This window comes from Schistocerca gregaria, chromosome 2 (assembly GCF_023897955.1).
Source record: "Schistocerca gregaria isolate iqSchGreg1 chromosome 2, iqSchGreg1.2, whole genome shotgun sequence".
NCBI lineage: Eukaryota > Metazoa > Arthropoda > Insecta > Orthoptera > Acrididae > Schistocerca > Schistocerca gregaria.
In genome coordinates, this window is record NC_064921.1 from 247,388,210 (window position 1) to 247,460,298 (window position 72,089).

At 42.0% G+C, this 72,089-nt stretch overlaps 1 protein-coding gene across 1 annotated transcript; it reads right to left on the reverse strand.

The window, feature by feature from the left end:
- Positions 1-4,359: 4,359 nt before the first annotated feature.
- Positions 4,360-47,591, reverse strand: LOC126336109 (dehydrogenase/reductase SDR family member 11-like). Its single transcript, XM_049999588.1, has 6 exons — positions 47,393-47,591; positions 39,390-39,552; positions 24,055-24,184; positions 17,512-17,641; positions 14,847-14,990; positions 4,360-4,479 (listed from the first exon to the last, which is right to left on the reverse strand). The coding sequence occupies exons 1-6, from the start codon at positions 47,528-47,530 to the stop codon at positions 4,435-4,437; spliced, it is 750 nt and encodes a 249-aa protein (XP_049855545.1). The 5' UTR covers positions 47,531-47,591; the 3' UTR covers positions 4,360-4,434.
- Between the last annotated feature and the right edge of the window lie 24,498 nt (positions 47,592-72,089).

A 72,089-nucleotide genomic window follows, 5' to 3' on the forward strand; every position in this document is an offset into this window, starting at 1 on the left:
TTACGACAACCAGCTTCCTGTGCGGTGAGGGTGTTAGAAGGCGGGAAGAGGGGATGGACAGACAGAGAGAGAGGGAAGGAGGACATGAACATAGATACAGAAAGGGGAAGAGCGAAATGGACAGAGATGAGAGAAGAGAGTCGGAAAAGAAAGAGGAGATGGACAGGAAGAAGAGGGAGAAGGAGGAGATGGACAGAGTGTGGAGGAAGGAGGAGATGGAAAATATATATATATATATATATATATATATATATATATATATATATATATATATATATATATATATATATATATATATAGCTAACACCACAAAGATAGTCCAGGTATACGTGCCACCGTCGCCAGCTGAAGATGAAGAGATAGAAAAAGTAAATGAAGATATTGAAAGAGTAATACAGTACGTAAAGGGAGATCCAAATCTGATAGGCATGGGGGACTGGAATGCAGTTGTAGGGAAAGGAGCAGAAGAAATGATTACAGGAGAATCTGAGCTTGGACAAGGAATGAGAAAGGATAAACACTAATTGAATTCTGTAATAAATAAAGAGGAGGAAGTATGCCTGGAAAAGACCGGTTGATACGGGAAGATTTCAGTTAGATTACATCATGCTCACACTGAGATTCTTAAATCAGATACTGGATTGTACCCAGGGTCAGATATAGAGCAAATATAGACTCAGAACACGAGTAGTAGTGATGAACAGCAGGCGTTGACAGATTAATCAGGAAGAATCAATTAGCAGAGAAGTGGATACAGAATTACTAAGGACTGACAAGATACTCTTGAGAATAGGTTCGTAGGGAGTACAGTTGAAGAGGAATGGACATCTCTAAAAAGGTAAATCACAGAAGTTGGAAATAAAAACGTAGGTTCAAGGAAGGTAACTGCGAAGGAACCATCGGTAACAGAATAAATACTTCAGTTGATCGATGAAAGGAGGAAGTACAAAACCGATCAGGGAAATTCAGGAATACAGAAACACAAGCCACTGAAGAATGAAATAAATAGGAAAAGCTGGGAAACTAAGATGAAAGGCTGTTTGAAAAATATGAAGATATTGAAAAAATGGTTGTTGGAAGGACTGACTCAGCATATAGGAAAGTAAAAACAATCTTCGGTGAAATTAAAATCAAGGGTGTTAACATTAAGAGCCCAACGGATATTCTACTGCAGAGGAGAGAGCGGACAGGTCGAAAGAGTACACTTAAGGTTTTCATGAGGGGGTAGATTTGTCTAATGTTATAGAAGAAGAAACATTAATCAATTTAGAAGATACAGGGGATCCAGAATTAGAATCAGAATTTAGTAAAGCTTTGGAGGTCTTAAGATCAAATAACGCAGAAGGAATAGATAACATTCCATCAGAATTTCTAAAATCACTGGGGGAAGTAGCAACAAAACGACTACTCACGTTGGTGCGTACAATGTATGAGTCTGGCGTCATACCATCTAAAAGTCGAAAAGTATCATTCACACAATTTCGAAGAATGCAGATGACAATTGTGAGAATTATTGTACTATCAGCTAAACGGCTCATTCATCAAATTGGTAATTGCTAACAAGAATAATATACAAAAGGCTGGAAAATAAAATTGAGGCTGTGTTTGACGTTGACCAGTTTGGTTTTAGGAAAGGTATGTTCACAAGAGAGGCAATTCTGACGTTGCGGTTGATAATGCAAGCAAGACTAAAGAAAAATCAAGAAATGTTTATAGGATCTGTCGAACTGGAAAAAGTGTTTGACAATGTAAAATGGTGCAAGATGTTCGAAATTCTGAGGAAAGTAAGGGTAAGCAATAGCGAGAGACGAATAATGTACAATATGTACAACAGACAAGAGAGAATAATAATAGTGGACGACCAAGAACGAAGTGCTCGGATTAAAAATGTTGTAAGACAGGGGTGTAGTCTTTTGCTCCTACTGTTCAATCTGTATATCGAAGAAGCAATGACAGAAATAAAAGAAAGGTTCGGGAGTGGGATTAAAATTGAAGGTGAATGGATATAAACGATACGATTCGCTGATGACACCGCTATCCTGAATGAAAACGAAGAAGAATAACAGGATCTTCTGATGGGAATGAAATGTCTAATGAGAACAGAATACGCACTGAGAGTAAATCAAAGAAAGACGAAAGTAATGAGAAGTAGCAGAAATGAGATCAAAGAGAACATTAACATAAGACTGATGGTAAAGAAATTCATGAAGTTAAGGAATTCTGCTACCTAAGCAGCAAAATAACCAATGACGGACATCAAAAGAAGACCAGCGCTGGCCAAAGGGGCATTCCTAGCCAAGATAAGTCTACTAACGTATGCCTTAATTTGAGGAATAATTTTCTGAGAATGTACTGTTGGAGCACAGATCTGTATAGTGGTGAAACATGGACTGTGGGAAAACTAGAACAGAAAAATATGGTAGAATCTGAGATATGGTTTTATAGACGAATGTTGAAAAGTGGGTAGATAGATGAGGTAAGGAATAAGGAGGTTCTGTGCGGAATCGGAGAGGAAAGGAATATGTTGAAAACCCTGACAAGCAGAGGGGACAGGATGATAGGGCATCGGTATCAGGAAAAACTTCCATGCTACTATAAGATGCTGTAGAGGGGAAAAACGTGAAAAGCATGAAACAGATTCATCCAGGCCCAGTCAACAGCAAATAACCACAACCTGCTGTGAAATACTAATAATTATTCAAGTAATCTGCGATCGGAATATTTTTACGCTGCTGGAAATACGGTCAGCAATCAGATCATTACGAAATGCAACAGCTCATTATCTGGTTTCACGAAACAGAATACCATTTTCAGGTAGCCCACGACATAGTCATTATAAGCGTGGCAACTAATTTCGTCAGCTAACTTTATTTTTCTTTGTTAAAACATTTCATTAGCATATGGTAGAAAACCCTTACATACAAAGTGACGTGTGTAGGGACACACGTCACAGTCAGTTTCGCTATCCCGTCAACGAGCTACCTTTCCCTTGCAGGCGTCTCCATCATGCTAACATAATGTTAGCATGACAAGAGAATCACAAATTGCGCTGGCAGTGTGTTCAGTTATCCTGGATGTCACCGTCGTAATATTGAAAAATGGTATCTCCTAACGCAAAATGAAGTCGTTTAACACTATCTTTCATCTGACAAACATTTCATCAGCGAAGTTAAAAGCTTCACTTCCTTGAGTCAAAGGCCAGAGATATTGTCGCTTAGTAATCAGTCAAAGACAGTCTCCACGTGTGAGTGCTGTAATGTAGTTGCTTATAGCGCATAATTATTTACATGTGCACTAAATTGTTAAGACATTCAGAACGCTGAATGGTGTATTGGCAGCATAAAACGCCAACACGCTGAATTTTGTCGGTTGTCAACACTTTGGTGGTAGATGGTCTGTTTTCTGTTGGCATCACAGATTTTATTGGAGTGTCAGGGAGGCAATGTAATACCAAGCTAGGTCATTACTTGTGAAACTTAGTGGTGAATGTGATGGTAACTGGATGCATTAAAATTTATAAACTTTACAACTACTTAAGTAGAAGCAGAATCAAGGGGTAAAAACGTAAACGTTTGAGGGAATGTATCACTTGTAATAAAACATGCAATAATACAAAATCATGAGAGATCAGCTGCAGAAGTTTTTGAAATGCCAAGTACTCAGAATTACTTCTCGCAGCCGTCTGCACCCATGAGCTGAAACTGAGGATTCTGTACATTTCACGTATTTGTTTAACATAATGTAGTCAAATATTCTTTTGAGTCCTGTTTCGTTAGTTATTTTGTCTACGTATTACCAATCTTATTTACATCAAAAAATATATACCGAACTTACTGTCTACGTGTTTCACTTCGCTAAGGTTGTTTGTTAAGGCACTGAGGTGGATGTTCGTGATTGAATATGTTTGCCTGATAATGTGTCGATGGTGGTTAGACGTTTCATTAGCTCAAATAATAGTTAAAATATTTATGAGGCTATCATTTCAGTAGGGGATGCCGTTTGAGAGGTTAAGCCCATTACACATTAGTTCCTTTATTTCCTTCGAGTGACATTCATCAGCTGTCAGGTATCTCATGCTCACATTTCGCAGACTGTAGCTTGTTGTGGTGTCAGAAACTGCGTAGGAAAGGCACTAGGACACACGTGGGTAGCTTTCGTGGAGAGACGACCTTCGTGCCCCTCCATAAATTATTAAAGCGCTACACATTGTCCATCAGGATGACTGTAGTATTCATTGCATGGGGAAGGTATTTTAACACATAGAACTAGGAAAGGACTTCGTATTGCGTAACAGGCTTGGCAGTGTGGAGGTCACATTTAGCTACTTTGACGGCGTACATGCACAAAGCAATTAACACACAATTTAAAAACAGATGTTTTATTAATCTTAAAATCAGAAATTAGAGAACACTGAAAGAAACATTCAGTGCAAGGTCAGTCGTAGTATTCGCCTGTTGGCCGGATAATCATTTCGTGAACCTGAAACAGATTAAACACATTAATTAGGAGGAGAAGTAGGAAAGAAAATACTGATAGGATATGCTAGTACATTCGGTTTCCATAGCTGCCCTTTTTTCATTGGGTTGCAGAAGGAGTAGTAAACCTTTTTTTAGTTATCTCTGGTAACAGCAAAACTTTTTAACTGTCCACCGGCCGCACAGTAATGGTGATTTATAAAGTAGGGAAGTAACGTTACTTGGTAAAAATTATATACCATACTTCAGAAAGTTTCAGAGTATATTTATTATAACTGACATATTATTTTATGTCAAATTTTTATGAAAATCTAATGAAAATGCTTGTAACACCCAAACCGCCTTCTGCCCACCCTGAACGCTGGAACGCCCAGTAGTGGCACCAGCAGCCAGGCTGGCTGCCACTGACTTATTCTACGACACAGCGTTGGAACGGTGACAGAGGGCGACACCAGGAGCTCGTTCTGCTGGTGGGTGGGTATGTGCTGCAGGACGCTTATGAAGTAAACCTTAAGTTTGCTTTATTGTGGGCACCAGGCAGGGCCGTGGTGGGCGTGTCGGCTGCTTCTGCACGGCGGATCCCTGCGCCACGTGGCTGACCACCGAAAGTGGGCGGCCGTGCCACGTGGACCTGTCAGACTCTAACCACGGGGCGCGACGTCATTTCCGCCGCTATCGTGCACAGGGGGTTCATTTCTATCGCTCAGGTTTGCTCACTTTATGTCGCAAACCACGACAGGGGCAGACAAGGACGGTACGTGACATTAAAGAAGACATCAAAGTGATTCTGCCAGCAGGCAGCCGAGATTTGTGATTAATCTATATGAGAAAATACAAGTCCGAGAAGATGTATATACCTGAACTTCAACACATCATCAATAACTTTTCTAATACTTGTTTACAAAGGAGATCAAGCACTATGATGGTTCTTAGTAATGAATCTCGATTGAACTACTCACATGTAACATATCATAATTGATTAAGTTGTGAGACACTTTTTAATTGAACTTTAGTTAAACTCTGGAATTCAATACACACGCCATTAACAACGCAGCATGCGTTGCCGAACATAATGGTAAACCGCGTTTAACATTTTGCCCACAAGATATTAAATTTTTAAATTTACTCTTTATTAATTTGCGAAGTTTCGCCTTTAGGTTAAATATTACTACACTTAGCCTAATTCTGAGTAGTGCAATGAAAAGAGGAGGAAAACTGTCATAAGAAGATGGCGCCATAGACATATTTACTGTAATAAGTTACACCACAGAGGTTATGAACTGATTTTCAGCACTGCTATCAAACTTTGCATTTATTTCATCTTATATTTTGGACGAACTAATGCACGTAAAATTAAGTGTGACGTTTCAGTTTTGCTTAGGATTTTAGCGCACAGCTAACTCCGAAATCATATTTTGGATATCATACATGTGTTAAAAGTTGTGAATCAGGCTGCTGAATGTACAACACATTAAGGGGCGTTAAAAGGGTGACGACCATCTCGCAGTCGATCACAATTTGGTATAAAACTGAAGAGGCAAAAGCTATCTCGGGCTGCGTGGTAGAGCAGCTGCAGACATTTTCGGTGACAGAGATCTTCTGTATCGTCAGTCGCGACACTTCGTAATATTTCGCACAATTCTGTTGGGGCTTAGCGATTGGCTAAAATAGCCAGGGTTCTGATTTATTTTTGCCTGTAGTTCAGCAAAAGTTTTATTTTTGCGCCTGAAATTGATCTGGGCTCTTAATTTATGCACTGAGTCTGGAACTCAGTTTGCCACTGTGAGACTTCGCATAATTTCTTCAACTGATCAACACTTATTTTCAGTGCATTGTATGACGGTTAGATTCTTATTATATGAGAGGTAGTGTGTTTAGTTTCTGTTAATTTCTAGATGTGGTTATTGGTTTTACTTTTTCAACTACTCTCTTTCTTATTTTTGTACAATGTGTTCACCAACCACTGTATTGGAGCTCGAGCCTTTTAGAAATCAAGTATTTAGACACTTTTGCCAGCCTATGAATTCATGTATGAATTTTATGAACAATAAAGTTTATTAGGCGAAATGTAATCATTGCAGTGGAGGTACATTATTTACTGTTCGTTGCACCTCCGTTCTACCTTGTCACGTATGAATACGGCCCCACAGGCGGCAGAAAGTTGGCAACAGAACTGCTTGTTTCCGTTAGATGCCGATACTGGTCGCGCAGCATCTGGCGGGCTGATGGAGCACGCCCATTGAACCACGTCTGCAGCAGCGCCGTACTACGGGCGCCCTCTGCCACCGAGATGAAGGACCGCCGGCGGCAGCCGCACACTTTTTTTGCACTTGGAGCCCCTTTTCATCATGACAATACACAGATACCTCCTAGTCACTGCTCCAACACCATCTTTTGTGCTTTAGTTCAGAGAACCTCATCCTTGTGGCTCTTCTATAAGCTGGACTCTGTTTCTTGCTGCAGTATTTGTAATGAGTCCTATGCTTGGAGAAATACAGTTTAAGTCAACCCGCTGTTTACTGTTAATTTGTTCACAACCATTTCTGTTCCCGTCCGTTTTCTCTACAACGGCAGTTGCCACACCACTCTATAACCCACCTCTCCTTACCGTTGTGTACCAAGACAGACACAACAAAACTATCAGTAATTTGTCTCAGTGATTTAAACCTTGGTGGTGAATTTATTAGTTTATTTTATTTAAAATGCATGCAATAATTAGCTCAATGCTTAATGTTATCGCCAGAATAGGGAATGGGGAGCCGCTACTGTCACAAAATGATATGTACAGGGTGAAAAATGTCTCTAAGCACTATGAGACTTAACATCTGAGGTCATCAGTCCCCTAGACTTAGAACTACTTAAACCTAACTAACCTAGGACATTACACACATCCATGTCCGAGGCAGGATTCGAACCTACGACCAGAGCAGCAACGCGGTTCCGGACTGATGCGCCTAGAACCGCTCGGTCATAGCAGTCGGCTACAGGGTGAGTCACTAGCTATTGCCACCAAGAATAACTCCGAAAGTATGATAGGAGCTGAAACGTTTGTGGGACAAATTTTGCATGGAACAACGGAGGCCAAAACATAACGTTGGTTTTTGGTTGCTAGGAGGGTCAACTTCGTTTCTTTAAATGGGATACTGTAGTTCGGTACTCATTTTCTGATAGCGGTTATCGAGACGAATCCAATGATGTGTAACAGTAAGGTCTTTGCAGGTCAACGAAGGTCACAAATGTGGCATGAACGTCCATTTACAGAAGGCGTTCGAAGTGATGACCATTGGTATCAGTGCAGAGCTGCAATCTTCTTATCATGGATTTAGTGGTATTCATTACCACATCGGCACTTATAGAAGCACCTGCTCTGACAATTCTTTCTCGCATATCTTTAGGTGTAGTCGGAACGACTTTACAAACAACGTATTTTGCGAATCCCCACAAGAAAAAAATCCAGAGGCGTCAAGTCTGGCGAACGAACTGGCCACGACACATCTCCTCCGCGTCCAATCCAACGATTTAGGGATTGTCTCTGCCACTCATTTCTAGCCACCAGAGAAAAATGTGCCAGACACCCATCTTGTTGATACCACATTCTGTTCCTTGTTCCTAAAGGTAATTTTTCAATAACAGACATAATGTTTCTTGCAGGAATGTGGTGTATTTCCTACCACTAACATGTCATTCGATGCAATAGGAGCCTATAATTCTGTCCTCCAGAATCCCACACCATACATTCGCCGACAACGATTTTTGGTGTGCAACTCACAGCATCCATCATGGATTTTCAGTTGCCCAATAATGCATGATATGCAAACTAACATTTCCATCGTTCGTAAATGTAGCCTCATCAGTAAATAAAATCAAATTAATAAACGTGTCAGCCTTCTGAATCTGAAGTTGAGCCCATCGGCAAAATTCAATGCGACACATACAATCCGTACCAGTTAATTCTTGGTGGAGACTGCTATTTATCATATCATGATATTTATGGCGATGCAGAACACGAACAACACTACTCTGGCTCATGCCAGATTTCCTTGCGATTTGACGCGAACTAACACATGGATATCGAACCACAGTGGCAACAGTACCAATTTCCGTTTCCTCGTTAATAACTTTCCTTTGCCGGATATGTTTCCGATGCGTTAAAGGCCAGTTCTTCTCAATTTGTCATACATATATTTAAATGTACGCCGTGTAGGGTGAGTACGTTGAGGTTATCTTTCATTGTATATGTCTCTAGCTCTCACTGAATTTCGTTGGCATTCTCCGTAAATGAGAAGGGTATCGACTTGTTCTTCGAAAGAGTATATCACTCACATTTACTTGATTCGACGATACTAGTCTTACCGTTCCTATTAGTGTTGTATTGCGAAACAGTCGAATGATGTTTACATGTCAATGGCACGTTAGTTGGATACGCTGTATTCGGCGAATATTTACTATTTGCACGATATACGAGAGAGAATTGTCAGAGCATGTGCTTCGATAAGTGCCAATGTGATAAGGAATACCACTCAGTCCATCATAAGAAGATTGCAGCACTGCACTAATGCCAATGATTATTACTTCGAACACCTTCTGTAAATGGACGTTCATGCCACCTTTTTGACCTACGCTGACCTTCAAAGACCTTACTGTTACACATCGTTGGATTCGTCTCGATAGCCGCTATCAGAAAATAAGTACCAAACTACAGCATCCCACTTAAGAAAACAAACTTCATTTCTCTGATGAGACCCCAGCTAGTAACAAAAAACCAGCGTAATATTATGGCTCCCGTTGTCCCATGCAATATTTGTTCCACAAACTTTACAGCTACTATCATACTTTCTGAGCTATTCTAGGTGGCAATAGTTAGTATCTCACCTTGTATAACAATAAGATACAAATTTTTTTCATCGTAAGAATAAATTATTTCTTTGTGACTACAAGGAATTTTTTAGTATTTAGTTAAATATCGGCCCCAAGTAAGTACATGTGAAAGAATATAAAATATAATTGTGTTGTTTTTTTCTGTCCATAAACGGAGCAACACAACTTCTTTACATATAATCTGCGACACTGATAGCATTTTCACTGGCGAAGTACGTAGCAAAGTTTCTACTCTTGATTTGGAAAGATTTGTAAGAAAAACCGTCATACGTTTTTACATACTAAACATTTTTCACTTGAAAGTTTTAATTTTGGAACATTTGTTGTAGGACATAAACTCGTGACATTTGGTGTCTTGTTTATTTTAAAACTAAAATGTGTGACCAGCGTAAACTCTGACTTTAAAGCTATCATGTCCAAGTGCTGGGCTATGCTATACACTTGAAAATAGCTACACAGTACCGATATGCTAATCCAAATTACGACAGCTTGTGCAAAAGATTGTTATCACTTATAAATTTGTTTCTACTGTAATCCGTAAAGCAAGTAAAACATCACAATATTTGTCAATTGCGAACCACGAAATACCAATGTGTCGTGGCTTCATGTGGGGTATGATGTGCGAATGTGCCCCAAAGGGGAGCCTGGGCGGCACTAGGGTAGCTCGGCGCTTGTTTGATCTGTACAGTGATCGAGTGCCAAAGCAGAAACATTGCACGAAGTGCCGTAAATTCTTCGTAGGTTGGTGCTACGCAAGACTTGCTAGACATCTGTGGAATGTAACCCTGCAGTTTTCTCTTTAGTAATTACACAGAAGTGTTTGTATGTATTTCTCTATGATGAATAGAATTACTGCAGTCTTATCTTTAGTAACTACCCAGAAATGTCTTTTGTGTATTTCTATATGATGAATAGAATCAAAAGATTTGGAATTTCTCTAGTAGCTAAAGAAAATAAGTTCTGTCCACGAAGATGAATTACAAAACAGTCCTAAGAGCGATTCATTGGTATTTTTCATCAGTCTAAGAGCCTTACCATGTTACATTAATGGAGCAGATAGAGAAAAAACAAGAAACAAGTGTTCGTTTTGTCAATGGATCGCTTAGAAAGTGTTACAAGTACTGAACGAACTCCAGAGGCAGCCGCTAAGATAGAGGATTTGTATTTCACTTTTCAGATTCCTAGAGCGTACGTTCCAAGGAGCGTCGGGCAGCAGATTACATCTCCATACTTCTCCCAACTCACCAGGACGAAAAAATCATAGAAAATAAAGCTGATGAGGAGATTTTATCGACGGTCATTATCCCAACGAAGCATTCGAGAATGGAACACTGAATGGAGTATGGAGATTGGTTCCAAAATTGCCCTCAATTACGCACCATAAGGTGATTTGAGGAGAATAGTATATACTATTGTATTGGAAACAACAAAGTACACAGTAAGTAGACTTGCAGTGACTGAGCACCGGAGACAACGCTCACATGTGGACTGAAACGGTCTTTAAAAACAGTGCAGGTCAAGCCCGACACCAAGCACGTTCGTCATGGCACGTCACTGAACAGGCGTAATAGGCGACAAGAACTTTCACGAAGTGCGAACGATTCAACAGAGAGCGGGTCGCGTTCCTGGAATGTCGGCGGTGGTTGTGCTGGTAGTGAGCGAAGCAGGCTCCTAACGTGAACTGTGCACTTGTAACGATGGCAATCTACGTGTACACTCCGCCATATGGAGTGTAGATCCAGACGTAGATATACGTGCATAAAGTAGAGCAAAATAATTAGACTACGAGTGAGGTATCAGCACTTTTTGCTTCTTAAGTAACAAACAAGCGCTACATTATTCACAAACTGCCCTAGAACGCATACCTTCACAAAGAAATTATCCAAATGGGACAATCAAATCATTAAAATTTCAGAAAAATTGATGACTTATTGAAGAGAAAAAACTAAGAAACTTCACTAATTAAGCAAGTCAATAACGCCTTGGTCCACCTCTGGAGATTATGAAAGCAGTTAATCAGCTTGGTACTGATTGATAGAGCTGTTGGGTTTCCTACTGTCCAAACGGCGCATTAGATCGTGAAAAAGCCGATATGGTTGGAGGGTCCTACCAATAACTCTCCAACGTTCCAACTGGCGAGTTATCCGCCGATCTTGGCCGCGGTAAGGTTTGACAAGCACGAAGACAAGCAGTGGAGACTCTCCCTGTTTGCGGCTGGGCATTATCTTGCTGAAATGTAAGCCCAGGATGGCTTGCCATTGATGGCAACAAAACGAACCATAGAAAATCGTCGACGTATCACTGTGCTGTGAGGGTACCGCGAATGACAACTAAAGGGGCCCTGCTATGAAAAAAAAAAGGCACCCCAAGCCGATCGCTCCTGGGGCGTCACTGGACAACATCTTCGGACTCATATCTCATTGACTGAAGTAAAATCACCTTCCGTGAAGAGTGCCGCTACGATGTGATCCCCGATTACCAGCAAAGACCTATATGGAGACGACTCGGACAACAGTGGGATACCAACCTGGCTGTCACCCACCACACAGCTTGACAACCAGGAGTGATGGTCTCGGGTCCCATTTCACATCATAGCATGACCCCTCTGATTGTCATCTGCGGTAACTTTACAGTAGGGCAGCACGTCTACTCGATTCTAAGCCTCATTTTGTTGCTCTTCCTGTCAAGCCATCCAGGACTTAAATTACAGCAAGATAAAGGCAGCCCGCACAGGGTGAGAGTTCCTACTCCTTGTATTCGTGCATGCCTAAGGGTACGTTGGCCAGTAAGGTCACCGGATCTCTCCCCAATTGAGAACGTTTAGAGCCGGCCGGGTGGCCGAACGGTTCTAGGCACTACAGTCTGGAACCGCGTGACCGCTACGGTCGCAGGTTCGAATCCTGCCTCGGATATGGATGTGTGTGATGTCCTTAGTTTAGTTAGGTTTAAGTATTTCTACGTTCTAGGGGACTGATGACCTCAGAAGTTAAATCCCATAGTGCTCAGAGCCATTTTGAACGTTTAGAACGCTACGGGTGGGCCTTACAACTACATCGGGATTTTCACGATCCAACGCGCCAGGTGGACATAATTTGGCACGATTTCCTTCAGAAGTACATCCAACAACTCTTTCAATCACTGCAAGCCGAATAACTGTTTTCATAAGGGCTAGGGATGGACCAATGCGTTATTGACTTGCTCAATTTGTGAACCTCGTTCTCTTGAATAAATCATCCGATTGTAATCTTCTATTTGCCCGTACATGTATAGCACAGCTACCGATTTCCGTCCCATTATGATAATTCTTTCGTGGTGCCTCGTCATGTCTGCTCTGCAATTCACAGTTAAGTGCCTGGCACACGGTTCTTCGAACCACCTTCAGATTATCTCTCTTCGAGTCTACTCTCTAAAACAGCTTGGGAAAAATTAACGCTAAAATCTTTCTGTGGGAGCTCTCATTTCTCTTGTCGCACTCCGATGAGAAAGCTGGTGACAGAGATCTGATGAGATGATCCTGACGCTAAGAAAATTCCTCTATTTTAATTATTGTCACCTCAATTCGGGTATCATACGCGAGACATTCTCTCTCCTCTTTTGCGACTATACAAAACGATCTGCCCGTCTTGGAATTTTTTCGACTTCCTCCATCAACCCGACCTAGTAAGGATCTGTAATCGCACAGGACTATTTTAGCAAAGGATGAACACGTGGCTGTTGGCTGTCTCTTTAGTAGACCTGTTGTATCTTCTAAGTGTTCTGCCATTAAAATGCCGTCTTTGGTTCGCCTTCTCCACAATATCATCTAAGGGATCGTTCCTCTTTACGGTGTTCGGAACAGTAATTCCCTGGCTACTTAGACGACCTGACACCCTTCATATATTGTGATTTTTTTCTGAATTTTTTTATTTTTTGTGATATATATGAGACTTAACATTTGAGGTCATCAGTCCCCTAGACTTAGAACTACTTAAACCTAACTAACCTAGGACATCGCACACATCCATGTCCGAAGCAGGATTCGAACCTGCGACTGGAGCAGCAACGTGGTTCCAGACTGATGCGCCTAGAACCGCTCGGCCACAGCGGATTTCTTTTTGTGCTCATGTGAATGTCATCACACGTTTCATTGTTCAGAGACACTTTTCATATCATACGCATAATGTCCCTAAGTCATTTTGCAATTGGTTTTGATCTTCTGATGATTTTTCTAGACGGTAAATCACAGCACCATCTGCAAATAATCTAAGCGGGCTACACAAGTTGTTTCCTAAATCGTTTAAATAGGTTAGAAACAGTAAAGGGCGTATAACACTATCTTGGAGAACGTCGGCTTATCACATCTGTTTACTCGTTGATTTTCCGCCATTATGTATTTTTACCTTTGTGATAGGAAATCACGAATCCAGTCGCGCAACTGAGTTTATACTCAGTAGGCATTCAATTTGAATTGCCACTACGCTACCTCACAAGTTACTACCTCTTTTAAGTGATCATTGAGTTCTGAAACCATATTCCCTCCTTGAATTTCGGAAAGAGGTTTATAACATGTTTGTCTGAACTTCACTTGTTTTCATTTTTTTGCTAGCACAAGGGATGTGTCGACGTGGTTGAGCAAGCGAACTGTACCTTTCATATCTCATTATGAACTTCCCGACTAGGACCATTGATGTAAGTAGCACCCATAGCAAACTTCGACGTTATTCCCACTCCCTCAACCTATCGACCTTATCCCGTTCTTTGTTTAAATCTCATCGCTGCTCCACCTGTAAATTTGTTTATTGAGATCAACAGAATTTTTCAGTGATGCAGAAGGTACACGTTTATCTTTTGCTCAGAAGTGTTCAAAGCATAGAACAAAACGCAGCCCGTCGCAATGTTTGCAACAATAGCTTGATTCATTTTTCTTTGCTTCATTATTGATCGAAGCAAATCTGTATACAGACGTCTGCATATCGTATAAAGTTAGGTCTTAAGCAACTATTGCCCAACACAATCCTATCTAAATTTCTCGATTATTCCCTTTCATACATTTTTGTTCCATCTCCATTTTAGTGCCTTCAAACCCATTCCTTTCCATTCTTCTCCTTCTTCTGAATCCGCGACTTTACCTTATTCCCCTCTTCAATGTCATCTTCCCTCGTCCCTCTCCCTTCTGCCCGTACTATTTTCTTTCACGTGCCTCTAAACTGCGCGCTCACAAATCGGCGACCAGGGTACGCACCCATATCCCTATTGCAATAGCGAATGACAACCATCAAAATGGGTCCCGCCTTCTCAAACTGTTGTCGGTGAATTGCTGATGATTTCCCTTGGCTGTCAGTGGAATTAGTTTCCTGCTTAGGTACATATTTATGCAGATGTGGACGATACCATCTCCGTAATTACCTGTTTTAGAAGTAATCACTAAGCTTACTTGATTATTAAAAAAATTTAAAGGGAAATTTCGAACATTTGTGGAATAAGGCTACTTGCAAAATCAGAAGAGAAACTCACCTGAACCCTTGGGGGTTGAGAAAGCATGTAGACAACAGCGTTTGCTAAATCTTCCACTTGCAAGCAGGGCATATTCGCGAAGGTCTTTGCAAACTTTTCAGACTGGGTAAGCACAGGGGTTTTTACGACCCCTGGAGAAATTTGCTGCAAAGAGAGACATTAATTGTTAGTGTTTAATACATGTACAGTGGTACAAGATGATGTCTGTAATTCTGTCTTGGAAATGAAGGAATTTTGTAATGTATTGTCACAAACATTGCAATTTTTCGATAAACCGTATTCTTGATTCTTTTTAAATTAAAGCCAACCTATTTCAGTCACAGAATAACAGTATGGTTTCGTATTATAGCTACCATTGGAAACATACCTTTCACCAAACCTATATTTGAGCTGAAATCTTTCCTTCTAAACCAGAGTAACATCGACGCTTAGTGATATTGACAAATTTATGTCTGAGACAGAGACTCGAAGCCACCTTTCCCAAGGGAAAATCAAATATGTGATTTAGAATCTTAATATAGCAGACAGTTTTGTTACATACATACTTCTCTACTACTTCTCTGCTACTGTAAAAATATTTTTTCCTATGTGACATCGTTTGTAAAAATTACAATAAAAAAAACTACGTTATTTGTTTATAGTGAAGGTGAAGCGTATTTTACACCCGATATATTACTTAATTATAAATTACAGTCTATGTAGTGATAAGACCGAGGTTTCGGAACTAGGCGCGTATGTGGATTGCAACCTTAACTTATTGTTTATGAAATCTAGAATAAAACTTAATAAATTATACAAAAGTAGGAATATAAGGATAAGGGATCTTCATAATGAAAAGAACCAGAGGTTGTTGAGAGTTTCAAAGGTAGCATTCGGCAACAATAGACTGAAACAAGCGAAAGGAAGATGGATTAGCATCAATGCGAAATGAAATAGCGACGGCACCAGAGAATTATTGAGCCAAAGGGTAAGTGTGAAGTTCTTGTATAACACAGGAGACACGGGATTTAACTTAGAGGAGAAAATTTCAAAATGAAGCAATTGTAGCAGACAAAGGGAATACAGAAGTCTTAAAAAATGAAAAAAATGTGAAAGAAAATGCAATAGGGCAAAGCAAGAATGGCTCGAGGAGAAATGCAATGCCGTAGTATCATGCATGACTATGACAATTATAGATGTCGCTTGTTGGAAAATCAGAGAGACCTTTGGAGCAAAGAGAAGCAGCTGTATGAGTATCAAGAATTAAGATGGCAAGCCCTTACTAAGCAAAGAAGGGAAGGCTGGAAGATGAAAGTAATATATAGCTGGGTTGTCTAAGGGAAAGGAACTTGAAGACAATGTTTTAGAAAAGGAAATGGAAGTAGGTGAAGATGACGCGGGGAATGCCACATTGTGAGAATAATTTAACAGAGCACTGAAAAACCGAAGTCAAAACAAGGCACCTCGAGAAGACAACACTCTCTCATAATAATTAATGAGATCTTCTGGAGAATATAACAAAACTGTTCCACCTAGTATGGTAGACATATGACGAAGGCGGAATACTCTCAGCCTTCCAAAAGAATGCAATGATTCCAATGCCAAAGAAGGCAGTAACTGACACTAGCAAATATTACCGAACCATCATTTCAATAAGACATCTTTTAAAAATGCAGGTCCAAATTATTTACGGCAGAATGGAAAACCTGGTAGACGCCAGTCTCGTGGAAGGTCAGTTTGAGTTTCGGGAAGGTTGAGTAACACGCTTCGCAGTAGTGACCTTACGACATATCCTACAACATGGCCTGAAGAGAGACAAGTGTACTCATATAGTATTCATAGAATTAGACAAATATTTTGACAACATTTACTAGAATCCACTACCTGAGACTCTGAGAGTAGTAGGGATAAAATAAAAGTAGCAAAAGATTATTTACAACTTATGCAGAAGCCAGATTGCAGTTATAAGAATCGAAGGACATGAAAGGGAAGTAGAAGTTAAAAAGGGCCTGTGAAAGAAATGAAGCCAAACTTCAAAGTGAAAGAATAAAAACATTGATGTTTGGCGATGACATCGTAATTCTGTCAGAAACAGTACGGTTGAGCAGTAGATGAGTTTTGTTATTTGAGCAATAAAATGACTTACGATCGCCGTAGTAGAGAGAATGCAAAATGAAAATTGCCAGAAGTAAGGGAGGCATTTCTGAAAAGCAGATAAGTATTTTCTGAGGGTGCTAATCTGGATTATGGCTCTTTATGAAAGCGATACATGTATATTAAACAGTAAAAACAGACGCTTTTTAAATGTGGTGATACAGTAGAATTTTGAAGATGGGTGGATCGGATAATTTATAAGGAAGTAACAAGACGGTCTGTTTGGGGAAATATGTAATGTATGACATAGGTTGACTAAAAGAACGGAATGATTGATCGGAAACATCCTGGGACAAATTATGGAGGAAAGTGTGTGTTGATAAAAATTGTAGAGGGAGAAAAAAGTTTGACTGCAACAATAGTCCTCAAAAGGATGTTGGTTGCAGTAGTTATTCAGAGAAGTGCTCATGTAGCTTAGCTTGGATAACTGCACAGAACCAGCCTTCGGACTCAAAACCGCAATAACAACACATTAATCAAAGGATTTCTTCATAAGTATATGTTACTGACAGGACGAGAAATGTTGTCTTACCCCAACACGAATCTTGCTCTTTTTGGCGACGAGGTCCTTCCTGAGTCCTTCAGCCATAATCCTCACAGCTGTTTTGTTGGCTGAGTGCATCCCGAGGCCATCATTGAAAATCGGTATATGGGCCGCAGTACTGCAAAGGAAAGTCACTCATAAAGCTTTACCGAAGCTCAGGTTGCTCCGTATCAAGTTTCCATTCTATAAACTGCTGTGAAATTAATGGCAGAGCAAAGGAGAGCGGCAAGATTGACTACCAATCTGCCCCTACGTGAGCTGTAATTAATCGAACCTTGTCTTCGCAGTACCTAAGAGAACGATACGTCAGAGGTGCCAGTGTATTCCTAGACTCTTCAACATTGGCTCTTGAAGATTTGTAGCTAGGCTTTCGTGGGGTAGTTTGTGTCTGTTTTCACGTGCCCGACGATACAGCTGTTTCAGCGACCCACCGAGAAACCGAGGTCTGCCACATGTTTTATCTGATGCTGAGCCTATGCGATCATTCCTTTTCATATAGCGATAAATTGCTATGTCAAAGCATTTTGAAGAATTGATTATTTCCAGTTGTGACTCATAGTAACCGTACTCTTAGGGCACTTTGTTTGTGCGCTTTGTGAAGTGCACAGTTTTATATTTTTGAATGTTTAAAGCAAGCAACCGATCTTGGCACGACTTTGAAACCTTATCAATATCTGTATGGACATTTCTGCAGCTTGTTTTCAGGCAATACTTCACTGCGGATAACTGCCTCATCTGCAGAAAATCTGAATTTATGATAATGTCTGCCATATCATAAATAAATAACACTAACGGCAAGGCTGCTAATACACTTCTCTGGACAGACCTGAAGATACTTCTGCATCTGTCGATGACTCTCTACGCAACATGTTGGGACCTCCATACAAAAAAATTCTTAACACATTTACAGGCATCATTTTATACACCATTTTAACGACGGTCATGAGCGTTGATGTGGTACAAAGTAAAATGTTTTCCAGCAGTAAAAATAGCATATGCCTCGTTACTTCCATCCATGGTTTTCACGATGTCATGTGACAAGTCGGGAATTGGTTTCTCCATTCCGTTCTAGACACCTCGCAACATTTTATCTGAGAACTATAATGTATCCTTTCCCTCCAGTGGGGATTTCTGTGATTTTATATTTAAGTAAGGAAGTAAAATGTTAACGAAGCAAAGACAAATCACATTGCCAGCAAGAAAAGAAAACATACACTTACGAAAATTTGGAAGAAGGCATTGAACCTTAATCATTTTTTTGGTATGACATGAATTTGTAAGAGATTATTTCTTTACTGATGTGAGTTTTGCTTCAGACCCACTAGTCATCGTTGGTGTTACAAGACCGTGTCATTGTTGTTAATGTAAAGAAACAGTCTGCACAGTAATGATAATAATAATAATAATAATAATAATAATATAATAGTAATTACAACCAGACATTGGTAAAACTGTATACTGCATGTTCGTCTTATAAATGTCGAAATGTGAAAACGATAGAGCGGTTATGACGATTGATCACTGCGTCACAAAACTAACTACCCTCAATCAGTTTAAAAGGCCAAAAAATATACGAAATATTTCATTTTACGGGAACGATAGGTTAATGCAATCAGTTACCAAAATAAAGTCGTAAATTACTTAAAAGATGTTATTTCACAACAGAATTAATTATACCGGAATGGTACAATTTAACTGTGAGTCTCGAAGAAGAAGAAGAAAAAGAAAACTGTCACGTCTCTTATTTTTATAAGAAAAAATGATCGAAAATTTCATATATAATAGAGATATCGGAATAAAGTTCATACTCCGAAATATAAATACTGTCGTTGAAACACAACGACGTGTTAAATATATTCTCAGATTCTACAACAGATGGATGTCACTAATATTGGTCCCTAGTTTTGTGTGTCACCTCTGCTTTGACCAGTCACGGGTCATAATTATTGGTTCAAGAGATTTACCGTATATCATGCTTTAAAAAAGGGCCTGACACAGCTGCAAAATATGTATATAAACTGACTAGGATCCTATTGGTCCCTGGGGCCTTGTACACTTTTGACGATTTTTGACTAGTCTGACGATTTTTGACTAGTCTGCGAATATTTCTTTCACACGCAACTTAAAACACTACATCTAGGGACAGTAATCGCTCCTGGATATCTAATGGCGGATAAAGCCCGAAAGGCATCATACGAGCAAGAAACGCATTCCTTGCCTGATGTCTGACTTTTAACATAGCGACACCGTCATCCTGAATGGATGGTCGCCTGCCTGCTGCGTGACTGTTGATCACATCTGTATTATTGAAATTAAAATATACTCGAAAATCTTGGAATCTCTGCAACGAATACCTAGCCGACATCAGTGTCGATAACAGGAACCCTCAGTATGCGAAACCTTATCGCACTTGGCCAGTTGTTTAACCGCGAGGTGACACATTTGGAAACACCTATTACTGTTTCCAGAATGAGATTTTCACTCTGCAGCGGAGTGTCCGCTGATATGAAACTTCCTGGCAGATTAAAACTGTGTGCCGGGCCGAGACTCGAACTCGGGACCTTGCCTTTCGCGGACAATTGCTCTACCAACTGAGCTACCCAAGCACGACTCACGCCCCATCCTCACAGCTTTACTTCTGCCAGTACCTCGTCTCCTACCTTCCAAACTTTACAAAAGCTCTCCTGCGAACAATGTAGAACTAGCACTCCTGAAAGAAAGGATATTGCGGAGACATGGCTTAGCCACAGCCTGGGGGATGTTTCCAGAATGAGATTTTCACTCTGCAGCGGAGTGTGCGCTGATATGAAACTTCCTGGCAGATTAAAACTGTGTGCCGGGCCGAGACTCGAACTCGGTACCTGCAAGGTTCGCAGGAGAGATTCTGTAGAGTTTGGAGAGTAGGAGACGAGGTACTGGCAGAAGTAAAGCTGTGAGGATGGGGCGTGAGTCGTGCTTGGGTAGCTCAGTTGGTAGATCACTTGCCCGCGATAGGCAAGGTCCCGAGTTCGAGTCTCGGCCCGGCACACAGTTTTAATCTGTCAGGAAGTTACCTATTACTGCGTCTACAGTAGCGAAACTTTGACCGGCCTGAAGCCCTCCAACTGTTCGTTCACGATCATAAGCACTCAGATGATGTCATTCAGATGTATTGCCGTACCACGGAATGTCGCACTAATCGGTTCCACAAAAACCTTCACCACACACCGTACTGCATGAACTTTGTAATGCATTCAGAGCGTTAGTACACAGTCTCCGCTGGAATTAACACTTCTACATTTCTTGCTATCATTGGTCGGTTGTTCCGTAGCAGCTGTCAGTTGTCCCTTAGCAACTGTCAAACAGCATATTTTTATTTCCTGGAAACTAAGAATAAATCCAGAAAAAGACAACAGATCTACTCGACTTGAAATGTTGTTCTAGCGATCAGCACACAAATTTCTGATAACTAGCTTTCCTAACGTAATCGTCGTCATTCTCGGAGATATCGTGGAATCCGCTATATCGCCGCCAGTCAGTGACATACTGAGACACTTAAGAAGCTTAGAGGCACCATCAGAATGAAAGGGCGCATGCACTGATGCAGATTCGTCTATATACTACACGAATGCATATGAGTGCGGCAGAACAATCTGGCGTAAAGGAAACGTACTACTTTGCAACCCCCCCCCCCCCCCCCACCCCCACCCCACTCACTGTACAGCCCACATCTTGCGCCTCCGACATCTACACATTTAACACAGGGCGATACGGCATTGGGCATTAATCGTTCCACAAGGAAGATTCGAGGGGAGCAACTCTGAACAATGGAAACGGCATTCCCACTACATGTGTCATTTGGACAGACTACACCTCTACAATACATAAAAGGCAATGTCCTGACTCATTGTCTTACTGACTCAGTGACTCATCATCACCCAGCCCAAACCACTAAGAATAGAAACTTGAATTTTGCAGACGGTGTTAAACTTGTACTGAAGGCTTCGTTTAAGAAGGGGGTGAAACAGACGATGAAAGGTTTCATTGAAAATTAAGGAAATTTTGAAGTTAGACTTACTAAAATTGCTATTTGGTTTCTCTGTCAGAAAAAAGAAATATGTGCTTAAGCATTTTTGGGTAGTTAGCCCCTATGGGAGTGACTAGTGGTTCGAAGTACTTTTTGAAAATAAATCATTATTAAAGAAGTACTAAAGTATTTTTAAAGCTACTTCTAAGAAAATTGGAGTTTTACCTCTCCGTTACAAACAAAAACATATGTGTTTCTTTAGAAATTCAGTCCCTAAGAGGGTGAAACAGGAAATGGAATGTCTTACGAAAATATTCCAATTTGAAAGCATTTTTTAGCTAAACCTATGAAGAATTGTATTTGGGTTCTGTGTTACAAATAAAAAAATATGTCACCACTTTTGCAAATACGACCTCTCAGTGTGTGACAGGAGACGAAAATTTTTAAGAAACTATTTCGTCACATTAAAAATTTTTTAAAGCTTATTCTATGAAAACACGTATTTCACTTCTTGGTTAGATATAAAGAAATATGTGTTAGAGGATGAATGTTTCTATTGAAATATGAACGCAATAACGTAAAAATCATGATCAACAAAACCTAGGGCTTCAGCTGCCAGATTCGTTTTTTGGTCGAAAGTACATTCGGGAAAGACCATGCTTCTATGACCTTAATTAGTGTGAAAAGCGTCGAACGTTTTGCAGACTGTCAGCAAAATGAAACCGCGATAAAAGAAAACAAAAACCATATGTGCAGACCATACAGTATACGCGAGCGAAACAGCGGGCGATAAGCTGGTTATTGACAAAATAGTTACGAACACTTCCTCTTTATTCTCTCTGCAGCTCTCGTACGTAGCGTTCCCATACGAACTCAGCATTGTCGAGAAACGTCGTAAAACACTGTTCAGGGGTAAATTTTTAGCAACCATGGTTTAATATTGCAAGTCACACTGTTTGTAAGTTTTGTTGAAGATGCTGACGCATTATGTTTAAACTGCGTTATTAATTTCATCAATTAATATTTTTAAAGCGTTAATCGTTGACTGTAACATTCTATACCCATGGAACAAAAGTTAATGTTCAGAATCATACTCTTGCTAGTAGATATTTTGAGACCTTTTTTATTAGTGTTAGCATTATTCGGCAGGCGTTTAAGAGAATTACGGAATAAAATTCCTGATGTCAGGTATCTTTCCTGGTTCCAAAAGAATGGAGAACACATGCTGTCACTAGAGTTTCCACTACAGAATGGAAAATTCCCACGACCACCGAGACAGCTCAGACACTAATCAACAGCAATATTCAAAAAGATTTAAAAGTTGGTATTAATTAGATTGACTAACACTATTTAAAACTAATTAGCGGGCTTCTGCATACGTTCTGCCACGTAATGTATTTATGTCTTCCAATGTACTGCGCATCCTTGGTGTGTGACGTGCAGCATTAGAACGACACATCTACTACCGTTAGCCTCGGAAAAAATATACAAAAATAATTACTCTTCAGTGAAAGATATTCCTCCGATTGCTTTGGAGATGACAAAGTGTAAAGCCATAAAACCCATACAATCAGGATGAGCTGTGCAGTCTCTTTGTGAGATAAAAATTTCCCCTACTGTAGTTTTTAGCTCTGTCAGAGAAGACCGAATAACAGCGTTTAATAACATTTTACAGAAAAAAATCAAGATAACGCATAGGTGTCAAAATATCTTTACTTCAAGGATAGAAAAGGAGAAACATCGCTTTTTGCAAATGGATACGTTTTAAAAACTAAGAAGCATGTTCCCATGTTTTGTTTCTGTTTTTGCAGTCAACTGTATATATATTTGTTAGACTTACATGTTGTGCATTTCAAGCACTTGACAAGGATGTAATTCTCGTTCTAAATCAACAACAGTTTGGGTGTCTCGATGAGTGTGGTTAAGGAGTGTTCGGACTCCCTGTTGACACGTTAATAAATTTTCTTCATGCTCATTATTAAGAGACGACATATTTTGAAGTTTTAGAACAGTTCTTGCATTTGAGTAAGAAGCCTGAAATTCTAACCACTTGGGAGTGAAATTGAAAGCAATTAAATTTGGCATCAATAAATAGAGCTAAGTCTAAAACAGAAAGTTTTTCTTGTATGAAATATCATACCATATAATTGACAACCATACACTATGTCCGAATGTATAATGCCACGTATTCGAAAGTCATCTGACTACAAAGAGTGTAGCAACGTTCATAATCGTTACCGAAACTGCGAACTCTTTACGTCAGTAAACATTTGATTTGTGACTACCAATAATTTTGGGAAACGTAAAGAAGAGAAATAGTATATTTCTAAATGTCAAGAATGACGTAAAGGACTGATGGAGTGACAGATGTGTCACTATTAGAGTTAATTCCACTGCAGTCACTACTGCAGTATCTACTTACGGAACTATTTGTACACGTGTGTGTGTGTGTGTGTGTGTGTGTGTGTGTGTGTGTGTGTGTGTGTGTGTGTTACGAGCCTCATCATATAAGCGCTGGCCCCTACCTGCTGATGTGGATGATGAAGCCGTCGTCGACGCCCCTCCTCATCATGTCCTGGACCGCCTCCCTGCTGCAGATGGCCAGCCCAAGCTCGTTCACCTCCATCATCTGTCTCCAATGTTCTGTTTTACCGGCTGTAACAAAGTTGAGCATCGGTTAATTTTCTAAATATAATCAGATAACTTAAAGCGTTGTATACATCGAAAAACCCTGTTGATACTGAAAGGTATCAGATAGATTATATAATGGTAAGACAGAGATTTAGGAACCAGGTTTTAAATTGTAAGACATTCCCAGGGGCAGATGTGGACTCTGACCATAATCTATTGGTTATGACCTGTAGATTAAAACTGAAGAAACTGCAAAAATTTGGGAATTTAAGGAGATGGGACCTGGATAAACTGGCTAAACCAGAGGTTGTACATAGTTTCAGGGAGAGCATAAGGGAACAATTGACAGGAATGGGGGAAAGAAATACAGTAGAAGAAGAATGGGTAGCTTTGAGGGATGAAGTAGTGAAGGCAGCAGAGGATCAAGTAGGTAAAAAGACGAGAGCTAGTAGAATTCCTTGGATAACAGAAGAAATATTGAATTTAATTGATGAAAGGAGAAAAAATAAAAATACAATAAATGAAGCATGCAAAAAGGAATACAAGCGTATCAAAAATGAGATCGACAGGAAATGCAAAATGGCTAAGCAGGGATGGCTAGAGGACAAGTATAAGGCTGTAGAGGCTTATCTCACTAGGGGTAAAATAGATACTGCCTACAGGAAAATTAAAGAGACCTTTGGAGATAAGATAACCACATGTATGCACATCAAGAGCTCAGATGGAAACCCAGTTCTGAGCAAAGAAGGGAAAGCAGAAAGGTCGAAGGAGTATATAGAGGGTCTATAAAGGGTGATGTACTTGAGGACAGTATTTTGGAAATGGAAGAGGATGTAGACGAAGATGAAATGGGAGATACGATACTGCGTGAAGAGTTTGACAGAGCACTGAAAGACCTGAGTCGAAACAAGGCCCCCGGAGTAGACAACATTCCATTAGAACTACTGACAGCCTTGGGAGAGCCAGTACTGACAAAACTCTACCATCTGGTGAGCAAGATGTATGAAACAGGCGAAATACCCTCAGACTTCAAGAAGAATATAATAATTCTAATCCCAAAGAAAGCAGGTGTTGACAGATGTGAAAATTACCGAACAATCGGTTTAATAAGCCACAGCTCCAAAATACTAACACGAAATCTTTACAGACGAATGGAAGAACTAGTAGAAGCCGACCTCGGGGAAGATCAGTTTGGATTCCGTAGAAATACTGGAACATGTGAGGCAATACTGACCTTACGACTTATCTTAGAAGAAAGATTACGGAAAGCCAAACCTACGTTTCTAGCATTTGTAGACTTAGAGAAAGTTTTTGACAATGTTGACTGGAATACTCTCTTTCAAATTCTAAGGGTGGCAGGGTTAAAATACAGGGAGCGAAAGGCTATTTACAATTTGTACAGAAACCAGATGGCAGTTATAAGAGTCGAGGGACACGAAAGGGAAGTAGTGGTTGAGAAGGGTTGCAGCCTCTCCCCGATGTTATTCAATCTGTATATTGAGCAAGCAGTGAAGGAAACAAAGGAAAAATTCGGAATAGGTATTAAAATCCATGGAGAAGAAATAAAAACTTTGACGTTTGCCGATGACATTGTAATCCTGTCAGAGACAGCAAAGGACTTGGAAGAGCAGTTGAACGGAATGGACAGTGTCTTGAAAGGAAGGTATAAGATGAACAACAACAAAACCAAAACGAGGATAATGGAATGTAGTCGAATTACGTGATGCTGAGGGAATTAGATAAGGAAATGAGACACTTACAGTAGTAAAGGAGTTTTGCTATTTGGGGAGCAAAATAACTGATGATGGTCGAAGTAGAGAGGATATAAAATGTAGACTGACAATGGCAAGTAAAGCGTTTTTGAAGAAGAGAAATTTGTTAACATCGAGTATAGATTTAAGTGTCAGGAAGTCGTTTCTGAAAGTATTTGTATGGAGTGCAGCCATGTATGGAAGTGAAACATGGACGATAAATAGTTTGGACAAGAAGAGAATAGAAGCTTTCGAAATGTGGTGCTACAGAAGATTGCTGAAGATTAAATGGGTAGATCACGTAACTAATGAGGAAGTATTGAATAGGATTGGGGAGAAGAGAAGTTTGTGGCACAACTTGACCAGAAGAAGGGATCAGCTGGTAGGACATGTTCTGAGGCATTAAGGGATCACCAATTTAGTATTGGAGGGCAGCGTGGAGGGTAAAAATCGTAGAGGGAGACCAAGAGATTCAGAAGGATGTAGGTTGCAGTGGGTACTGGGAGATGAAGAAGCTTGCACAGGATAGAGTAGCATGGAGAGCTGCATCAAACCAGTCTCAGGACTGAAGACCACAACAACAACAACAACTACTACTACTACTACTACTTAAAGCGCAATTTTGACGCAGCAGTTTCAGAGAAAGAGACAGGTAATAAAAATACATTTCAGGTTAGGTTAGGTTAGTGTTTTTTAACGTCCCGTCGACAACGAGGTCATTAGAGAGGAGCGCAAGCTCCGGTTAGGAAAGGATGGGGTAGGTAATCGGCCGTGCCCTTTCAAAGGAACCATACCGGAAAATACATTTCACCTTTCACAGATGATAATATGGGGATTTATGGTTAAAAAGAAACCTATCAGGAAAATAAGTTAAAAGGAGACCTGCTACGTGTTGTGCTCGCGTTGAAGTTACAGTGATCAATACTCGTTACCTGAAAGGCTGTTTAGAACAGAGATATGCAATTTCTACCTTACATTAACTGTAGTTTCCTTTTGTAGCTTTGAACAACAAAGACGTTTTCGTTAATACGAATGCTCCCACAGTTTTTACTCAATATCAGTACTGTTGATAGACTTTTAAACAATGTAAAGGTAATAAAATTAACCTTTAACTCACTACGTGGCTTTTCTTAACGTATGTCACAAGGTGGTGGCTCTGGGGTTCCTACGTTTAAATCGAAATCTAAGATGTAATTCATCTGAAATTGTTAATTTAAGTCAAATAATATCCATTTTTACAATTATTTAAGTGTTGTTTAAATGCTCATTCTAATTTAATAATACTAAAAAGCTCCTTCAGAATTTTAAATGTTGTCTCACAAAACCACTTAGCTTTTTGCATTTTTTTTAAACTAGTACTCATAAACGAACAGTTAGAGAAGTGAATTTTACATTCTAAAAAATTATGTCTCTGCATAAAGCAAATTTTCACATAAAACTAAATTCCAGAGTTTAAACTTTCACATGATAATTACGCTCTGTAGATACAAAAAGAAAGTCTACAAAATTGACATTCACTACTGGGATCTACGTTTTTCTTTATCGTCACTCAGGACATATTTTATTCTAACTTACATGTTATGTGTTTTATTGGAGAAATGGAAAGGTCAACATCACATTTCTCCTGAAGTTCTTCCTTTGAATGGTTCTCCGCTAGTAGAACTATGATCAGTGCCTTTTGAAAAATGGTCGTCTTTCTCGCCTATTTCTTCATCTACGTCCCTGACATCTTCCTCCATCCACCGAAAAATAAATTCATTACATTTAGGATCGTTAAAGTTTACACATTCCTGCGAACACATTTTGTACTATGTCGAAGAAAACAGGGGAGAAGTTCACGAGTCGCGGTCTAGGAGAAGTCGACACGTCTGAGCAATAGGTGTCAACAACAAATACAGGTAGCGATGATGCAACTAACGGAGAAACATTGTAGGGTTAACGATTTCAAGAGGGTAGGGAGGGTGTATAAGCATTCTGACAGAAATGACCTTAGAGAACGAGTTAAAAAATCTCACGCGATCTGAGTGACCTCGCCTTGTGAGTTAGGGGTTAAACCAAATAAACTTATAATCGCAATTGCTGATCCATGGCTTTTCGAATGTTTTCAAAGCAACAGGTTGAAAAACTCAGAAAGACACATTTTAAAATTGCATACGAGATTTTTATCTTTATTGTTACACAGTGTGAAACAGAAGCAACAATGACCATATTGTGAGTCATCGTTAACTCCCCTGTTATGGAGTAACTACCTTCTCTTCATTACACTAGACTTTTTCTTCTTTTTTTCCTTTTTTTTTTAAATGAAGCCGCAGCTTTCTTTACACCTTGTGTATCCGTCTGATGAAGTTGTTTCGCCGTACAGCTCCCCAAACTCACTTCTAGTTTGGCAAGTATTCTCAGTTCATCACTGCACCTACTACTAAATGTAGCTACAACATCATAGGTCCCTAATTTAGCTGTGCTCATCCCAACAAATGAAAATACATCTAGCTGTCAAAGAACTCCTTTCCATGCTGATACATCTTCAGTGTTCCTGCACAATCACAACTCGAGGCAAAATGCCGAACCCTCTAATGTGCTGTGATACATTCCACTTTCTGTACTCATTTCTCAAAAACTCTTTCACAAAGCACTAGACAGTGTTTTCACTGCACTTGTCTTTCCACAGTTATGATTCACAGTTTCTTGCGTTACATTCAAGAACGTGTTTCTCAATATCAAATATACATTTTTTTGTAAAACCTGTTGTTACCTTTATTTGCATCTTCTTAAATAATCCTCTGGCTAGCAGCATTCGTTCACCGGAAATCTTTTTACTGCACAATATAAAATGCAAATATTCCAACTGAAGCCGGCGCCTTTCTCTATTATTCTGCGCCTCCCCCCCCCCCCCCCCACCTTACCTTCCCCCAGTGACATGTGCTACCAACTTCGAGGAAGGCTCAGCTAGACGATAGGAAAACAGTTGGCTGGTTATATGCGTCCCGATTACAGATGGTAACAGCTAATGGTAAAGTACGACTGTGGCCCAAACCCCAAGACGCCATGGACCCAAGTTGTCAACAAGGCACTGTGCAAGTTGGTAATAGCTAGCGTCTGTTTCTCATTCCCATGAACCAAGTGAGGCTGCTCCTCCACCGTTAATATGCGGTCTTATCTCTCAAGTACTGACCAGTAGGTCCTGTCAGTAGGAAAGATGAGAACCCCTCAGGATTAGCTACTTACCAATCATTAAACTACAATTAATGACACTAAGGCTGTTGACAATGTGACCGCCACTTCCTTGGCATGCTGATTACAATAACAGATTGCTAACCACAACCGTTGTGGTTGTACACTCGATTTCAGCCAGGCTCCCGAAGTCAGTTGAAAGGTAGTGGGCCTAAGTGCGCTAGAAGATGAATTCGAGTGCATTTACAGTGGAAGTAGTTAACCGGATTTGAAATAAAGCAATAGTAGATTCGTCATTCCAATCGATGAGTGGCAGAATCGCAGTGGTAACAAGGGAGCCCACGGTAGTGTTTCATCGTGTGGTGTTCTCCTCCGAATATACGCATTTCTAATAAGCAAATGATTCGAGTTAAATCAAAGTAGATTTTTCTTGCGTGTCTTCCTCTGTTCTTATCAGCAACGTGAGTTCTAAACGCAACACCAGAGTGCGTAAACAGTAGTTATCTGGCATTTGGCTTTACCGGCATTCTTTTGAATAACGAGGGAGGCCACAATGAGTTCTTGATTTCAGCCAATGATGGCTTCATGAGTACAAAATAGGGAGACCACTGAGACAAAATATCCAGAACATGTAAGTAAATTCACTGAATTTTTTTAGCACCGAGAGCGAAAACTAAAAGGAAACGCCTGATTCCTCAAGTAGGCCCTACGAACATTCAAGATGTAGCATACTTACTTGAAAAAATCAAATCACCGCGCATTATGGCTGAGGAATTAATTCTTCCCGTAGCCGCCAAAATACACGGAGAAAGGTTTGGTGACAATCTGAAGTCGGTACCACTCTCAGATGATACCGTGGTCGCCTCCTACATGAAAAACTAATTGCTACCAAGTCTTCATGATAGCTCGAAATTCATCCTGCAATCAGATGACAGTACTATACCAAAAATCTTCCATAGCTTCCCAAAGGTGTGGACTGTATTTACATGGAACAGACTTGGTCCTCTGGTCCAACTGTAACGATTATTAATTGGAAATTGTTATGTTCGGCCGGCCGCTGTGGCCGTGCGGTTCTAGGCGCTTCAGTCTGAAACCGCGGGACCGCTACGGTCGCAGGTTCGAATCCTGCCTTGGGCATGGATGTGTGTAATGTCCTTAAATTAGTTAGGTCTAAGTAGTTCTAAGTTCTAGGGGACTGATGACCTCAGATGTTAAGTCCCATTTTTTTTATGTTCGTCTTCTTGCAGACCATTTGCAGCCATCCATGGACTTCATTTTCCAAACAGTATTGAGCTATCACGTCACCAGACCACAGCTGTTTGCGACTGGTTTCAAGAACATCCTGGACATTTCGAGCGAATAATCTGGCCACCCAGATCGCCCGACATGAATCCCATCTTGTATTTATGGGACATAATCGACAGGACAGTTCGTACACAAAATCCTGCATCGGAAACACTTCCGCGATTATGGATGGGTATAGAGGGAGCATGACTCAATATTTCTGCAGGGGACTTCCAACTTGTGAGTCCATGTCATGTCGAGTTGCCTCTGTACGATGAGCAAAATGTGGTCCGACATGATATTAGAAAGTACCCCAAGACTTTTATCACTTCATTGTTTGGCAAGAACTGGGAAGGGCTATGGTTCCTAGAAACCTAAAAAAACTTACAAAAGCATTTATACAAGTAAGAACAAGTACGATGAAAGTGAATGGAAAGATGTCAGAGACACTGAAGGTGAGAACTGGAATGCGACAGGGAGCTTACTTCTCCCTCCCTCCCTCCCCCCCCCCCTACCCACCCCTCCCTCCTGGGCAGAAGGGTCAACACCCTGGCCTATGAAGATGTAGTTTTAATTGCACAGAATGAACACGATCTGGTTCAGGTGACAAGAATGTTAATTGCAGAGGCAATGAGACTAGGTTTTAAGATGAATATGGATAAGACCATATACCTCGCAGTGAGCAGTGAGAACGATGACAGACCTTTAGATGTGTAAGTAATGTCTCTGTAGAGAACTGAAATATCTTGCGGCACTACTCAGGAAAATGAATAAGACAGACCAGGAAATAACGACGAGAATTCAAGCAGGAAACAGGTCAAGGTTTGCACTTGGGAGCCAAGGCTTCCGTCAAGTCCACGAAGATTCGGATCCACAGAACGGTAATACAACCTGTTTTCTTATACGGAACAGAGAAATGGACTCCGGCATAAAAGATAGAAATAAAACTCTTGATGTTTAAAAACACTATTCCGAGACAGATTTCTGTACCAGTGAAAGATGGAGACGACAGCAGGATAAGGAAAAATCGCGAATGCAGGGGCTGCACAAATCGTGGTTTCAGAGTGGAGACTGAAGTGTTACTGGCACGTAATGCATTAAGACAGCCAGATAACAAGGCAGGTGGTGGAAGAGGATAGCAGAGACAGCAGACCGTGGGAAAGACCGCGGCTGAGGTGGACTGACGGAATCAGAGGGGACATGAGTATGATGAGACTACCTGCAGAACAATACATGGAATGGGGAAGATGGAGGCGCCTGACCGACGAGGCCAAAGACCGACTGCGGCTTGTGTGGCCAACCTATTAAGTAAGGTGAAACAAACGAATTGCTCGTAAGTTTATTTTCTGCTCAGTCTCTCGCCTTAAAAGAGTCCATAAGGGCGCTTGGTGGTATTAATAACATAGAAAATGGATGCCAAACAGCAGCTCTTAATACACTAGAGAAGCAGAAAAGGGAAACACTCCAGTAAAGCAATACCACAGATGACTTCTGGCTCAAAAAAATGGTTCAAATGGCTCTGAGCACTATGGGACTTAACTGCTAAGGTCATCAGTCCCCAAGAACTTAGAATTGCTTAAACCTAACTAACCTAAGGACATCACACACATCCATGCCTGAGGCAGGATTCGAACCTGCGGTCGTAGCGGTCGTGTGGTTCCAGACTGTAGCGCCTAGAACCGCTCGGCCACCATCGCCGGCCTACTGGCTCACATGTTATACACAGATGAATCAAAATGTTATGACGATCGACTTAGTATCATGTCGGTCCACGTCTTGCACACAATATCGCAGCTGTTCCACATATGATGCATTCTGCAAGTCCTCGATAAGTCCCTGGAAGAACGTAGCATAGACCACTTAAATTACAGGCCATTGGTTTCTTGGCCGGCAGCTTGCACCGCAGAGTGTCCCAAAGTGGGCTTAGATCAGCATAATTTGGTGACCAAGACATCAACGTGAGTTGATTCCTATGCTCCTCGAACCACTGTAGCCTGAAACTTCCTGGCAGTTTAAAACTCTGTGCTGGACCGAGTCTCGAACTCGGGACTTTGCCTTTCGCGGACAAGCCCTCTGCCATCTGAGGTACCCAAGCACGACTCACGACCCGTCCCCTCAGCTTCAGTTCTACTAGTACCTCGTCTTCTACCTTCCACACTTCACAGAAGGTTCGCAGGAGAGCTTCTGTGAAGTTTGGAAAGTAGGAGACGAGGTACTGGCGGAATTAAAGCTGTGAGGACGGCTCGTAAGTCGTGCTTGGGTAGCTCAGATTGTAGAGCACTTGCCCGTGAAAGGCAAAGGTCTCGAATCCGAGTCTAAGTCCCGCACACAGTTTTAATCTGCCAGGAAGTTTCATATCAGCGCACATTCCGCTGCAGAGTGAAAATCTTATTGTGGGACTGTAGCATGATTCTGGTCTTACGATGTGGACTGTTATCCTGCTGGAAGATGGCATCGTCGTAAAAGATGACATCAAGCATGGACGGATGCATAGGATACACAATACTGTTCACCTTGTCCAGCTGCCATTGAGTCTTAGATTACCTTCACAGGTCCCATAAAAGGCCAATTGAATATCATACATTGCTCTCCCAAATGGCCTGTGCCCCTGGTGAGATGAGATACTTGTTTTGAGTAGATGTACACCCAGATGACGACGCATCTGGAGACGATCATCGATCTGATGTAACAAAAAATGTGAATCGTCTGGCCAAACGACACGTTTCCAAAGATCCACGGCCTAGTCTCGTGGCCCCATGCCCACTGTGATCCTAAATGACAGTGCCTTTAAGTAAATGGGAACATGTGTGAGGTGTCTGCTGTGAAGCCTCATGCACAGTAATGTGGCATGAACGGTGTACTACGAAACACTTGTTCCAGACCAGCACTGTACACTGTTCTCAGATCGTCCGCAGATCGCTGCCTGTTATGTTCGGAGCGAGCGTGCCAGTCGATTGTGCCTGTGGGGTTCTACAATTGCAGCCAGTCTCGTCGCTAGAACGATTCTGCAATCGCCGCTACTCCGCTTATACAGGGTGGTCCATTGATCGTGACCGGGCCAAATATCTCACGAAATAAGCATCTAATAAAAAAAAACTAAAAACAACGAAACTTGGCTACCTTGAAAGGGGAAACGAGATGGCGCTATGGTTGGCCCGCTAGATGGCGCTGCCATGAGCCAGACCGATATCAACTGCCTTTTTTTTTAATAGGAGCCCCTATTTTTATTACATTTCGTGTATTACGTAAAGAAATATGAATGTTTTAGTTGGACGACTTTTTTCGCTTTGTGATAGATCTAGCACCATCTAGCGGGGCAACCATAGTGCCATCTGGTTTGCCTCTTCAAGCTAAACGAGTTCCGTTCTTTGTAGTTTTTTCGTTTGATGCTTATTTAGTGAGATATTTGGCCCGGTCGCTATCAATGGACAACTCTTTATACTTTCTTTCATCCCCGCATCGTCACGGGGCTGCGTTCAATCTATCTGTGGCCAGAGGCCAATAATATTTTGACTTATCAGTGTGTTTCTTTATGGTATGATGAAAACGCACAAGTGATTGAAGGAAAAATGCATTTATATGGGGAATTAAAAAGGCTCAATTCTATTAATGAAAGAGAATTTAAGGTAGATATATCTTGTATAAAGGAGAAATAAATTGTTACAGATGGAGTTAATGCAGAGTTAATTATGGGGTAAGATTACTTCATATTTTTAAGCTATGCTGGACGCACAGAATATGCTCAAAACTGGAAGAAATCAAAAGTAATACAAGAAAACTACACGGGAAAATGCTAATTGATTCACCCTAAATATTGTACACTACGGCTGTAGACAAGAGACTCTATAGGTGAATAACCGTTATTGAAGAATAAATAGGCTTTAGAAAAGGATATTTAACAGCTTACGGCCGGCCGGAGTGGCCGTGCGGTTCTAGGCACTACAGTCTGGAACCGAGCGACCACTACGGTCGCAGGTTCGAATCCTGCCTCGGGCATGGATGTGTGTGATACCCTTAGGTTAGGTTTAATTAGTTCTACGTTCTAGTGACTGATGACCTCAGAAGTTAAGTCGCATAGTGCTCAGAGCCGTTTGAACCATTTGAACAACTTACGACATTTTTATTTTATGACGAATTCATAAAATAAATGACACTGTAAGCAAGGTAACCGCCCACAGACGACCTGTAGCACAAGTGGCAGTAGAGCCTATATAAAAGGTATATTGATAATTTTTACTTATGGACCGTCTGACGGCAACTGAATAAAACACAGTTTTAGTGTAATTGGCACTAAAATTATGTTTTATTCAGTTGCTGTCAGACGGTCCATAAGTGAAAATTATCAATATACCGTAATATTACAAGCAACTGAATAAGACAGGACTACAAAAGTTGAAGATGCCTATATAAAGCCTGTCAGGGGAAGCGGGGAACAGTACAGTCATAGTCGTAATTTGGAAATTGCGTGATTCATCTGATGTCCAAAAGGGACACGAACATTGGCTTCGCCGGCCGATGTGCCCGAGCGGTTCTAGGCGCTTCAGTCTGGAACCGCGCGACCGCTACGGTCGCAGGTTCGAATCCTGCCTCGGGCATGGATGTGTGTGACGTCAGTAGATTAGTTAGGTTTAAGTAGTTCTAAGTTCTAGGGAACTGATGACCTCAGATGTTAAGTCCCATAGTGCTCAGAGCCATTTGAACCATTTGAACATTGGCTTCTGGGCCAAGCGTATAAGAATTTCCCAAAGGATTAACTCTGTAAACTGCTTGTTAGCCGTCATGGTTAAACTATACCGTGTATGGCAAAATGGCGCTATCCAAAACCTGCACAGAGGCGACAGTTGTGCACCAAGGCCATAGATGACAATACGATAATGAAGCCCCTATTTTATTTCGAATTACGATGCGAAGTTCCTTTGGAAATACATGCATGATAGCGGGAAAATACGTTCGAGTCCCGGTCTGGCACAACGTTTCATTGTCGTCATTCCATTACACAGCTGATGGTTGTCCATACTCACAGTTGAGAATACGTTTCATGTATAGACGGCAGTGGTAAAGGACGGCTGCGGAGGCGTGTAGGAACGAACGGGCGTCCAGCTGTTGACCAACCGAGCGTCTAGATGAACCTCAACGACCGTTCAGCGAACGTTGCTGCGTGTGGGCCTCTGCTACAGGCGCCTGGTTTATGCACCGATTCTGACTGCTGCTTATGGGACGAAAGCTGGAACTGCCACGCCCGTACCGCAACTGTACCTCCACTGAACGGTGACAGGTGGCCTTTTGACATGAATCAGTTTGATGCTCCATCGGAGAAATGGCGTTTTGCGAGTACGGAGCGAAACGTCTGAAAGCAAACACCTGCAACAATCGCCGGAAGGATCCAGACCGGAGCACGGGGTGTTATTGTCTGGATAATGTTGTAGTGACATACCTACGTGATCTCGTCATACTGGGAAGCAAAGTGGCTCAACACAAGCATGTATCTACCCTTGGAGATGCCATGTCCACCGCTAAATAGAGTTTGTTTCGCCTCGGCACGATCTCCACAATGGGACAGTTCAACGTGTCACACAGCTCACAAGTGTATGTGCGTGCCTCGAATAGCTCCAGGTAGAGTTTACCATACTCCACTGGCCACCAAACTCCACACATTTAAGGCCAATAGAAAGTGTGTTTGACCACATTGGGTTGGCCGCGCCAAGGATCCTCTGCCGAGAAACCTAGAGCACGTGGTTACTACACTGGAGCCGGTATGACTCCACGTCCTGTCAGTGATTTCCATTTCCAGAACATCATTTAGTCTCTTCCTGCACGTCTGCACTATAGAAGGTGGTTATTCACTCTTTTGACAGTTGGTCACATTAATGTGTATTTTTGTATAGAAAAACTTTGATAGTGGTTTGTGAGAAGAAGTATAGAACTAAACGAAGCATAGAGGAGGCCGATATTAGGAGCTGAATACAGCTACCAAAACACTGATTTATGTTGGTTCTTGATGGAATGTGTAAAGACGAAAAAACAGTTTTAGATAAAGACATGAGAATAGGCCTACATAATGGTTTCCAAAGCTGGTCATGATTTGAACATGGGAAAAGTTTTTATAAAATCGTCAACGCTAGTATCTCTTTTCAAAAAACGTGATAAAATACTGTATGTGCTTCAATTATTAACTCTACTTCAATCAACACAATAACACACTTTTAAGTGCTATTTTCATTTTTTTTTTTTTTTTTTTTTTTTTTTTTTTTTTTTTTTTTTTTTTTTTTTGCTTCGGCAGGCATCATTAACGATATTATATATCTGAATGCTTTAATCACTACTGTTTTCACACACCATAATCAATCTGTGGATAGTGTAATTTGTATTAAACATTTATGGTGTTTCTGTGGAACAACAGCTCAGGAAGCCATTTGCCACACGAGTGCGGACGAGAGACCTTGAGGTTGCCAGAATGCCGGAACAGTAGGCGTTAATTCTGTTCGCAGTACTGACACAGGTTCGATTCGTCTCCTTGTCTTGACTTGTCTCGTTGTATTTTTTTGTTGTCATCAAAATGTACAGATATGAAGCAATATTAGTAAATTTTTACTCTAGGTGATAATGCGTTCAGAATGAATTTTCAGCGGTGTGTGCGCTGATATGAAACATCCTAGCGCATTAAAACTGTATGACAGACCAAGACTCGAAATCCAGACCTTTTCCTCGTGTGAGCAAGATCTCTTCCAACTGTGCTACCCAACGAGTGGCAGGTTGCTGGTCGCACTTCGGTGGCTTAGCTGGTAGCGTACTTGCCCACAAAAGGCAAAGGCCTCGAGTTTGAGTGTCGGTCCAGCACACGATTTCAATCTGCCAGGAAGTTTGATAATGCATTCCTTTACATTTCTGGTCAAATATACATTAATTCAACGCAAATGAATTAAAATTTGAAATCTCTGATACGTACATAGAACCCTAAGACAAGAGAAAAGGGAATACTATAACAATATGATCAGAAACGCAGAGCATGATTTCCAACATCACAGGACAAGGCAGATGTATCAAAAGATAAAAAAATCCTTTGGTACATTCAATAAAAGGGAACAGTTTATAAAGGATCAGTATGGGAAAATAATGACCAATAAAAGTTACACACAAAACAGATGGAAGACATACTTTTCACAACTTCTATACTGCAATGACCCACACTCTTACTTTAAATTGGAAGAACCTGATACAATTGATACAGCTGATACAATTACTATCCCATCAGTAAATGAAATACAGCAAGCAATAAAGAAATTAAAGAATAACAAGGCTTGTGGCGAGGACGAGATATACGCTGAGTTATTAAAGAATGGAGGCCCACAACTGGAATTAGAAATACAGGAGTTAATAGAAACAGTTTGGGAGACGGAAACCAGTCCTGCAGATTGGAAAAATGCAATTATGTGCCCCATATTTAAGAAGAATTATCCACTAGTTTGCGATAACTACAGAGGAATGGCCTTACTGTATGTCAACTACAAAATCTTTTCAAGCTGCCTGTTAAACAGGCTGATACCAGTAACAGAAGAACTGATTGGGGACTACCAAGGCGGTTTCCGCAGAAACAGATCCGCTTTAGGTCACTTATTCACCCTAAGACAAGTAACTGAGAAGGCGTGGGAGTTCAATGTAGATGTCCACATATTATTCGTAGATTTTTAAAAGGCCTATGATAGCATACACCGACAGACACTCCTAAATATAATGAAGGAATTTAAAATACCATCAAAATTAATCAGATTAGTTCAAATGTGTATCGATGAAACTTTACGTCTCATAAAGACACCGGTAGAAGAAACTGAAGATTTTAAGGTGTACACTTGACTGAGACAAGGGGATGCCATTTCATCTGTTTTGTTTAACCTTGTCGTAGAGAAGACTGACAGAGAATTTTCTAAAACCAGTCCACAAGGGATCCAGCTATAGGATGTGAACATTACAAGACTTGCCTATGCAGATGATGTAGCACTAATAAGTAGTTCCAAAACAGAATTAATCAGATTGATTCAAAATTACTACAAAATTGCTGAGAAAATTGGATTACATATTAATGAAGAAAAGACAGAATACCTGCCCATAAGCAAGAAAACCAGAAAAGATGCACCTCTGACTGTAGACTGATTCAATTTCAAGACTGTTGACCACTTCAGGTACCTAGGAAGTATTTTTAGTAATAACAGAACAGATATAGAAATAGATGCCCGTTTATCAACAGCAAAAAGGACACTTTTTAGTTTCATCAAAATTCTAAGAAAAATATCAGTTCAAAAATGGTTCAAATGGCTTTGAGCACTATGGGATTTAACATCTGTGGTCATCAGTCCCCTAGAACTTAGAACTACTTAAACCTAACTTACCTAAGGACGTCACACACATCCATTCCCGAGGCAGGATTCGAACCTGCGACGGGAGCGGTCACGCGGTTCCAGACTTAAGCGCTTAGAATCGCAAGGCCACACCGGCCGGCCAAAAAGATCAGTTAGCAGTAACTTCAGAATCCGCTTATTTCAATCGACCATTATACCTGTGATGTTATATGGATGTGAAACATCAATATTTAGAAAGAAAGATGAAGAAAAACTGTTAATATTCGAAAGAAAAGTACCAAGGAAAATTTTTGGACCCGTATACAATGAAAATAACATGGAATGGAGACTAAGAAGAAATGAATAATTAAGAGAGCTGTACAAACACCGTAACATCGTCGAAGTGCTCAAGAGGAGAAGGTTGAATTGGGCAGGCCATATAGCAAGAATGACAGAGAACAGACTACCTAGAATGGCATTCAGCAGAACAATAGAAGGAACGAGAAGAAGAGGAGACCCAGAATGAGATGGTAGGATAACATTCGGGAGGATACAATGAGGATGAACAGCAGCAGCAACTGGAAAAACAGCGCATTGGACAGGCAGAAGTGGAAGAGGCTCATAGAGCAGGCGTATGGTCGATAAGGCCCTTGCCACATGTAAAGTAAAGTAAAGTAAGTAAATACGTACATATGAAATCAGTTTCGTGATCAACACCGGCGCTGTTGATCAGGATGTCGACTCCTTTGAGGTTCTCCCTAATCCATTTGAAAGCTGAGAGGATGCTTTCTTCTTTCCCCACGTCACACTGAAGAGCGTACAGTTTGCCCGGCGACCCCTTCACTTCAAGAGCCTAAGGAAAAACAGAAAGAAATCTATTAAGTGCTTCATAAGATAATGATGTCAACAGCTATGTGCAACACGGTACTGGTATGTTCCTCTACCATGGAATGGTTAGACAGGTTGTTACACGTACACTGTTGTGTGGGAATCAGCATCACTGTAGGCAGTGTGCAACTTTGGCCCTTTGTGCGCACACTGCGGCAGGTGGCGTACCGGTTTCAACTGAGAATCAAGTAGACGAGATAGGAGCAGCCTCGGAAAGAAGATAGGGAAAATCGTTGGGTTGTTCAACTCGTCTTAATGCTTAGCAGTGACCTCTGCTACAAACACCGCTGTTCACGAATTCAAACAGAAACCTGACAGAGTGTCCATTTACCAACTCGTATACTTCTATATCGCGAATGGCGCGAAGGAAGAGTGGTTATAGGTAAGCCTCTGCATTGGCTCTAATTTCTCTAATTTCTCCAATTTTCCCGTCGTGGTCATCACGCGAGATATATTTGTCGTCCGACTCTTCCCGGAAGATGCTTTCTCGAAATTTCGATCGTAAACCTCTCCGTGATGCACAACGCCTCTCTCGTAACGTTTTCCAATGGAATCTCAAGCGTGGCTGCAGCAGCAACTGTGCCAACGTAATGTAAGGAACAAAAACAGACACCAGTTGCGGAAGGTAGCTACCTGTCGGCAGCTTCTAACAACCCTACCACAACAAAGGTCAAAATTTTAATAACGATTGTGGTGTTGCTCACGCTGCTAAATACTGCATTATCGGGCAACAACATTCATATTATGTGGCAGGTGTCATTAGAGCACAGTTAATAGTCATTTCATGTAATAATGAAAAAACTAGGCACTGATCTTTTTGTGTTTCCCACGCAGGTCTCGTCGTAAAATCATGGCTCAATCGTTGAAAATCTAGGTGGTTATGGTTCCAAGCTCGGATGCAAAGAGGCCTAGGTTTATTCTGCTATATTCAAAAGTTTTGTAGATGCGCTTCTCAAACCATTCTTGGAGATTAAACCTTTCAAAGTTAGCACAATGATGATGTAAAATAATAATCAGCACTCCGAATTTAAGTTACAATTCCTTTTAATTGCTTTTATTGCAATACCACGTAAACACAAATCATCACTTCACAATACAGAACATACTTGAAAACATCTTCCTCACAGTCACTGTTAAAGTTCGCATTTTATAAGCTGACGACAATATTCGTCTTTCCAACATGACGTCCACGACATGACTTTCTCAAGGTCCGACTCTCTAACAAGTTAACAACTAACTATCGCTTACGCGCCCAAAAATCAGAGTTACGAGTACGTCAAAGATCATAGTGACAAAAGGAAAGGCCGGCCGCGGTGGTCTAGCGGTTCTAGGCGCTCAGTCCGGAACCGCGTGACTGCTACGGTCGCAGGTTCGAATCCTGCCTCGGGCATGGATGTGTGTGATGTCCTTAGGTTAGTTAGGTTTAAGTAGTTCTAAGTTCTAGGGGACTAATGACCACAGCAGTTGAGTCCCATAGTGCTCAGAGCCATTTGAATCATTTTTGACAAAAGAAAGAATACACATAAGAATAATATCATTGTAATATAAAGTTATAGATGTATCAAAAGTGAAATCAAATCTGAATGTTGTCTCAGAAATATGTTAAGTAGTTAACAGAAATACAGTAGAATATTACTGGTATCGAGAGGTTCAGGTGAGGTAACGTAGTGGTTACGTAATTTAAGTACCATTACAAGCTGAGGGTTTCAATTAACTATCATTTATTCTAGAGAGGCTACACAGTCATCAATGATATCTGTTCTTTCGAGAACAGTTACTAATCTTCATTTATAGTTAAAGGCTACCTGGCCATTGACCTTCGTCTGTGCGAATGCGTACAGGTTGCCTGAACTCTTACGGGAATCATCACCTTAGTGGGCGCGAGTAATGAGTGGATGGGAAAATATTTATTAGGTACATTACGAATGTAGACTGTGGACAGTTGGGAATGTGGGTCTCACGGGAAGCGTGCAAGGGATAAGTCCCTGCAGTCGCGCTATTCATCTGTGTCCTCGGTGGCTCAGGGGGATAGAGCGTCAGCCACGTAAGCAGGAGGTCCCGGGGCACACATTTTCGGCTGTCCCCTTCAAGGTATATCAACAACACCTGTCGCCAGCTCAGGATTTCAATCAATTATCGCTTATTCTAGAGAAACTGCACGGTCAGCAATGGTATCTGTTCTTTCGAGAAACGTTACTATCTTCGTATGTGAATTTCTTAGGGTTACAAGTAACTATATGTTCTATAACGGAATTAGGGAGAGTGCATTCTACATTTCATTAGTGAGGCCTTCCTCCTACAGGGTGTTTCAAAAATGACCGGTATATTTGAAACGGCAATACAAACTAAACGAGCAGCGATAGAAATACACCGTTTGTTGCAATATGCTTGGGACAACACTACATTTTCAGGCAGACAAACTTTCGAAATTACAGTAGTTACAATTGTCAACAACAGATGGCGCTGCGCTTGGGAAACTCTATAGTACGATATTTTCCACATATCCACCATGCGTAGCAATAATATGGCGTAGTCTCTGAATGAAATTACCCGAAACCTTTGACAACTTGTCTGGCGGAATGGCTTCACATGCAGATGAGATGTACTGCTTCAGCTGTTCAATTGTTTCTGGATTCTGGCGGTACACCTGGTCTTTCAAGTGTCCCCACAGAAAGAAGTCACAGGGGTTCATGTCTGGCGAATAGGAAGCCCAATCCACGCCGCCTTCTGTATGTTTCGGATAGCCCAAAGCAATCACACGATCATCGAAATATTCATTCAGGAAATTAAAGACGTCGGCCGTGCGATGTGGCCGGGCACCATCTTGCATAAACCAAGAGGTGTTCGCAGTGTCGTCTAAGGCAGTTTGTACAGCCACAAATTCACGAAGAATGTCCAGATGTGATGCAGTAATCGTTTCTGATCTGAAAAATGGGCCAATGATTCCTTTGGAAGAAATGGCGGCCCAGACCAGTACTTTTTGAGGATGCAGGGACGATGGGACTGCAACATGGGGCTTTTCGGTTCCACATATGCGCCAGTTCTGTTTATTGACGAAGCCGTCCAGGTAAAAATAAGCTTCGTCAGTAAACCAAATGCTGCCCACATGCATATCACCGTCATCAATCCTGTGCACTATATCGTTAGCGAATGACTGCCGTGCAGCAATGGTAGCGGCGCTGAGGGGTTGCCGTGAATTTTGTATGGATAGAGGTGTAAACTCTGGCGCATGAGACGATACGTGGACGTTGGCGTCATTTGGACCGCAGCTGCAACACGGCGAACGGAAACCCGAGGCCGCTGTTGGATCACCTGGTGCACTAGCTGCGCGTTGCCCTCTGTGGTTGCCATACGCAGTCGCCCTACCTTTCCAGCACGTTCATCCGTCACGTTCCCAGTCCGTTGAAATTTTTCAAACAGATCTTTTATTGTATCACTTTTCGGTCCTTTGGTTACATTAAACCTCTGTTGAAAACTTCGTCTTGTTGCAACAACACTGTGTTCTAGGCGGTGGAATTCCAACACCAGAAAAATCCTCTGTTCTAAGGAATAAACCATGTTGTCCACAGCGCACTTGCACGTTGTGAACAGCACACGCTTACAGCAGAAAGACGACGTACAGAATGGCACACCCACAGACTACGTTGTCTTCTATATCTTTCACATCACTTGCAGCGCCATCTGTTGTTGAAAATTGTAACTACTGTAATTTCGAAAGTTTGTCCGCCTGAAAATGTACTGTTGTCCCAAGCATATTGCAACAAACGGTGTATTTCTATCGCTGCTCGTTTAGTTTTTATTGCCGTTTCAAATATACCGGTCATTTTTGAAACACCCTGTAGTAACTTGTGGTAGTCATCTTTTCTTTTTTTGAGTTATCAATCTTCTGACCTGTTTGATTCGGCCCGCCACGAATTTCTCTCCTACGCCAACCTCTTCATCTCACAGCAGTACTTGCAACCTACGTCCTCAATTATTTGTTGGACGTGTTCCAATCTCTGTCTTACTCTACAGTTTTTGTCCCCACAGCTCCCTCTAGTACCATGAAAGTCATTCCCTCATTTCTTAACAGATGTCCTATCATTCTGCTCTTCTCCTTGTCAGTGTTTTCCACACACTCTTTCCTCTGCGATTCTGTGAAGAACCTCCTCCTTATCTTATCAGTCCACCCAATTTTGAACATTCGTCTGTAGCACCTCATCTCAAATGCATCGGTTCTCTTCTATTCCACTTTTTCCACAGTCCATGTTTAACTACCATACAATTCAGTGCTCCAAGCGAACATTCTCGGAAACTTATTACTTAAATTAAGCCCTATGTTTGATACTTGCAGGTTTCTCTTGGCCAGGGACACTATTTTCGCCATTGCTAGTATGCTTTTGATGTCCTCCTCTCTCCGTCCGTCATTGGTTATTTTGCTGCCTTGGTAGTAGGACTCCTAAACTTCTTCTACTTCGTGACCACCAATCCTGATGTTAAATTTCTCTGTCTTCTCACTTCCACTACTTCTCACTATTTTCATCTTTCTTCGATTTACTTTCAGTTCACATTCTGTATTCAGAATACTGTTCGTACCGTTCAGCACATAATGTAATTCTTCTTCACTTTCACTCACGCTAGTGATCTCATCAACGAATCGTATTATTCATATCCTTTCACCTTGAATTTATAATTCCATTCCTGAACCTTTCTTTTATTTCCATCACTCTTCTTCGATCTAGAGATTGGACAGTAGAGGCGAAACACTACATCCCGGTTTTCTCCGCTTTTCAATGCGAGCGTTCTTTGTAATCCACTCTTATTATTCACTCTTGGCTCTTGTACATATTGTGCACTACTTGACTCTCCCTATTGCTTACCCCTACTTTCCTCAGAATTTCGAACATCTGGCACCACTTTACGTTGTCGAACGCTTTTTCCAGGTCGACAGGTCCTATAAACGTTTCTTGATTTTTCTTTACTCTTGCTTGCATTATCAACCGCAACGTCAGAATTGCCTCTCTGGAGCCTTTACCTTTCCTAAAGCCAAACAGATGGTCATCTAACACGAACTCAGTTTTCTTTTCCAGCCTTCTGTATATTGTCCTTGTTAGCAATTTGATGCATGGGCCGTTAAGCAGACAGTGCAATAATTCTCACAGTTCTCAGCTCTTGCATTGTTCCGACAGTCAGATGATATTTCACTAGGCTCATACATTCTATGCACCAACGTGAATAATCGTTTTGTTGCTACTTCCCCCAGTGATTTTAGAAATTCTGAAGGAATGCTATCGATCCCTTCTGCCTTACTTGATCTTAAGTCCTCCAAAGCTCTGTTAAATTCTAATTCTGGATCCTTCGTCTCTTTTAAATGAATTATTGTTTCTTCTGCTACACATCAGACAAATCCTCCCCCTCATAATTTCACCAAAGGTTGTTTTGACTTTTCTATACGCTGAGTCAGTCCTTCCAACAACCATTTCTTTTGTTATATCTTCACATTTTTCACGCAATTGTTTCGTCTTACATTTCCAGCATTTCCTATTTATTGCAATCATCAGTGCCTTGTGTTTCTGTATTCTTGAATTTCCCTGAACACTTTTGTACTTCCTCCTTTCATCGATCAACTGAAGTATTTCTTCTGTTACCCATGGTTTCTTCCCTGTTACCTTCTACGAACCTACGCTTTTCTTGCAAACTTCTGTGATTCCCTTTTCAGAGATGCCCATCCCTCTTCAACCTACTGCGACTGAGGTATTCCTTATTGCTGTATCTACTGCCTTAGCGAATTTCAAGCGTATCTCTTCATTCCTAAGTGTTCCGTATCCCAGTTCTTTGCGTATTGAATCTTCTTAACTTATCTCTTAAACTACAGCCCATTCTTCATCACTACTAAATTATGGTTTGAGTCTATATATGTTCCTGCGTACTCCTTACAATCCTGTATCTGATTTTGAGAATCTCTGTCCGACCATTCCCTAATCTAAATGAAATCTTCATGTATCATCCGACCTTTTCAAAGTATATCACCATGTCTTGTGGAGTTTGAAAAGAGTATTCACAATTACTAGCTGAAATTCGTGGCAGAACGCAGTCTTTCTCCTCTTTCATTTCTTGACCCAAGCCCACATCTTCCGGTAACCGTTTCTTCTACTTCTTCCCCTACAACTGCATTCCATTCCCCAATGACTATTACATTTTCATCTCCCTTTACGTGCTGTATTACCCTTTCAGCGTCCTCATATACTTTCTCTATCTCTTCGTCTTCAGTGTTTCAAGTCGGCATGTATACTTGAACTATCGTTATCGGCTTGGGTTTGCTGTCGATTGTGATAAGAACAATCCTACCACTGAACTATTCATGGTAACACACTCTCTGCCCTACCTTCCTATTCATAACGAATCCTCCTCCCGGCATACCATTTTCTGCTGCCGTTGATGTTATCCAATACTCATTTGACAATAAATCCTTGTCTTCTTTCCATTTCAGTTTACTGGCCCCTACTATATCTAGATTGAGCCATTGCATTTCCCTTTTCAGAATTTCTAGCTTCCCTAGCACATTCAAGCTTGTGACATTCCACGCCCAGACTCGTAGAACGTTATGCTTTCGTTGGTTATTCAATCTTTTTCTCACGGTAACCTCCCCCTTGGCAGTCCCCTCCCGGAGATCCGAATGGGGGACTATTCCGGAATCTTTTGCCAATGGAGAGATCGTCATGACATTTTTTCAGCTACAGGCCGCATGTCGTGTGGATACATATTATGTGTCTTTAATACAGTGGTTTACATTGCCCTCTGCATCCTCATGCCGTTGATCACTGCTGATTCTTCCGCCTTTAGGGGCAGTTTGCCACTCCAAGGACAAGAGAGTGCCCTGAACCTCAGTCCGCTCCTCCGTCCTCTTTGACAAGGCCATTGGCAGAATGATGATGACTTTTTATGTCAGAAGTGTACGGCCGCCAATGCTAGTTACTAATGAATATTTAAAAGGTGTCGGGACTGGAACCCTGGACCGACAAAAGTTTTTATTAGTAATCAAAGACAATACGCTACACTTTTTTTGCTGATCTCATTTTGTTCGTTAATATTTGTTGCATATGGGCGGACGTCCCATGACACCTATTCAGGTTCATCGTTGATCCGTTCACTCAGTTTTTTTTTTTTTTTTTTTTTTTTTTTTTTTTTTTTTTTTTTTTTTACAGATGGCAGCTAACTCTCTGACCGAACACGCTGAACTACCGTGCCAGCGTCCCCTAGCCCACGGGTAAACACTAAATGGGCCTCTCTGGAGGAACTAGAAAACTACGATATGCAGCATTTCAAAACCTTTAACAAAGCTTGCGGCGGGTGATCGTCCATTACCACCGACTCTGTGTGAAGAGTTTGGTACACACTTTTCGGGAATGATGAACTGTTGCGTCTCTTGCTGAATACCTAATTTGTTATGTATGGAATTGTCGTGACAATATTCGGAAATATATTCAAAAAATGGTTCAAATGGCTCTGAGCACTATGGGACTTAACATCTGAGGTCATCAGTCCCCTAGAACTTAGAACTACTTACACTTAACTAACCTAAGGACATCACACACATCCATGCCCGAGGCAGGAGTCGAACCTGCGACCGTAGCGACCGCGCAGTTCCATACTGAAGCGCCTAGAACCGCTCGGCCAGACCGGCCGGCTACGTAAATATATGTATATAGTTATAGCCCCTCCTGTTTAGAAATATGTAAGAGTGTCTTCCGCAAGGAACTGCTGAAATATCACTCGTATTCTTCAGGAACCACCTAAATGTAGTGACGAATGTTCAGTAGACTGACCTTGACTTGTTCCACCCTCCTGGCGAGGCCGACCACGTTAATGCCGTGTTTGAGCAGTTCCTGGGCGATACCTGCGCCTATGCCGGAACTGGCGCCAGTGATCGCGGCCACGCGTCCCGCGTACTTCTCGATTCCCATGACTGTTGCTGTTGCTGCTGCTGCTGCTGCTACTGCCTACTGCTGAGACTCTCCGCCAGATATTTGTAGTGCCGACGGCGGAGCGCAGACGTTACGCAATACGACGGCTACACTACAGCAGACTACGCCGTCAACGCCACGTGAGAACGTCGTTAGATAAGACAAGGGCGAAGTCCATTCATACCGCTCGCTGCCTGACAGAAGAGGTGATCTTTGTGATTTCTATTATACGTCACTCTGTTTATCGACAAAGCAATTGATATCTAGAAGTGAACGTGTTACGGTGTTTAGTTAGTTGCACAAGTCAGCATGCTACTTGCGTGGGATGAATAGTTACTTCATAAATTAAATTTGTGCTGAGCCTACGTATCACACAAACTGACAAACCCGGCATTGCTCTAGTATTCATGTTGCCAGTTTTATATTAGAAACGAAAACAAGAAATGAACAGTGTTTGTAGTGTAGTATCGAAAAAATTCCGTTTCCATGTATTCGTGAAAATATCTTTGAAATTGTGCAGTAGACTCGGTGTGAGATGATCCCGGACACTTTCTGTCCCCTGAGCACAGCTGCTTCTCGTGTCTTCAGTGCGGTTTCGTAAACGTCTCTATAGCGACACCTCTTCATAGCTCTATAGACGGCTATTGTTTTAGCCTAGAACCGTTGCGCTCCGTAGCTGAAAGCTGTCAAAACCTCTGTCATGTGTCTAGCATTTAGTTAAGTCAGATAGACGGTAGCAGTCTCTTAAAAGTAGAAAATAAACGTATTAAAACTTCATGCATGCTGCTCCAATTCTATCGCACAACTCAGTGTTTAAGACGCCACGTCTCTTGAAGTACGTGTCGTGCGATGATATATTTCTGTGCTGTGAATGTTCAGTGGCATATGTGGATACTGTCTGGAAGATATGTTGTGAACAGAGAAAGCGGCAAACAAGTAATAATGTTAAACGTCATGCACAACGCGGCAGTTTCTCGCGAATCTCATTTTTATGACATGATATCTTCTGAACTATGTTAGGTATGCGGTTCTCATACCCACAGAAACTGTTACCTGACAGTAGGTGATAAGTGTACCAAGTTTGATTCAAAACGATCCAGTGGTTAAGGAGGCAATGTGGAACATAACACACGTATAGACATACATACATGCATGCATTTTTATAATGTCTACAGATTGCTCTGCAATCAGTTATTACTTTTAATCAGACATTCAACACGTTTAGTTTCCATGTACAGTGGTGTGAAAAGTTTAAGGATGGAAGTGGCTTTCCCATGACATGTTACCGCCAACTATCATAGCTGGATGGAACTTTGAGTAAAACACTAATTAACTGCATGAACCTCAATTTATTATCGTTCCTTGACATTAAAAAAGGCAGAACATGGTTCTTCAAGGGATGCGTGATCACCAGGGGAGGCAACGCACGCTCTGAAAAGTCTCCCATACTGGGCACAAGGCTGTTACGCCTTTCTTGTGATGGGTCGTTCCATTCCCCCACGAGCGAGGTGACCAACTACTAGACGGTTGTTTGTGTGTGTGGACGTGCTGCAAAATACGTCTCCCCTACACACCCCAGACGTGCTTGATGGGATTTACGTCGGGGACCCCTTTCCGCCATAACTTTATTTTCATGGCTGACAATATGAGCGACCCGCACGGAACAGCCCCCCCCCCCTTCCCAACCACCACACCAGATGACGACAGTGGAACGAGTGACGACGATGCCCATCGGACGAGTGCCCCTACCGTACATCGATCGGCCACTAAACTATGCAGTTACTATCCCTCCATCTGTCAACTAAAAAAAGGATTCAGGACACAGCCCTGTAATCGAGGTACGAAATCCGTTGAGTTACTGATAACATGTAAATGCTGAGCTACTACTAATGGGCTCAAGAGAGTAGCAGGATGTTTTGCTGTACCAGATGTCGGAGCATCTTAATAAAACTTGATGTATCTTGTCGGCTGAAGGCCCAAATAATTACTCAAGAATAATTAAAGGGTAAGATGGCAAGAACTATGCCCCTCATATGAAGTCATTAAAGATCACCAAACTCAAGTTGAGCGAACAGTAGAGCTGAACAAAAATGACTGACAAGGCACAATGCATTTTGTAGAGGGTATAGTATGGGTTTATTGGAATAATTAATGTTGGGTGATGGTTTTAAAGTAATTCATGCCACATGAAAACTTTGTGGAAACGCATCGATTTACTGGAGGCTAGTTTATCCCAGGGAAGTATTCAGAGCTGACCGTGGCCGGGTGGTGGCACGCGGCTGGGGAGCGGCGAAGGGAAGCGACAATAGGCAGCTTAGGGCGGCTCAAACTCTGAGAAAGCGGTAAAGGGGCGCGGCCTCCAGCTGGCTTAAGATGAGTGACAGTGAGGGGGTGGTTGACACCATGCTGATGTACCGGGAAGCAGACGGAGAACTTGTACACCTGTTGATAAATGTCCGTTGTCCTGTTTTCAGTGAAACATGTGAGAAAGCCGCACAAAGCTACAGTGGAGCAGTCAACAGAGGCTGAAATATGCGTGTTCGTGACTACAGCAACTTCACGCTGAATTCACGGTCCGCAGAGTCTGAAGTAAATCAGGTGAAGAGCGACAGAATGAAATACGCCAGTGTCCGATGGGAACGTAGGACCAAGGAATTTGAAGTACTCTCCTGGGAGTCAGAATTTCGGGGAAAATTGGTGTTTTATGCAGATGCTAACCTTGACAGGTGGCCTGGGAGGAGCCAAATAGCAGTTGAGAGGAAGGGAAATTTTGTGGGAATTCGTTCACTTCCCAAAGAAGGCACTGGTCGGCGCTGGAAAGTGACCCATAATTAACGCGACTTGCTCTGCAATTGGCGTTAGCGATTTTGCTAGAGAGGAAACCGACGCGAAGAGCGGACTGGCAGAAGTCTCCATTGAGGTCTTCTGTTGCCAGCTTGCCTAGAGTATGGACGTGGTGTTCTTTACTCAGCTTGCCTGAGAGAGAGTGAGCATCTCTTGTAATTTATGACTTAGCAAATGGAACAATTGAGCTTGGAGATAGAAAGTTTCCATTCAGCTATATACTGAGCAAAATAGCTAGGAGTGAATAGATGAGTGCAGCCTTGCAGCACCACAAGGCCAGCAGACGCTCGCACAAAGACGACACCCCACCACGCTGAATTCCGTGATATTACGCCCTCTCCGGCTTCAGTTGGGCCACTGATTAATTTGTTGGATCACGCCAGTAAAGTTTCCACGAGGGTTTCACGGGCCGTGTATTGTAGAATTCTTGTCTCACTTCTCATTACGCCTAGGTCAGTCAATAGGAATAAATTTTGATTTAGCGCATTTTACCCAATGTAAAGGCAATTTATTCCCAATGCCTGTTAGGAAAGTCATGTAATGTGACGATTGAAGGTCGTGAGTTAAAAGAAATTAGTACTAATCGACTGCATCTGTTTTCAATCAAGTAGTTGAAATCTCAAGTCACTTTCTTAATTAATTTTATGTTCAACATTTGCATCTGGTGTTCAATAGCTGAATATAATATCAGTGTGCACCCCTTTTTAATCAAAAGATATCAATTCTGAATCAGTTAATGTCAACACTGCCACCACAGTTCAATCAGGAGTCACAGGGCCTTATCACTTTCTTTGCTTTATCCGATGTAGCAGCAGTTTTGCACTCTCTGTTGATCTGTTAGTCAATTGGCTGGCGTGAACACACGCCAAAACCAGATAAGTGATAGGTGGAGTGTTAAAAAGACAACCTTAAGATAAACATTTACAGAACACGACTGAAGGCCGTTTCAAGAATCCAAGATAATTAAAGAGAAACCTATGGACAAGGAGTAACATATTATGGCCACAGATTCAGAAACAAACGCGGCTGAAGGCCTATATACAGAGCAACAAGAATTTTAAATAAAACGTGGTTGAAGGGCTAAGCTTAAAATAGTTGTCATGAAGTTCGGCTGAAGGCCATATACTAAACATAAAACAGACAATATTAAGGCACGGCTAAAGGCCTGGCACAGTACCTGCGACCATATAAAATGACAATCACAAACAACAAACGGTGGTGCTCAGGAGTGTTCCAAGGGTCGGCCTGATGAGGAAACTCCAAGCACAGTTTAGGTGAGACAGACAGCCAAGCGTAACACTAAACAATCGGGTGACAACACGACCTAGGGACGCCTGAAGAACCAACCAACAGCCTAATCAAATCCCTTCCACCTGATACGCTGGCTACACTATTTCAACCGACAGACTGACTACTCCAGAACGCAGACAGCATTCACCTGCTCAGTGGAAATCACAGAAGCTACACACATTTCCACGTAAACACACTTGCACAAGAACTCGAACAATCGTAAAAGCAATCACTGTGGAACAACAAGGATGAATGAATTCGACACACAGAGAGTTTCGACAAGCGGTCGGCGACCAAATACACGTCGTCCGAAAAGTCGACCCACCGAACGACCGACCCAGTTCGTTCCCACTGAAGTTACGTATGTCGGCAACGGTCGGGCGAGTCTTGGCTGTCCGAAGCTGACTGCAGCTCCAGTCCGACTCAAGTCGATGTCCGTCCGAAAATTGGGAGACACGGGGATACGGGCACAATGGCTCAGACCCAACCATGCATGGGGAAACACTTGCCCATTGGGCACCCGACATCTCCACACAAGAAAGGAACCGACCCACGTCCGGCAAGATGACCTACTGACGAGGCCCTGCCCTCAACTCATTGGCGCTCCTTTGCCGACTCCACTGCTGCTGCGTCCGGACTGACCTCCTAACTGAACTCCAGACAATCTGGAAATACACTCCTGGAAATTGAAATAAGAACACCGTGAATTCATTGTCCCAGGAAGGGGAAACTTTATTGACACATTCCTGGGGTCAGATACATCACATGATCACACTGACAGAACCACAGGCACATAGACACAGGCAACAGAGCATGCACGATGTCGGCACTAGTACAGTGTATATCCACCTTTCGCAAAAATGCAGGCTGCTATTCTCCCATGGAGACGATCGTAGAAATGCTGGATATAGTCCTGTGGAACGGCTTGCCATGCCATTTCCACCTGGCGCCTCAGTTGGACCAGCGTTCGTGCTGGACGTGCAGACTGCGTGAGACGACGCTTCATCCAGACCCAAACATGCTCAATGGGGGACAGATCCGGAGATCTTGCTGGCCAGGGTAGTTGACTTACACCTTCTAGAGCACGTTGGGTGGCACGGGATACATGCGGACGTGCATTGTCCTGTTGGAACAGCAAGTTCCCTTGCCGGTCTAGGAATGGTAGAACGATGGGTTCGATGACGGTTTGGATGTACCGTGCACTATTCAGTGTCCCCTCGACGATCACCAGAGGTGTACGGCCAGTGTAGGAGATCGCTCCCCACACCATGATGCCGGGTGTCGGCCCTGTGTGCCTCGGTCGTATACAGTCCTGATTGTGGCGCTCACCTGCACGGCGCCAAACACGCATACGACCATCATTGGCACCAAGGCAGAAGCGACTCTCATCGCTGAAGACGACATGTCTCCATTCGTCCCTCCATTCACGCCTGTCGCGACACCACTGGAGGCGGGCTGTACGATGTTGGGGCGTGAGCGGAAGACGGCCTAATGGTGTGCAGGACCGTAGCCCAGCTTCATGGAGACGGTTGCGAATGGTCCTCGCCGATACCCCAGGAGCAACAGTGTCCCTAATTTGCTGGAAAGTGGCGGTGCGGTCCCCTACTGCACTGCGTAGGATCCTACGGTCTTGGCGTGCATCCGTGCGTCGCTGCGGTCCGGTCCCAGGTCGACGGGCACGTGCAGCTTCCGCCGACCACTGGCGACAACATCGATGTACTGTGGAGACCTCACGCCCCACGTGTTGAGCAATTCGGCGGTACGTCCACCCGGCCTCCAGCATGCCCACTATACGCCCTCGCTCAAAGTCCGTCAACTGCACATACGGTTCACGTCCACGCTGTCGCGGCATGCTACCAGTGTTAAAGACTGCGATGGAGCTCCGTATGCCACGGCAAACTGGCTGACACTGACGGCGGCGGTGCACAAATGCTGCGCAGCTAGCGCCATTCGACGGCCAACACCGCGGTTCCTGGTGTGTCCGCTGTGCCGTGCTTGTGATCATTGCTTGTACAGCCCTCTCGCAGTGTCCGGAGCAAGTATGGTGGGTCTGACACACCGGTGTCAATGTGTTCTTTTTTCCATTTCCAGGAGTGTGTAAGTAGGCTGTTTAGGTTTTTTTATTGGTAACGCCGCTTAGCGCTCGGTATGAAAAATCACTGGCTGTGCTGTGCGCAGTGTGTGTTTAGTTTGCATTGTTGTCTACCACTGTAGTGTTGAGCAGAGGCAGCTGGATGCTTACAGCGCGTAGCGTTGCGCAGTTGGAGGTGAGCCGCCAGCAGTGGTGGACGTGGGGAGAGAGATGGCGGAGTTTTGAAATTTGTAAGAATTGGTGTCATGAACTGCTATATATATTATGACTAGTGAGGTAAATACATTGTTTGTTCTCTATTAAAATCTTTCATTTGCTAACTATGCCTATCAGTAGTTAGTGCCTTCAGTAGTGTGAATCTTTTATTTAGCTGGCAGTAGTGGCGCTCGCTGTATTGCAGTAGCTTGAGTAACGAAGATTTTTGTGAGGTAAGTGATTTGTGAAACGTATAGGTTATTGTTTGTCAGGGCCATTCTTTTGTAGGGATTTTTGAAAGTCAGATATCGTTGCGCTAAAAAAATTGTGTTTCAGTTTAAGCACAGTCTTGTATAAATTTTTCTAAGGGGACGTTTCATATGTCGACCCTTAGCCGAGGATACCTCACTGGAATCTTCTGATTTTTTCTTGTAGTTTGTGTAATTAATGTACTTTTTTTTATTGCTAGCGCGTAATCATAGAGAGAATTTCCTTTGTAGTTGTAGTCTTTCATTGTTGTACAGTACAACAGTGGTGGCAAGCATGTAGAGTTGCACCAAGTATTTCGCAGCTGCACTTGCAATTAACTAGATATTATTTTCAGTGCTATGTTAATGTGTTCTCTTATTTTTGTTCTTCAAATTGTGTTTTTCTGTGTTGTCGTATGAAAAATTGTGACAATAATGGCGTGTGAAAAACGTAACACTAGGCTCCAAAGTAAACTGAGAAATGACAGTGAAGACGAAAGCAGTGTGTTAACGTCACCATGTAATGAATTCACTAATGTTCAAAGTAGTAATTTGGTAATAGCGCATAGGGAAATGGAGCGAGTTGCAAATAATGGTGTAGGCAGTGAAACAATTAGTGAACAGGGAAGCATTATCGATCGATCGGTCGGCAACAGCTCGCCTCAGGATTCCGAAATGACAGGACACAATCTTGCAAATACTGTAGATTCAGATTTTGCGTCCTCACCGTTTTCTCAAATAAATCAAGACACATTTTCTGCTTTTCAAAATGCGAATATTGCCGGTTCAAATGCACTGCCGAAAAGCACTGAGGAACATGTTTCAGACACCAGTGCACTGTTATTACAGTTAATGCAACAAATGGGACAAAGGCTACAAAAGTTAGACACAACGCTTGAACAAAATCAGAAACAAATGGGACAGAATCTTCAAACGTTAGACACAATGGAACAAAATCAGAGACAAATACAGCAAAAGCTTCAAACGTTAGACACAATGGAACAAAAGCTTCAAAAGTTAGACACCACACTTGAACAAACACGTGAAGATTTAACTAATGAGTTACATAACATCGAATCGAAATGTCAAAAAGTCTGTAATGACGTAAAAACACAAATTTGTGAGCATTTACAACCTATTTTTTCGCGGCATGAAAATGCATTACAGAATCACGAAGCAGCCATAAAAGAACTGCAAACTATTGTTCATGAAAATCATGAGACCTTGCAAGCTAAAATTGACTCAGTTGCATCTACCGATTCGGTTACGCAACTTGCAAAAACTCAAGCGAACTTAAAGGACACAGTAGATACTCTGAAAATTGGTTCAGAAAGACACACAGAGGAAATAATTTCACTGTCGGATAAAGTAGCCGAACTTTCAGATCAGTTCACTAACTTATCTACGAAGGTAGATGATGATCTGAATGACACAAAACCTGTAGCCTTCACTGACACTGAAGTGTATAAACAAATTAGGAAATTCAAACAGAATCAAAATCAAATCAACACACAGTACAAAAGAGAAATGCGGGAAGTACAAGATCAGTTGGCTCAAGTAATACAAGAATTACATATTTCAGAGGACACTCGCGGCCCAGTATGGGAAGAGTGACATAGCAATACAGAACAACCACAAAATAATAACACAGGGCATTTCGGAAATCATGGAAGTAATTGGCAAGGTGCACCGAATTTTGAGATGGAACCGCCGATACGACGTAACAATGACCGATATGCTACCCGCCGACACGACGATTTTGACTATAAGCTGTTCATTACTGCACGTAAATTCAAAACAATTAAGAATTCTGGCAACGACATTCATCCACAAGCGTGGCTCCATCAATTCTCTCATTGTTTTCCTCCCAACTGGTCATTAGAGCACAGATTATAATTTATGTGTGGCTACTTGGAGAATGAACCAGCTGTAAGAATGCGATCGGTCATTCACGATTGTCACAGTGAAGGAGAATTTTATCATGCTTTCCTCTCAGCATATTGGTCTCAAGCTACACAAGACCGAGTAAAACATGGCATCATAATGATGAAACATTTCGAACAATCTCAATTTTCTAGTCTTGTGAAATATTTTGAAAACATGTTGCACAAGAATCAGTACCTGTCAAACCCATACAGCCCCTCAGAACTGATCCGCATATGCTTAATCAAATTACCGGACATTTACGGCATATTATTTTAGCAGGACGATGGAAAGGCGACATTGAAGCTTTTCAGTGACTATTACAAGAACTGGAAATTGACACTGACAATCGCGGAACGCGAAAACAGGAGCACAACAATTACAGATCACACCTGTCACAATTCCCCGATGACAGAAATAATACACGACAAGGCTATTCGTACAACGTAAATCGTGACCAAAACAGACACCACCCGTATGACAACCGTTGGCAGAGTAGTAATAATTACAGGGAAAGGTCACCTCTCCGCGGTAATGACTATCACAGAGACAATCAGAGAAACAGACAATATGGGAACGAGAACTATTATTATCAAGGGAGACAGAATAACGTCAGACGCAACGGTCCAGCGCGCAGTTACGATTCAGGGAGAAATTCTCCACCACGTGGCCGACAAGAAATTAATTACAGAAATTACCGACAGACGATATGATCGTAACGACAGACCTGAATTGCATCAGAACTAGCGGGATTCAAACAGAGCAGGGCCCTCTCGGCAAGGTGAATTTGTAGAAGTTAGGTTTCCTAATCCCAATAACGACGCACGCCAACAAAGAGGTAGACAATGACTCGCACCGCAGGCAGCCAGGTGCGCCGGCTGGCTCAGAGAAAAATAACATAGGCGCTAACCTTGAGAAAAACTCCAGTATTCCTTACCGACGTAACCACATGATAATTGCGTTGAAACTGGAACTCTGCGTACTAGGAAGAGTAACGGCTTGCACCACATTTCACATATAAAACCGTTTATTGAAAGATAATCTGCGCTTTAACTTTGTCTTTGCCATAAAACATTTCACTTCACATTTCTAGTATGCTTTGTCACACTGAGAAACTGTTGACATGCAACAATGTTTGAAGTTTACTATCCAGTCTAGAACCTACGGAACATATTTAGACAGTATTTACGAGTGCATTGTTATAGTGAACAGACATCACTGGGTTATTTCGTGTGTACATTCTTCCTTGTTAGTTGCACGATTACGTAACGACTATAAGGCTCACATACTTAGAACATTTACCAGTATTGCTAATGAGATTTTAATGCCAACATTTTGGTTTACTTGAAAATACATTCTGGATTTAAAGTACTTTCTGTGAGATACCAGATGATACAGTGGTTAGTTTATGTGACAGCTACACGATTTTATCACGATGCTACTAATGAGTGACAATTTACAATGTTGCTTTTGCAGTTTATCTGTTTTATATCTGCACAGTTTTTCTGAATTTTCCTGGAAAGTAAAACATGTTTTAGTAGTAACGTTTGTGGTATAGCTACAATGAGACAGCCTTTTCTGTAGCACAACAATACGTACAGTACAGTACTTACTTCATCACGGCAATAAGCGTAATAACTAAGATATCTATACGCAAAGCATTTCAATTTCGTTTATCATGAGGTAAGTACATTGACTTCTGCAGAACTTAGCTTTCGGAGGACAATAACTACGACACTTCCACAGAGATTGTCTTACAGCAAGACGCACATTTAGCGCTACAGGACACACATTAAACTATTTATTTTTCAACATATTTGAATTACAAAGAAAGTTTTCCGTGATACATTTCATTCCATTGCTGTAATCTGTAACACCTGAGGATATAATTACATTATTCCTCAAGGGGGTACACGATTACTTTGTGTACCATGTGTTTGGCAAGCACAAGGAGCCCTAGCTAATATGGTATTTGTTTATACAACTTTATATATCGGTACCATATTTCTCTAACACATAAATTACACAGCTATCTGATCATTTAACTGAGAGAGACAAACATTTACTTTACTACATCAGTGACAGATGTTTACGTAATTACACCATTGGATAACTTCACACTTACGAAGTTGTATTTTGTGAACTGTTCATATTTTTTTCGGAAACATTGTGATACTATGAGAGCTTTGAATGACATATTTGGTTTGGGATCACGATTTTTAAAGTACTTTTGAGGCAGATGACACTTTTGACATGAGCAGAGAAATTTTTTTTAGGTTTTGAAATTATTGCAGAAAGCTATGACGTTTTTGAGATTTGACTGAGGTGTTATGATGTTATTATTACGACAACGATGTGTATTATGCTGTTGCAGTATGTTTATGATCAATAAGCTCATGCTATATGAGGAATTCGATTATGCCACATATTTATTATGATGAGATATTGAAGAAGTGTCGACGAATATGTATAAGTGTAATAAGGTAAGGAATAATGAGTAGTGGTTAGGGAATCTGGTTTGTGAAAAAGGATGTTGGAAACCGAGAATCGTACTTTAAGTGTTATGAAATGTGTGTATATGCGTGAATGTATCACTATGCTGGCGAAAATTTTTTTGACACTGTTATATTTATAGGATTTTATTTTCTACACATTTGTAACGCAAACTCTCAACCTGTGAAAATATTTTTATATGAGACTGCCACTGTAGCGGAAACTGGTGTCGTAAATATTTCGGTAAGACAATTAAGTGACCACCTGCACGTAATGCGTTGTGGGCACCCAGCTGCGCGACAACCACCTGACAAAAGAGAGCCATTAGTGTGTGCCTTTCAGAGGCATAGGTAAAAAAAAAGGGCCAATATCCTCGCTATTGACATTCCTTTGTAGAAAGCACCGCAAATACGACACGCTCATTACTGAGAAAGATACTTACATCTGACACCTGATTGTAACAAACGTCTTTCTACGAGAGTTGAGAGAATTTGTACTAACTTATGAAATGTCACATGACTATTGAATGATATTTTTATGCTTTGCCTTTCATAGTTGCTTGTTTCATTTGATATCTGTTTTCCAGCTGTGTTACAGCATTGCTTTTATAAAATAAAAGTAAATGCATTTGCTAATGTGAAAACTTTCTGTCAACAGATCTGTTAAATAATAATTTTATGATCCACATTCTTCAAAAAAAGGAGCATTTGGAAAGGAAAGAACAATAAGAAGGGACTAGTAACAGTAACTGCATATATAATTTTCTTTTCCAGTACTTGGTAATTTTTTTTAGAATTAGTATTTGTAGTGTGCCACTTTAATTACATAGTCATTAAGATGTGATTTTAACTTTACCTTATCTGCATTGTTGTCATTAGTGTACTATTTTTTCTGCTTGTGGGTTTGTCATGTTTAGGTATAAATTATTACATTTATTGCTGCTTACGTTGGTTACTTGCACTTTTTTGTCATTGCTGTTTGTATTAATTGTTTTGTGCTGCTGCATTGCCTCGTCCCTTAGTTTAGTATCTGAGCTCAGTAAATTTAAGTTAGCTTAAGAGGGGGTAGACTATATAAGAAACTAACTATGATGAATTGGAAGAAAAGCATTGAGAAGCTATAAGGAAGTGGTTTGGCCAAAAAAAGTAGTGTACAGTGGAGAAAAACTATTTTTGAAAGAGGATGTGAACAGAATACAGAAAGCAGGTTTAGATAGGACTTTTTGGGAATAATGATGAACTAAGGGAGATCTCTATGCAAAATACTGCAGTAAAACAAACCCTGTCCTTTCCTTTCGTATTATCCCTCTATGTGTTTATGTATCCTTGTGTATTTGTCTTTTTCCTGTATTTATGTGTTTAGCTAATAAGATTTATGTTGTAGAATTTTTCAAATACTATGTTATTTTCTTTGTAAATATGTTCAGACATTATTTATTCTGTTTGTTCTAATGCTCATATGTGAAGTTGATGTTTCAAGAGTTATTCTGATCTTTTATGTATGTACTTATGTCATAATTCTTGTAACACTGATGTATTTGTCATTTCGATTCTTTTGTAAAGCCTGTATTACTGCAAATGTTATCTGTACTATTATGTTCTTTAATGATATATTTTGTACCTTTGTTATTGTATTCTTATGTTATAAAATTGTAATGGACACCAGTTCATCAAATTAAGTAACTTGTAAATTACATTTAACTGCACACATTTCTGTTGGTCATAGTATATGGACAATATGTGAGAAGTAGGGACTGATAGGGTTTGAACGTGTGTTAATAATTCAGTAAGGGACTGGATAACAGCATTGCTGGTTCTAAGGACATTTCAAAAACATTTTTTGTGAGTGGACAAGTGGTGGTTTATGGACTTGCTGTATTCTCTGCAAGCCTCTTCAATGGTGATTGTGCACCTGCACAGTTGCAACAGATGGCTGCTGGCCGTCTCTACAAGGACTACAGTGGGTCTGCACCTTTGATGACCCACCAATACCATTATTTCTACAAGGTCTACAGTGGGTCTGCATCTCTGGTGACCCATCATTACCGTAATCTCTACCAGGACTACAAGGGGTCTACTCTGTGATGACCTACCTACCGATAGTCTTCAACGTCGACTGACTCTGCTGTGGCCCATTACGTGTCTGCATGTCGAGAGTCAGCACTTTCTTTCGTTGAAAGGACAACACTACTTCTTCAAGACTGCATGGAAATCCACTACTTCCGTGTACATTTTCTTTTACTACTCAGACTTTGAGAAAAACACTGCAATTTTACTTTGATGAATGATCAGGACTGTCTTTATGGACTGTGAGAGAATTTTAGCTTCTGACCAACATTGTATCAATAAGTGTGTGCATTTGATATCTTTGTTATAGTAATTATGAAAAATTTTATCAAATCATTATTGGCCACTGCCCAAAACAATTTGTAAAAATTTTTTGTGGGGAGCATGGGGGCTATGTAAGTAGGCTGTTTAGGTTTTCTTATTGGTAACGCCGCTTAGCGCTCGGTATGAAAAATCACTGGCTGTGCTGTGCGCAGTGTGTGTTTAGTTTGCATTGTTGTCTACCATTGTAGTGTTGAGCAGAGGCAGCTGGATGCTTACAGCGCGTAGCGTTGCGCAGTTGGAGGTGAGCCGCCAGCAGTGGTGGACGTGGGGAGAGAGATGGCGGAGTTTTGAAATTTGTAAGAATTGGTGTCATGAACTGCTATATATATTATGACTAGTGAGGTAAATACATTGTTTGTTCTCTATTAAAATCTTTCATTTGCTAACTATGCCTATCAGTAGTTAGTGCCTTCAGTAGTTTGAATCTTTTATTTAGCTGGCAGTAGTGGCGCTCGCTGTATTGCAGTAGCTTGAGTAACGAAGATTTTTGTGAGGTAAGTGATTTGTGAAACGTATAGGTTATTGTTAGTCAGGGCCATTCTTTCGTAGGGATTTTGAAAGTCATATTGCGTTGCGCTAAAAAATATTGTGTTTCAGTTTAAGCACAGTCTTATATAAATTTTTCTAAGGGGACGTTTCAAGTGTACCAGCGGTCGCTCCAGAGATAGTACGTCGGTGCACTTATCGATAAGCGCTGTTGCTGCCACTCTCGGGCAAGCAAACCAGCAACCTAATGACGCCAGTAAATCGAATTAAAAGAAAAAACGAGGCGACAGAACCTTAAAAATAAGAAGATGAGCAATAAACGACATGAACGCGAGCCGCACACGGCTCACCCACCGTCAAATATGACTTCGTCCCGGGTTATAAAATGTCAACTTGCAGGGTTACAACCCTGTGACGTCTTAGACAACTTTCTATATTTCGACAGATAAACATCCTCTCATTTCCAAATCACCAAATTTTTCACTAACTAGGAGCATGCGATGCCATAGTCTCCTGTGGCGCATTACAGAAAGGTAACGTTGTTATGATTTGTTTGAATTATTAGCGAAACTGTCTTCGTTTGTGTGAAATTATATTTAGCGTGAAAATGCCTGAAAAATACCATCATCAAACGCACAACACAAGAGTATCGTAAAAGCTCTCAGATGAAAAAGAAATATGATGTGGTTGTCGTCGCCTCGGTTAATAGCATACCTCTTGTGCCGCTCTTCCACTGCAGTTAGTTAATTCCTACACGAAGGGTGTATACGGTATCTCCTCATCAGTAACCCTATCCATACATCCGTGTATAACTGTTAACATGCAGCTAACATATCGGAGAAACAAACACGAGACAAATCCGAACTGAACGCACGCTTGAGAGCGAAGAGTTAAATGCGAATTACGGTTATCAAGAGCAAATGCGACGAGTGAATGGTACAAGTTTGTTCCTAGGAAAGACACACAGCGCATGCCGTCGACATGTGCACTTGAATAATTATGGTGAAATGAAAGAAAAGAAGACGGGCTGGGAAAGAGATAGGAAGGAAATAATGATTTGTGGCCGCACAGGGCATCGCGGCAATGTAACAGCGAGAATGGACGTATGTGCCCGACCGGGACTCGAAACCGGATGCTCTGATTCTCTTGTGTGATATTATATTTAGTGTGAAAATGCCTGAAAGATACCGTCACCAAACGAACAACACAAGACTATTGTAAAAGCTCTCAGCCTCGGCCATCCGTCACACCCATATTCCCAGTTTCCCGCTCGGCGCACCACATCGTCCCCCGCCCATTAACCCCCCCCCCCCCCCTCGACCACTCACAGATTTCTCACTTCCGTAGACGTTCGGACGTTGGTTGTGCATCTCGACTCAAGCTTTTTCGTAAACCAGCCGTAGCACCAATATAGTTATGGATACGAGCTGTGTCCGTTCTGTCGGACACGTTGGATATATCTATAAGACACTACCAGTGCTACGCACATACTTTCAGTACAATACAGATAGACTCCGGTCTCTGTGGCCGCTAGGTTTCAGGTGCTTCAGTCCGGAACAGCGGTGCTGCTACGGTCGCAGGTTCGAATCCTGCCTCGGGCATGGATGTGTGTGATGTCCTTAGGTGAGTTAGGTTCAAGTAATTCTAAGTCTAGGGAACTGATGACCTCAGATGTTAAGTCCCATAGTGGTTAGAGCCGTCTGAACAGATAGACAACGGCAAGAAATCAAACGAATTGCGGTTACTCTGTAACGAGCCGCCAGAGGCCACCTTTTCTCAAGATAAATATTCCTGAACAACCTGTAACATTTTGTCAGCTGAGTTCAGTTTCATCCTGTATCTCGTACACGAAAGTAAGAAAGACGGAAGTAGTGAGGAGTAGTAGAAGTGGGGTAAGCCATAAACATCAAACTTGTGGGCTACGCCGTCAAAGACTGAGGATATTCTCGTCCCTTGGAAGAAACACATGAAGCACTAATCGAGGACGACATAGAAGTACACTGGTACAGGAAAAGGGGGCATTCATGCCTAAATAAGTCTACTAGTATCAGAGACAGGCCTTAATTTGAGGACGGCATTTCTGAGAGTGTGCCTTTACTATTTCAGTGCAGGATTGTATGGTAGCGCGCAGGTCGCCTCACGAACCTACGAATTTTTCTTGTTATTTCCAAACGTTTGTAATGTTATAATATACACTACTGGCCATTAAAATTGCTACACCAAGAAGAAATTTAGATGATAATCGGGTATTCATTGGACAAATATATTATACTAGAACTGACATGTGATTACATTTTCACGCAATTTGAGTGCATAGATCCTGAGAAATCAGTACCCAGAACAACCACCTCTGGCCGTAATAACGGCCTTCATACGCCTGGGCATTGAGTCGAGCAGAGCTTGGATGGCTTGTACAGGTACAGCTGCCCATGCAGCTTCAACACGATACCACAGTTCATCAAGAGCCAGTTGCTCGGCCACCATTGACCAGACGTTTTCAGTTGGTGAGAGATCTGGAGAATATGTTGGCCAGAGCAGCAGTCGAACATTTTCTGTATCCAGAAAGGCCCGTACAGGACCTGCAACATGCGGTCGTGCATTATCCTGCTCATATGTAGGGTTTCGCAGGGATCGAATGAAGGGTAGAGCCACGGGTCGTAACACATCTGATATGTAACGTCCACTGTTCAAAGTGCCGTCAATGCAAACAAGAGGTGACCGAGACGTGTAACCAATGCCACCCCATACCATCACGCCGGGTGATACGCCAGTATGGCGATGACGAATACATGCTTCCAATGTGCGTTCACCGCGATGTCGCCAAACACGGATGCGACCATCATGGTGCTGTAAATAGAACCTGGATTGATCCGAAAAAATGACGGTTTGCCATTCGTGCACCTAGGTTCATCGTCGAGTACACCATCGCAGGCGCTCCTGTCTGTGATGCAGCGTCAAGGGTAACCGCAGCCATGGTCTCCGAGCTGATAGTCCATCCTGCTGCAAACGTCGTCGAACTGTTCGTGCAGATGGTTCTGGTCTTGTAGACGTCTCCCTCTGGTGAGTCAGGGATCGAGACGTGGCTGCACGATCCGTTACACCCACTCGGATAAGATGTCTGTCATCTCGACTGATAGTGATACGAGGCCATTGGGATCCAGCACGGCGTTCCGTATTACTCTCCTGAACCCACCGATTCCATATTCATACAAACCGATCTTTATTAAAGTCGGAAACGTGATGGTAGGCATTTCTCCTCCTTACACGAGGCATGACAATAACTTTTCACCAGGCAACGCTGGTCAACTGCTGTTTGTGCATGAGAAATCGGTTGGAAACTTTCCTCATGTCAGCACGTTGTAGGTGTCACCACCGGCGCCAAACTTGTGTGAATGCTCTGGAAAGCTTATAATTTGCATATCACAACATCTTCTTCCTGTCGGTTAAATTTTGTGTCTGTAGCACGTCATCCTCGTGGAGTAGCAATTTTAATGGCCAGTAGTGTACTATGCACCGCTGTGAGCAGCCAACAGGGAGCGAGGGAGAGGAAGCCCTTGTCGTCTGCCAGCCTTTGCCGCAGTGCCGGAGAGTGACTGGATGCTCCCTCTGCTTCCATCTTTCAGCTGGCTGTAACTTGAATCATCTCCTCTCCCCCATGTTTGTGCTGACTTGGTTACGACAGCTAAATTACGTCTTTCTATGACCACCTCGGAGCTGACGACCTCTCACTTTGACGATGGTGCACCCAAATGTATTATTCCGAATCGGAGAATGTTTTGATCTGGTTTCTTATTATTGAAAATAACTCCCTTCAGATGGGCACATTTGGAACTATCCTGGGGCTGGGGGGGACACCGCAAAAGAACAGAATCGATGGGTTTCAGAAGGGCTGCTGCACAACAATATTGAAAATTAGGTGGACAGATGAGATATGGGATGAGGAGGTTCTCCGCAGATTCGGCGAAGAAATGAACATATCGTAAATACTGGTAAGAAGAAAATGGGACAGTATTGTAGAACACGTGTTAAAACATGAGGGGATACCTTTCAAGGTAGTACAGGAGGCTGTAAAGGGGAAAAACTATAAGGGAAGATAACAATTGGAATACATCCAACAGACAGACACATTTTAACTGTTCAACATGTATCTGAGAATGTCTACAAAGCCGAAATCATGATTGTGTAAAATAAGTGAACAACTATTAGTCAAATGTCGTAAATTTCTCTGTCAAAAGAAAAGTTGGGAAGAAAGGAAATGATGACTTTCGCTGCAAGTGCTACTCTGGGATGAACGGAAGTTCCTGGCGGGCCGCATCTAAGTCGTCTGCTGTCGGTACACGAGGTGTTACTGAAAAGAAAGTCCCATATTCTTCCTAGAGATAGTACTGGTTGAAAATAAGAATAAAAGTACTATAAAAGTGTGACTCGAAAGGAGTACTCGTTGATTATGTCCTGCAACAACCATCTGTTGACACTACAGTTGGGGTAGACATCCTGCGGCCCGCTTTACAAAAGAACCTCGAATTCGCATGAAAACACCTTGTAAGGCTTTCATATGTTTTCTGCCATTGTGAATATTTCCTCTTTACGGTACTAGGACAAACATGCATGAGCGCGCTGCACGGGTAGTGAATAAGATCCTTGTCTGTGCGTTTAATGTACTCTGTGGTGCACTTGGCCGCAAGTCAGCTGTACAGCGTTAGAGCTAACATACTAGAGGCATAGTGCCGAGAAGCTGAGTTTTAGAAAAAAAAGATCTGAGATTTGACAATCTCGGAGAAACGTGTTTGTAAAGCTGTTTTTTGGCAGTATGAGTGGAGAAGATTTTGGCCGAATACTTCAAGGTAGTCAATTTACGCGCAAGGATGAACTGTTTAAAAGTCTGTAACTTTTGTAATGAGTTACTTTCATAACTTTTACTCTTCTTATGTTCCGCAGACATTTCTGACAATAATTAGTGTTTTATTTTTCACGACGCTTCCTTTAAAGGAAAACCCTACTTCTCATTCTCAGTGAAGCATTCAATATCTTGTAGTGTGTGCTTTGCACCTTGCTTTACAACCAGCACAGGTCGTTTCTGTCAAGCATAGAAAATGTTACTGATGAGTAGATTATACACTCCTGGAAATTGAAATAAGAACACCGTGAATTCATTGTCCCAGGAAGGGGAAACTTTATTGACACATTCCTGGGGTCAGATACATCACATGATCACACTGACAGAACCACAGGCACATAGACACAGGCAACAGACCATGCACAATGTCGGCACTAGTACAGTGTATATCCACCTTCCGCAGCAATGCAGGCTGCTATTCTCCCATGGAGACGATCGTAGAGATGCTGGATGTAGTCCTGTGGAACGGCTTGCCATGCCATTTCCACCTGGCGCCTCAGTTGGACCAGCGTTCGTGCTGGACGTGCAGACCGCGTGAGACGACGCTTCATCCAGTACCAAACATGCTCAATGGGGGACAGATCCGGAGATCTTGCTGGCCAGGATAGTTGACTTACACCTTCTAGAGCACGTTGGGTGGCACGGGATACATGCGGACGTGCGTTGTCCTGTTGGAACAGCAAGTTCCCTTGCCGGTCTAGGAATGGTAGAACGATGGGTTCGATGACGGTTTGGATGTACCGTGCACTATTCAGTGTCCCCTCGACGATCACCAGAGGTGTACGGCCAGTGTAGGAGATCGCTCCCCACACCATGATGCCGGGTGTTGGCCCTGTGTGCCTCGGTCGTATGCAGTCCTGATTGTGACGCTCACCTGCACGGCGCCAAACACGCATACGACCATCACTGGCACCAAGGCAGAAGCGACTCTCATCGCTGAAGACGACACGTCTCCATTCGTCCCTCCATTCACGCCTGTCGCGACACCACTGGAGGCGGGCTGCACGATGTTGGGGCGTGAGCGGAAGACGGCCTAACGGTGTGCGGGACCGTAGCCCAGCTTCATGGAGACGGTTGCGAATGGTCCTCGCCGATACCCCAGGAGCAACAGTGTCCCTGATTTGCTGGGAAGTGGCGGTGCGGTCCGCTACGGCACTGCGTAGGATCCTACGGTCTTGGCGTGCATCCGTACGTCGCTGCGATCCGGTCCCAGGTCGACGGGCACGTGCACCTTCCGCCGACCACTGGCGACAACATCGATGTACTGTGGAGACCTCACGCCCCACGTGTTGAGCAATTCGGCGGTACGTCCACCCGGCCTCCCGCATACCCACTATACGCCCTCGTTCAAAGTCCGTCAACTGCACATACGGTTCACGTCCACGCTGTCACGGCATGCTACCAGTGTTAAAGACTGCGATGGAGCTCCGTATGCCACGGCAAACTGGCTGACACTGACGGCGGCGGTGCACAAATGCTGCGCGGCTAGCGCCATTCGACGGCCAACACCGCGGTTCCTGGTGTGTCCGCTGTGCCGTGCGTGTGATCATTGCTTGTACAGCCCTCTCGCAGTGTCCGGAGCAAGTATGGTGGGTCTGACACACCGGTGTCAATTTGTTGTTTTTTCCATTTCCAGGAGTGCATTTCTTTAGCTGCTGCATATGCTGATTTCAGTTTGCTTTCGAGAATGGCAGTACACCAGACAAAACAGCAAGCTGATCACGAGACATGTCACTTTTTTTTCTGTTTTCTGGGTAGATCACACTTCGCACTCTTGTGAGGAAACAGTACGTAGTCAGAATTTTCAGGTGTTGTGCTAAGTAAGCATATTAATTTACACTGAGTAACGTAGATGATCTTGAAGAGTTATTTTCTTCAGAGTTTAGCAGTATTTTATTTTGAGTATATTTCATGTTAGACACTGCACTTCTTTTATCTAACTTCCATAACGTACTTCAGTGTTACGTTTCAGTTAAATAGTTTTCACTGAGCACACAGATAGTTTCTTTTGAGATTTAATTACATTCGTTTTCATTATTTCAGATTCATCATGTCATTACAATTAAAGTTTTGTTTCACGAACCTGTTCACAAGCGCAGAACAGGGAAAAACAACAGTCACTGTTGCTCAGCATTTGAATACGTTATCTCAAGGACGCGGTACACGAGGAGAAACTTTTTGGAAAAGAATATTCAGTACTTCAATTATACATAAATTAAATACAAAGCTTACATCCTGACTGCTCTCAGATTCTCTCCAACACCTACATGGAACACCACTCTCCGGTAACGTGTACAAGTTATCGCTGAGAATGGAATACGTCAGTGATATTAACGCCTTAGCCCTAAACCTGGTTAAGGTCGGATGTGTCGGAAAGTCATGCTACCGGACATTATCGACCTATCTGTAATTCATTAAACGTTTATTGTGGGAACCGTCTACGAGGCGTATTAATTGAGATGGTACCCAGTCGTCCACATACCTCGCAACTTCTCTATCTGCAAAGGCAAGATGTGTAAGTTGTCGAACAAAAATTGTTAATTTAGTCTGTGAAGTTTACGACCCTATCAGTCTATTACCCATAATTACTGTACACACATTGATACTAAAGCGGAGCTGATATCTTGCTTCCATGATCGCAAGGGGATTATCATGTGCCTATAGGCGGCTTTTGTGGTAGTATACAGGGTGTAAATTTTAAGTTGGCAAACCAGAATAACTCGAAAAATAAGCTTCACACGAAAAAATTTGTAGAACCCAAAGTTGATTATTTTTGAAGGGGACATCTGCTGGTACTAAAATCAGCCCGCCATCGCAGCCCCCTGGGTGTGGGACGGCGGGAGGCAACGTAAAAATTTCAGATGGGAATCCCCATTTTTATTGCAGAATCAGATTCTACATAAAACTACGTACATTTTGTCTTAAATATTTGTTTTGATTCTTGGTAGCAGGCGCTGTAATTAAAGAAAATCCATGTTCTCATTTAGTTAATGAGTTCACTCGTTAGTAAGTAGTGTGTTTGGTTAGATAGCTAGCTAGTCAGATGATTTGTTTGATAATTAAAAGTTGCGTGGTCGCATGACCACGAAACAAACAAAACTTATCCGAATCTATGGAAAAAATTAATATTGGGTCAACATTTGTAAAACTCTAATTCCTTTCTCTCAAACCTCACCCTATGGGGAGAGAGGGAGAATTTTAGTTTTAGCGAATCAAAATAAGTATTTCTTATTTATCCGTAACCGTTTACCACGCAAAAATGAGAACATGGATTTTCTTGAATTACAGTGCCAACTACGAGTGTTAAAAGAAATGTTTAAGAAAAAGTGTACGTAGTTTTTATGTAGAATCTGACTCTGCAATAAAAAGCGGGGGTCCCATTTGAAATTTGAAATTTGAAATTTGCCTCCCGCCCCACCCCCAGGGGCTGGGATGGTGGGCTAAGTTTAGCACCAGCAGATGTCCCCCTCGAAAATAATCTGCTTTGGATTCTACACTTTTTTTCGTGTGAAGCTAATTTTTTTAGCTATTCTTGTTTGTCAAAATTTACACCCTGTATTGTCGAATTGTGTGAACCCACTTTATAAGTAAAATGTTGGCTATGGATTTCGGATGTCCATCGCTTCTTCTTACAATACACTGGCAGAACTGTAATCTAGCACAAACGTCTTGTAGCCTGAAAGCCCCAAAACGCTGTAAGTGATATGAATAAATGAACTCTTCATACAGAGAGGGCCACGCGAGAGCGCGGTTTGTGCCTTGAACAGCTCCAAATCACCGCACACTTGTTTCAAGATCATCTTCAGCCTGTTGCGACAGTCGCTTCGCCACCTTCCGAACTGATCGAGGTGTACCCGATCAGCAAGTCGATGGTTCAACCTTTGCGCATCTTTTCATATGAAATGCGGCGCTGAGGATGTCACCCGATTAACGCCCTAGAGCAGAATACTACACTATTTGATAAAAGGAGTACGGACATCACCATTAACGAAAAACTGACCACTAGATGTCTCGAGAGGCAGATCCGCCATATAAAAGAAGAACGGGAGTGCTGTGTTGTCAGTATAGAAGAAGTGACAGCAGAATGGCTTCACTTCGAAAGTGAATTAGTCACTGGATTTCACATTAGTAACAACCCATCAGAGTCTGTTCAACCCTTCTGAAGCTGCCCAAGTCGGCCGTTGGCGATGTTGTTGTTAAGTGGTAACGCGAAGGAACAACCACAGCTAAAGCAAGATCAGGTAAAACCTCATGTTCGGTCGGACAGGGACCGTCGAGGTTTATGGAGGGTGGTTGTAAAAAAATCGCATGAAATCAGCGGAAGAAATCTTTCGTGGGTTCAAACGCTACCATCAGCACAGGTAGCACAATGTCTGTGCATAGGGAGCTATAAAGAATGGGGGACACAGTGGCGGATAAGCTCCTCGTAAGTCACACATTTGTGTATCAGTGTCAAGTGACGCTTGCGGTATCCTAAAGAACGATGCCACTGGTCAATGACTAGAAACTATGATTTGCAGCGACGAATCGCGCTCTACTCTGTGGTAATCCGGTGGAAGGGTTCGGGTTTGGCGAATGCATAGAAAACGTTACCTGCTATCATGCCAACAGTGTCGACAGCGGAGTCCGGAGGTGGTCATGATATATGGATGTGAACATATTTCACAGCATTGTGTATTGCGTAAGAACAGAACAGTTCGGAGGCAATCGATGTACCCTGTCATAAGGCTGCGTCTGTGAGGCAATGGATTGTGGACAATAACATTCCTGGAACGGAGTGATGTGTCCAGACTCCCGACTTGAGCGTAATGGAACATGTTTCGGTTGAATTAGAAGACTGACTTCACACCAGACCCCACTGTACAACATCACTACTTTTTCTGCTTTCGGCTTTTGAGGAACAATGGGCTGCCATTCGACAAATAGTCATTCAGACACATTAATGAAATTGATACCAGCGGATTTCAAGACTTCATAAAGGTGAAGGGTGGACACACCCCTCATTAATGTTCATTGTTTACATTACTCGTACTATATGGAATCACTAATATGGGTCTGATGCCAGCATACAGTGAAAACAACAAAAAATTGTTGACTACGGGGCCAAATAAAACACTTCCTTATTTTCAGAGACTCTTAAGTGTTACTGAAGTAACTTCGTTACTTCATTTTTCTCAGTAATATATTGCGCATGTTGGAATCGATTCTTCCTGGTCACGAAACTTCTTTGCTCGGCGTTTCCAACCGACAATTTTTTCGGCGTCTCACGAGAGGGTGAGGAGTCGCTCAGCGATCTCACTTAACAACATGGGCACTCCTTCCTGTTCCATGTCGGTCGGGCATTCTGTTTACAAACTGTGGTAGCTCATCAAATACGGAGGTCCAAATCGTCGTGTTATCGGTGGCTGCGGAAACAGAGTGTATACAACAGCTGGAGAATTATTGCCTCCTTCAGCTTCTATAATCGCGAGTTCGCGTCTTCGAAGACGGCCCGTTTCTCATTTTGGCTTCGTTGTTCGTGGATGTTGTGGTACCAGTATTTACATGCAGCTAAGGATGGGCTTACAAAGGAAACGGCGTGAATACGACAGCTGGAGAATCATTGCTTTCCTGTGCCTACATGATCCGCGTTTGTCTCTTCCGAGTCGGCAAGTTTTTTATTTTTGCTGCCTTTATTGTGGATGCTGTGCTCTTGGAATTA

What these genes read in the sequence shown, in the direction of transcription:
- LOC126336109 (XM_049999588.1), bottom strand. Translation starts at nt 47,530, where the DNA reads ATGGGAATCGAGAAGTACGCGGGACGCGTGGCCGCGATCACTGGCGCC. An exon ending in TCACGAAACTGATTTCATAT is followed by an intron (nt 24,185 to 39,389) that starts GTACGTATTTAC and finishes ACTTTGTTACAG; the next exon opens with CCGGTAAAACAGAACATTGG. An exon ending in AGAGCAAGATTCGTGTTGGG is followed by an intron (nt 14,991 to 17,511) that starts GTAAGACAACAT and finishes CTCTCTTTGCAG; the next exon opens with CAAATTTCTCCAGGGGTCGT.